At 47.9% G+C, this 69859-nt stretch overlaps 4 protein-coding genes across 4 annotated transcripts; 3 read left to right on the plus strand and 1 right to left on the minus strand.

The window, feature by feature from the left end:
* Positions 1-5010: 5010 nt before the first annotated feature.
* LOC114017971 (MIEF1 upstream open reading frame protein) lies at positions 5011-5238 on the plus strand. Its single transcript, XM_027816044.2, has one exon. It carries the CDS (start codon positions 5011-5013, stop codon positions 5236-5238), a length of 228 nt encoding a protein of 75 aa, XP_027671845.2.
* A 39-nt stretch (positions 5239-5277) lies between these two features.
* On the plus strand, positions 5278-14917 carry MIEF1 (mitochondrial elongation factor 1). The gene is made up of 5 exons (XM_005446750.4): positions 5278-5415; positions 6589-6737; positions 6893-7073; positions 9074-9336; positions 10438-14917. Exons 2-5 carry the CDS (start codon positions 6594-6596, stop codon positions 11242-11244), a joined length of 1395 nt encoding a protein of 464 aa, XP_005446807.1. The 5' UTR covers positions 5278-5415; positions 6589-6593; the 3' UTR covers positions 11245-14917.
* A 9759-nt stretch (positions 14918-24676) lies between these two features.
* ATF4 (activating transcription factor 4) lies at positions 24677-28069 on the plus strand. Its single transcript, XM_005446751.4, has 3 exons — positions 24677-25136; positions 26263-26577; positions 27129-28069. The coding sequence occupies exons 2-3, from the start codon at positions 26361-26363 to the stop codon at positions 27977-27979; spliced, it is 1068 nt and encodes a 355-aa protein (XP_005446808.1). The 5' UTR covers positions 24677-25136; positions 26263-26360; the 3' UTR covers positions 27980-28069.
* An 8549-nt stretch (positions 28070-36618) lies between these two features.
* RPS19BP1 (ribosomal protein S19 binding protein 1) lies at positions 36619-39026 on the minus strand. The gene is made up of 4 exons (XM_055712602.1): positions 38883-39026; positions 38651-38791; positions 38257-38354; positions 36619-37305 (listed from the first exon to the last, which is right to left on the minus strand). Exons 1-4 carry the CDS (start codon positions 38929-38931, stop codon positions 37171-37173), a joined length of 423 nt encoding a protein of 140 aa, XP_055568577.1. The 5' UTR covers positions 38932-39026; the 3' UTR covers positions 36619-37170.
* Between the last annotated feature and the right edge of the window lie 30833 nt (positions 39027-69859).

The following is a 69859-nucleotide window of genomic DNA, read 5'->3' on the forward strand; positions in this document are numbered from 1 at the left end:
CCACAGACACTTCTGCAGAAAGCCCACAAGGCTGTCAGAGTGATGCAAAATCACAAGGATAACGGCACTCACAAAAGCAGGGTCTCTGAATGGCTCTGGAAACCTTCTGCAGCATGCAGCTGGTGCAAGGTGAAAAATGTGGGGAACAGATCTTACTAGCCAGGGAATAATAATAAAAAAAATAAATGCTTCAAACAAATCCAGCCACAGGGAAATTTGGTTGAAGAAACACGAGTTGTGCTAAGAACGAAGGTGCACATGGACCAATTGCAAAAATACTACAGCAGCATTTTCCATTTGTTAGGTAACAAAACTGAGCTTTCCCAGTGACCATTGGTGCAGATCCTTGCAGTGGCAGCAGCTCTACATTGCACAGGAGACTGCTCATGGCTGTCAGTGTTTGCAGCACCCTGGGCTGCAGGGCTGGAGGCTGGGAAGCTGAAAAGCCCCACTTCTGCAGCAGCAGCAGGGCTGGGAACTTCTCTCCCCCTGGCAAAACATGCCCTGTGTGTGGCTCCCCAGAGTGGCTGGTTAGTCTGTTACTAAAATCTGGGTTTGGGCTGTAAAACAGGAATGCCCCTTGAAAGGCAGCTGTGTACCAGCAATCTCTCCTCCCTCAGCACCTGTCTTCCTTCCCACATGCACTCGACATCAAAGGTGCTGGCGGTTCAGGGAAAGAAGCCACTTATGCTACCCGTGGCCATCCACGCCTCCTGGCTCACTGCACCCGGAGAACAGGACCCCCAAAGCCATTATTCCTTGCGATTGCTCAAGGGAGATAAAGAAATAGGGCTGCAATGAAAGAGAGAGCTGTTGAATTACACTGCCAAAAGGCCTCTGCAAGGTCCATTTACTAGAAGATATTAAGGGTATTAAACTCAAGCTCAGATGGCATTGGTGGGTCACTACCCATCTTCCCTCACACATTTTGGGATTTTTTTTGGCTCCTGGAAAAGGCCAGCCTTCTGTTTCAAAGTGCAGTTTTTCTCTTGACCCTGCAGAGTTCCTGCCAGATGCCATTTGCAGATCTGTGGGTCACATTCACCTCCCTGCTGACCAAGGAGGGTTTCCTGGCTAGTGGTGGGCAGCACAGGGATGTCTCCCTGGCTGGGAATGGTCCTGCTCTTGCAAAATGGGTGATGGGAAGCCCCGGAGATGGCACTTGACTCCCAGGAGCAAAGGCTGCAAGCTGGGCTAAGAGGCAGCGGTTTGCTGCTTTTGGTGGCCACCAGAGTCCATGGCAGTGGCTGCTTGAGCGGGAGGACTGGCTGCAAGCATGAGAAGACTGGTAGAGGAGTGGCAGCTCCCGAGACTCCCAGGAAGGCCGTGGTTGGGGGGGAAGTCTGTGCCTTATCCCAGGTAACAGCATGGGTTATTGTGCTGTCACCCACGCTGCCTTTGTTATTTCACAAGCTCCCTTAGTCATTTGGGGAAACAAAGGTTGTTATTATTCCGCAGGTGCACAGCTAAGGCGTGCTCCCTCCTCTCCACCTGCACCTCTCCCTGTCACGGCAAAGTAAATTCCCTTTCTTGCAGGCATGCAGGCTGGAGTCGGGGGGGGCACCCCATTCCCAGTGGGTCCACGGGCAAAGAAGCCACCAGGCAACAGGGCTCGGCAGGCAAATGGGTGCCAAGGCCAGCATCCCATCAGGGCAGCACAAGACTGGGGGGGTGCTGGGTGCGTCCCCACCAGCACAGCTGCATGTGGTGGGTCAGCAGAGGAGCTGATTGAGTTGGGAAAGGCTGGAGAGAGGGGGGATGTTGCTTCACTGTTTCAGGTCGAGTTTACAACCCCCAGCATGTCACCAGAAGTCTGGCACTTGCACAGCAGCTGGGATGGTGTCAGCCATATGTTGCTTTGGCATTGCACTTGCCCTTCTCTTTGCAAGACAGAAGGGGCAGGTTGAACACCTGTGCTCACACAGTGTGGGTGTGGGGAGCCCAAGCAGGCAGTGGGCACAGCCAGTGGCCTCCTCGGAGGGGCCAGGGCAGCTTGCGGGCACATTGCGTGCCTGGAGCAGTTCACACACACACACACACAGACACACAGACACAGACACAGACACACACACACACACACACACACAGCTGCCAGTGAGGGGGCCTGAGCTGGCAGCCAGACCAGGGTGAAAAAAACCCACAGAAACTCTTAAAACTTGCACAACCCAAGGGGTCCAGGCTGGGGAGGGGGCACTTATGGAGGCCTGCAGTCCTTGGCTGCCATGGCAGGAGGGCAGCAAGGAAAGCCCATCATTGCCCAGCCTGATCTGGCAGATCCCATTCATAGTGCGTCAGGGATTTGCCACACATCACTGCACAGGTTTTGATCCGAACTTGAAAGTTTCAGGGGCTGGGCTCATCAGTGCACCTGCCCAGAGGCAACAGAGCCCTGTTGTGAGGACTGAAGTATTTCTGTGGCTCAACAACCCGAGGAGGAGGCAGGAAGCTAGTAAGAAGGTTCAAAGATCAATTTTCATTCTGGCAGAAGGTTAAGGGTAGGGAATATGAACACTGCCTCCAAGGTCCTGGATAGCTCAGTATATGAAGTGGTGATCTGGAAACAAAGATGAGCAATATACCAAACATTTTTCAGAGATGACTCAAAGCTATTGACTCTTGAGAAGATCAGAAAGGACTTCAAGTAAAATGCAAATGTCACGAATGGGCAACACCATGCATTTTCCAAGGTTTAACTGGGCACATGCAAAGTCAGACAAGAGATAACAAACTGCACATAAGAATTACAAAGCTCCAGACAGTGTCTAGCAACTCAGGAAAGGATCTGGATGTCACACAAACCCTGGCTCTGTGAGTAACTGCAGGTTAAAAAAAAGCACACAAAAAAAAATCAGCATGCAGAAGGAAGAAGGGGAGAATAATATGGAAAATATGATAATGCTATTATGTAAATCACTAGCACGGCCTCTCTGGGAATACTGTCTGCAGTTCAAGTAAGCCTTTCTCAGAAAGGGCTGATTAGGGGCATGGCAAACTCACTCACAAAGAGAGATCAAAACGATTGGGGCTGTTTATCTCTGAAAGGAAATGAACAAGAGGAGATTGGCATGGAGCGAGCTGGTCTGCAGCTTCTGGTTTTCTTCTTGTTCAATTCTATCACTGTTATATCTGGTGTCACTGAGAAGTGTATGAAGGGATGTGGCTCTCCTCTGACACACAGTTTGCTCTTTCTCTCCCCCTCTCCCCAGGGGAGGCATGGCACATACAGTTATGTTTTATATTTTGGTAGGATCCGGGGAAGATGAGATGGCTACGGAGGAATAATTATTCCCCAGAGTAGGCATGTAGTAGCAAAGGTGAGAATAGAAAGGGGGGTTTTGCACCTGGACAGAGGGACAGAAGGTCCAGGCTTCAGGAGGCTCCTTCCACTTCCACAGGTAGACCCTGGACAGGCTGCCAGCTACTGCCCTTCCCCAAAACCCTTGAGACTTCCAGACCAGACCCAGGTTCCTTGGAGATAAAGATAAGGAACTGGAATTTGATAAGTTATTCTTTAAAAAAGCATCAGGGTAGTCAGAGGTACCTTCAGATATGCAGCATTAACCCACTGCTCTCTGCCTGCCCTGCAGCACCAAAGAAACCTTCTCTACCCCTGTTACCCTGGGCAGCCAGCACACACAGCTGGTGATGGCCATGCCACCCTGTGGGTGGGTGCTGCCTCGCCGCAGCATGCTGAACTCTCACCTTTCTCACACGGAGCCGAGCCTGAGCTGTTTCATGGCATTTAGGCCCATCAAAGCCAGAACGGCTGAAGGAAGCACCGACTAGTGCTCCAGCTGCTCTGGGCTGCGGGGAGCACACTCGCAGGCACGTGGAGCTGCCGAGGCCCACAGCCCAGCCTGCCTCGCCGCAGCACACGCAGCCCAGGCTGCAAACGAGAGGAACAGGCCTGGTGATGAGGTGGGCTCGGCGCAGGTACCCACCCTGGCCTCGAAGGCAGCGGCAAGCCTAAGGGAGGCCTAAACGGGGAGGGAGGCTCCTGTCTGCCATGGGGACAGCTCAGAACAAGGTGGGAAGGGGCTGCTCCACCCTGGGCTGTCCAGGCACAGCTTGGGTCCCTCCAGGCCGCACTGTGGGGGTCCCACTTACCCCCCGCTCCCCTCAGCTGTTCCCCACAGGCTTTCAGGGTGTCCCCGGCCCCCACCCTCCCCCAGCGTCTTCTCCTCAGCCACCCTTGCTGAGGAAGCCGGCACCCCTGAGGGGCACGGCCTCCTCAAACCAGGCCAGCACCGGACCCAGCCTGCCCGTCCCAGCCCCACCTGGGAGCGAGGGGGGCGGCAGTCCCCCTCCCCGACGGCAGGGGGCAGCCTCTCGGCGCGGGCGGCCGGCGCGCAGAGGCCCCCCCCCGCCTCGCCGTACGGCGGCGGGCGCGGCGCCCCGCCGGCAGGGGGAGACAGCGCTGCGCCACCGGCCCCTCTCGGGCGCGCGCCGGCCGGAAGTCCTTTGCCGAAGGAACGGTTTGGGCCCCGGCGAGCGAGCTCTATGATTGGCGGGGCCTGGGTCACGACCCGGAAGCGCATCGGCCATGTTGCCGGGTGACCCCGGGAGCGGTGCCGGGGGGGAGGCGGTGGCGGCATCCGCTGAAGGGAAGCGGTGGCCTTGAGGGTCCCAGAGTGCTTCCCTTTCCCCAGCGCGGTCCTTCCCGGTGAGTGCGATGCGGCCTGTCCCCGCGGGGCTTCCGCGGGCCCGACCCCAGCCTGGGACCCCGGCGGGGAGCGGGTGCTGCGGGCGGCCCCGGGGCGGCCCTCCATGAGAGGGGTCAGGCCACGGGGCCCCCCGGTTCCCCGCAACAGGGCGGGCGGCCGGGCGCCCTTGGGAGAGCCCGTTATCCTCGGTGCGCTGTTGGAGAGGCCGTCCAGCCGCTTCCCGGCCCGCGAAGGACGGCGGCCTGTGGGGCCGAGCATGAAGGGGGAGGCGGTGGCCGGTGCGTCCCTTGGGGAGGGGAAGGCTGACTCAGATTCCGCATTTCGTCACCTTTCTCTAGGTTCTTCCATGCACCTGTCCCCCATGGCAGCGTGGTCCCGGGAGGCTGTCCTGACCCTCTATCGGGCCCTGCTGCGCCAGGGCCGTGGGCTGCGCTACACTGACCGGGATTTCTACCTCGCTTTCATCCGCCGTGAGTTCCGCAAGAACCAGGGGCTGCAGCGGCTAGAGGACAAGGAAAGACAGTTGGAGAAGGGGCAAGTTTTCCTGCAGAACAAACTTGGGGGCCTGGTTTAGAGATCCCCTGTAGCTCATTTTGGCCCCATTTCTCTTTTCTTTCCAAAACCCACTTGCCATCTAAAAGACATGATTAACGTTCCTTGTCTATCACTATCTTGAAGAAGTCTGGAACGTGCTTCTACAGGCACACCAGGAGGACTCTCCTGTTCTCTTTACAAATGCATTAGGTCACAGGTAGGTCATTTACAATGATGTAACCATGTTCTTCATGCTACTATTACAGTTAGCTTTGTGAAGATGTTGGGGTTTTTCTGCCTAGGGGTGAAGAGTGACTGGATTCCTGATTCATCAAAGCAGGAACATTCTTCCTAAGATTGTAGCTTGACCTTAGAAAAACCTAAGGACAGTTTTAAACCACCCAAGTCAGGAAGGCTCTGAACCTTTGAAACTGATTTAGAAAACAGATTTCAAGTCAGGTTGGAAGAGTTTCCTGATGTTTTCATGTAGGTTCACTGAGGATGCATCCGCAGGTACAGCGGTGGCAAAGTGTGTTTTACATGTGTAGTTGGCCAGGGAGGCTCTTTAAATTTAAATATCAAGATCAGGTTAAATGGGAGTTGGAGGAAACAAAAGTACGTACATAAAAAATATTAATGTTCATGTTATACATTACTTCTATGAGAGTCAAACCCACCAGCCTTGAAGGCAGGAATTAATGTCCAGTGAAAGCACGGGAGCTGTTCCCATTGTGGTGTGTTGTGATTTCTACTGTTGATTCTTGGGTGTCTTTGAAGTATCTGGGACTAGCCACTGCCCAGAAATCCTGGAAGTGGATGCTCTGAGACTGCCTTGGCAACTCTTGGGAAGATTCTAATTTATTGCAAACAAGCAGTTGACCATCCCTGGATTGCCTTGTCTGTGAGAAAACTTTCACCCATTAGACTGAGAATAAGACAATAAATTGGCATTAAAAAAATCATGAGAAGCACAAACTAACAGGAAGAAACCTGAATGGTCATAGAGTTTTACATAATACATAGGGGTTTATTGCAAAATATCACTGAAGTAAATCTTTCTTTTTTAAAAAACATTAAGTGATTGCACAATTAAACTTGCTTCAATGATTAGAAGCCTCACATCAAGTTTGGGATGTTTTTCAGGTCACAAACAGAGCTAGAAGCCAAGGAGTGCTGTCATTGCAGAACTTGGTCAGCACTGTTCTTGTGTGTCTGTGAATAAGCAGCTTTTCAAGGGAAGATACTTAATGAGGCTGTAGGGTTGGGTGGTCCCTTCCTATAGCTCTGTGCTAAGACTCCAAGAGCTGTGAGTGTGAGATGGAGGAGAATGGAGTGAGCCATTAGGACTGTGTGTTTTGACCCATTTGTTTAATACTGCTGCTCCTTCCAGGTGAGATGGCAGGCACTGGGCAGCGCAAAGGGAAAAAAGATGACAACGGCATTGGCACAGCCATTGACTTTGTACTGTCCAACGCCCGGCTTGTGCTGGGTGTGGGTGGAGCAGCTATGCTGGGCATTGCCACGCTGGCCGTCAAACGGGTGAGCATGTGGGACGGTGGGGTGGGACCTAAGCATGGGGACACTGGAAAGAAGGAGTGGGAAACAAAAAGATGCAGGACGCTGGCACTAGGTTGGGTAGAATGCAAATCTTGGGCCCTTAATGACTCAAACTGTGCCTGGTGATGTTGCTTTAGATGTACGACCGGGCAATCAGTGCTCCCAGCAGCCCCACTCGCTTGAGCCAGTCAGGAAAGAGAAGCTGGGAAGAGCCAAACTGGCTGGGCTCCTCCTCACGCTTACTGACCCAGGACATGAAGACTAGCCTCAGCCGCTCCCTACAGACCCTTCCCACTGATCCTTCAGCTGCAGACACAGGTAAGGAGCAGGGTGATACTCCTGCATTACAGAGTCATCCAGGTCTAAACCCTGTATTCATTTAAAAGAACGTAAGAAAGAAAATACCCTGTCTAGCCCAGGATTTTGATGTTTTTCTTTTAAGCAGGTCTGCCAGTAACTTCAAGAATTAGAATTTAGATTGGGTACTAGTGAGTAATAGTAATCTATTTGCATTCTTCATTCCTCTCATGACTTCATGGTCTTAAGCTTTATTCTCCCCCAGTCTTTTCTCTTTCAAGCTGAATACTACTTGTGCAATCTTCTCTGCCAAAAAGCCGTTATGTTCCTTTCAAGCTCTTTGTTGCATTTCTTTGGACTGTTCCAGTTTCTGTCTTTTTAACAGGGGAATATTCGAATTGTCAATGTACTAGCAATATATAACAGTATTTCCTATATTATTTCTACCTTTTCCCTAATAATTTCTGTAACACTGTTTGCCTGTTTAGTGCTGCTCATCACTGAGTGAGTCTTCATCAGGCTATAAAAAGTGACCTGCAGTCACCTTTCTGAATGGGATGATAAGTAGTTTAGAGTGCTTCAGTGTCTGGTGGGTGTTTCTCACCGGTTTTACTTTCTATCCCAGTTCTCTCCAGGAGATGTAAAACAAAAGTCAGGATCAAGCTTTTAAGTTGATTTCCAGGTTGTCTACAAGAAAATCATCTTCAGGATGGCAATGGATTTTCTGCTGAAGAAATGTTAAGTAACTAGACAGCTATGTTAAATGGGGTCTAGATCACTTGACTGAAGTCCCCAAAGATGAGGACTGAGGAATAAAATAATTGACAATGGCATCTTGCATTCTTGACTTAATTACCATAAATTAAGATGGAAAAATATTTTTTTTTCATGAGCAGACAATGAAGTCAGGTTCCCTATGGTTTTGTGGGCTATTTCTTTTCCACACAGACCCTCAAATCGGCCCAAAAGACCCCCGTGGGACAAGACACAGCTGCTGCTGAGGTTGGGCGAGATGGGTCTGTGTGCAGCTTGGACAGCCGTTCTGCACATGCTGTGTGACCAAATGTCTGTTGCCAAACAAATGTGCGACAGCTGATTGCTATAACGGCATCGCTGACTTCAGGGTTTCTCCTGCACCTGTTAAATACCACAGCCCTTCCAAAGATCTCTTAGATCTGTAATTCTTCCTTAATTCTCACTGATAACTTCTGAAACTCTTGCTTGGTCCATATTAAGAGAAATCTAAAAGATAGATGGGAAGCACTGACGTTTCTTTAGGAAACCAGTCAGGAAAAAAAGGGGCTTGGAGATGCTGTGCAGGTTAGGCATTGCTTAATAACACAGATGGCAGCATGAAGCATTGCATTGTTGTATTTTTTGTGTCTAAGAGTGTGCTCTCTGTTCTTCAACAATTGAAGGTTTGAAGGAAAATTTCACTGGAGCTATGATTCCCTGAGTTCTGCTGGCCCTGCAACCTGTCAGCTCACCATCCTGATAAGTGTTGATCAGACATCTAACAACTATTCCATTTCCAGGTGGTGTGATCTCTGACCTCATACCCTAGTCAGGACTGGGTTTTGCTGATAACTTGTAGAAATCCATTATATTGTTAAAAACTCAATGAGATCATGATGGTTGTTCAAGAGTGTTTTACCCACTGGTCTGGCATCACGTTGAAATTCACTTGTGAATTGCTAACAGTGCTGAATTTTTGATGAAATTGAACTGAGGTACTGCTCGCATAGCCATTAAAATTACTTCCTTGTACATGATGTTAGTCTTGTTTGGCTAAATTCCAAATCTAGTAACTTGTTTTCATCTGGTTTGATGCTTGTAGGTAGTATCTTTTGAAGTTTCTCAGCGCATCCCTTTTGACTGGTACCTGTGTAAAGCGTGCAAAATGTCTGCTGAAAGTTTTTTGAGACCTAGGAGGCTGCACTTCCATGCTGCAGATTTTCTTCTGCAGATCGTTTCACAGTGAAACACTGCAGACGATCAACAGTTTTCCTTCTGTCTTGCAGGCTTTTTTCGACCCACAAAGTCCAAGCCATCTGCCAAGAGGAGTCAAGTGGAGCTGAAAAAATCCCGCCTTCGTCTGTCTCTGCAAGAAAAGCTCTTTGCTTATTATCGGAAGAAGGTTGCTATCCCAGCAGACGAGCAGGCCCGGGCCAAGCAAGCAGCTGTGGACATCTGTGCTGAGCTGCGCAGCTTCCTACGTGCCAAGCTGCCAGACATGCCCCTGCGTGACATGTACCTCAGCGGCAGCCTGTATGATGATCTGCAGGTAATTCCTGGGGCTGCATGGTGGGTGATTATTCAGAAGGCTGACTAGGTAGGGGTATTTCAGGCTTCCCTGTTGGCACTGCTGGCTCAGCACAGCATTCCTCTGTAATAAGGCTCGTAGTGTCACCTTTCCCACCATGAAGGCAGGTGTTGATTTATGCAATACTGTTTGAACAGGCGTGAGTGACCCGGCTGCTCTGGAGTTGCCTGCAAAGCATTTGCTTTTTGCTGGTTTATTTCTTTCGAGTATCTCAGCCCTTCTTTCCTTGCCTCTGTCTCTCCCTTTAGCTGTGTCTTTCCTGCTGTTTCTCCAGTAGACCTGTTTTCTCTCTGTCCCTTCTATTTCCTTCCAAATACATGATATTCCCTTAGGACTCCTGTGTATTGATGTAGGTCTTCCCTACTTTTTTTTTTTTTTTTTTTTTAATGCATGACAGACCTGGATTGGACAGCAGTCCCTGCTGCATATCTCCCTGATGGCAAGATGCCCATGGCTATAGTGAGTGATTCAGAGGCACGCTTTTTTGTTTGAGTCAGGGCTCTGGAATGGAGTGTTGTGTCCAGTGAAACTTAGATCTAGGGTCTTAATCACATTGGTGAAAAGGAATCTTTAATGACCTTTTCCACACAATGTGGCAGACCGGGTGAGGGCAGTACCTGGTTGTAGCATGGGATAATTAAACAGTGGCAACTTAAGCTTACCTAGAAACTTAATACTCTGCCTCCTTTTTTAAAGTATCATGTGGTGTTGCTGTGCTCTGGGCCAGCTGCATCTCACATCCAAGGAGTGGACTTTGAGCAATAGGACGCAAAATGGTTAATCTATATGCAGTCCATATCAGGTCCTGAAGTATTTAAAGATCTCTAAATAGTACCTACTGTGTAAGCACTAGCTTGGGCTATACCTTGGAGTTATCCTACTGCTGCTGAGAAATAGCCTTTCAGAATATCTTTTGGCAAAGGGAGGCTGTGAATCCAGCGCAGAGAGACAGCTGAATCCTTATTCCAGGTTCCTTTGAACAGAAGGCTATCTAAAGGTGATGGAAAAAAAGAGCATGGAGAGAGAAAGCTTGTTCTTACGGACTTTTCTTTCCTGTGAAAGGTAGTGACAGCTGACCACATCCAGCTCATTGTGCCTCTGATGCTGGAGCAGAACCTGTGGTCGTGCATCCCTGGGGAGGACACCATCATGAACATTCCTGGCTTCTACTTGGTGCGTCGAGAAAACCCAGAGTACTTTCCCCGTGGGAGCAGCTACTGGGACCGCTGTGTGGTGGGAGGTTACCTTTCCCCCAAAGCTGTAGCAGACACATTTGAGAAAGTTGTAGCTGGCTCCATCAATTGGCCAGCAATTGGGACTCTCTTGGATTATGTGATCCGTCCAGCAGCTCCCCCAGCAGATTTGACACTGGAAGTCCAGTATGATCCAGAACGGCATCTTTTTATTGACTTCCTACCATCCCTGACACTGGGTGACATCATCCTTGTGGCCAAACCCCATCGATTGGCCCAAAATGACAATTTGTGGCGATTGAGCCTGCGGCCAGCAGAAACAGCTCGCCTCCGGGCCTTGGACCAGTGTGATTCTGGCTGCCGTTGCTTGTGCCTGAAGATCTTCAAAGCAGTATGCAAGTCAAACCCAGCCCTGGGTCACCTCACTGCCAGCCAGCTCACCAATGTCATCTTGCACCTATCCCAAGAAGAGTCCAATTGGTCTCAGGACATGCTGGCTGATCGCTTTTTACAGGCACTGAAGGGGTTGATCCACTATTTGGAGGCAGGTGTCCTCCCTAGTGCTCTGAACCCCAAGGTGAACTTGTTTTCAGAGCTCACCCCTGAAGAAGTGGATGAGTTGGGCTATACCCTCTACAGCTCTCTGTCAGAGCCAGAGGTCTTGCTGCAGACGTAATGGGGCCTTACCTAGGGAAGCATTGATAGGGTTTAGCCAAGGTGTCCTTTGATTACTGCAAAGTATGTCTCCTCCACCTCTCTCCACACACGCACGCACACACACACACCCCCCACACCTCTCCTCTGTCTCCAGCCCCCCTGTCCCCTTTGGTTCATTATTATTTCCTGCTGTGGAGTTGGTGCTCCCACTGAATTTCTTGGTGCTACCAGTCCATTTCCACCATCTCTGCCCCAACAGGTATCCATTGGCTAGGGAAAAGAGGCTAAAACTGCAGCTCCAAGATCTTTGCATAAATTCTGTTGATGTTTAAGTGTCTACCAAAAAAATAAACCAAACTATGCACTCCTTTCTCCTGTAGTACACTTACTGCAGCAAGTCCATTTTGGTCTGAAGAAGGTGGAACTGGGCTGGTAAATCCAGTGACTATTTTAGCAGACTTGCATTGGGGTCCTTTCCTTTCCTCCAGTCTTCACTTTGCCCCATGTTTCTTTTTCTCTGCTGTACCATACTTACTTTCCTCTTCTAATTTTTCTTTTGTGTCTCTTGGTCCTTTTGACCCAGTTGTGCAGGGCAGACTGACTGAGATGTTTTGGATAGGGTTTTATCTTTGTATTTCTGAGTGGGTGATGATTACACTGGCAGTATTTAGGACTGTAGAGCCTGGAATATGAGAATGCCCATGCCTGTGGTTCCTGCTGCTACAGAGCCTTCTCATCCTTTGCCAGCTGGGTTCAGGGGTAAGAGCTGAGGCTTGTCCAGTCTGCTGCAACAACCTCCAGTATGGGCAGTTCTCACTGAAGGTGTGGTGGGGAGGAAGAAACCTTTGTGGTTTGGCTATTCGATGAGGCCAAAGGAGCAGGACTTGCCATTCCTGCCTAGCCAGATCTGCTGGGTATTGCTGGTGGGAATGGCCTGGGGAATGGAGAACAGTGTGGCTCCTTAGATATCTCTAGCATAGAGGAAGAGAGGTTGAATGTGCAGGAGGGGTGGGAGACGCACATGTGAGCAGGGATCTTTTTTTTTAATTTATTTTTCATCTTTCCCAAAGAGCTTATGGCTGTTCTGGTTTATAGGAGGTGAAAGCAAGACTGCATGCCTCAAAGGGCTTTGTAATAAGCACATGTAAGCCAGATTCTCACCAGCTATAAGTCTGTAAAGGTGATAGGACTGAACTGGTGTCGTCAGCAAGGTTCTGTCCCATATACTGATACTAGGGTACATACGTAGAGCTGGCATTTAGAGATACGTTGGCTTTGCCATCTGCTCTCAATTTGTGTTTTAGTCCCCTCCCCAGTCACCTCAGAACTGAGGCTGTCCATCCCCTTCCTCATTCCCATGCGCTGACTTTCCAGTGCTCCCAGTTTAGAATTACTTGTAGAAAGCTCGTAGGGGCACATCTTTCCATTCTGTCCATTCGGACCTGTTGGTAATGCGGTTCTGCCCACTCCTGTTTATGGCTGCTGTCAGGCTGTTCTCCCTTGGCTGCCCTACCATCTGCTGCTGACTGCAGTATGGGTTTCAGGGGAGCACCTGCTGCGCTGTTGGTACAATCTAAACTAGCCATGTAGACTCTGCGTACTCTGCGTTAAGCCTTCTGGCATCCTGTCTTCAAAAATGGGGAGGGAGGGTGTCCTCCCAAGTCTGGGGCTGGTTTTCGGTCAAAAGACCAGCTATCGTTGCAGAAACGTAGTTGCCTTTTCCCAGCTTTAGCACCTTTTTTTCTCCTTGCTGTCCAGCCTCCCTAGCCAATGGAGAGGCCTACTGCAGCAGCAGAGTTCGGAGGCAGCAGGAATTCCTTTTCTCTTCCCTTAGTCTCAGGACTTCCCCCCACCTTTGACAGAGAAGTCTCAAGGTGAGTTTCAGGAGTGGAACCACCGAGGGGAGTCTTTAGTCCTTGTTTTCTTTTTAGAGGCAGTGTTGGTGAGATGGGGAGGGAGCATCTTTCTTGGACAATCCGTCCATTTTAGCCGGTGTGTCATATAGTATTGCATATACAGTGATAATGCAAAGTTGCATTTTAAATTATTTAATCCTTAGGGTACTGGTATTTTCTAGACTGCCAGATGCGTACTTTGAAATCTTTGTGTGTATATAAAGTCTGTAGTCTATACAAGGTTAACAGAAATTCCGTTTGTATGATTTTGTGTTTTGTAAGTTTTGCAGCAGTGTTGGTCAGCTGTTGATTGCTCTTCACTCTGGTTCCCAGATTTTCCCCCCTCTTCTTTTCTCTGCCCTCCACTGCCTTTCTGATGTCAGCCTTCCTACCCTAGAAGCAGACACATGAGACATGGAGCCTATAGGCTCCTGGGGGAGATTCCCCTTTCTTTTATTTACTTGAAGGTCAACAAAAATATTAAAATACATGGGTTGTCAGGAGTTCCCCATAAGTTCATTTCTTCAGTGTGATCTCTACCCCTCACTTGGTGCTGACTCCAATATCATGCTCTTCACATGGAATTGAGCAGCAACATGGTTTGGAATGATCAAAACTGTAGATACAAAAAAAGGTGAGACATGAACAGGAGGAAGCACTGTCTGAGCTGGCTTGAGAACAGTTGCCACATACATATCTGTATATAGAATTCTTTACATGAATGCTTTTATTTCTTCCTGGCAACCTAATGAATTAATATTTTATGGCCATTTCTTGCTGCTATTGAGCTCAATTTGTGCATCAAATGGAGACTGAAACTGCCTTTTTGCCTTTTCTGTAGACTTTGCTCCACTTTGAATCACTTCCATCATTTCTTCCCATCAGTTTTGCCCTCTGAGGTAGCCACAAGCCCATTCTTGGGAGGCAAATGCTCACTTCCTACAGGCAGCCACCACAGCAGGCAATAGCTGCTGTGGCAGTGGCAGTCTCAGCAAAGGCCAAAGATGTAATGGGTCACAGGAACACTGCAATTAGGAGCGTTTCAAGAGCAGGGTCCTGCGTAAGGGGCAAGAGAGGCAGGGAAACAGAAGAAATAGGGTAAGTATGCAGGAAGCTTACACTAATGTTGTACCTGGCCTGTGGGTCAAACGGACTGTTGCAGAGTTTTTCAAACTGGCACCTTTCAGTATTAAATGCAGTACGTGTGTTGACCTACAGCCCAGAGGGCTGTCTTACCTATAGGTAGGCTCCTTCCTAGTCAAAGCTGTAGCACAGAGCAGAAGGACCTAAAGCCGAATGTGAAAAGGGCAGCTCCCAGCCACCTTCCTGGCAGAGTGGCTCAGAGACAAAGAGATTGTAAGGGGCCCAGAGCGTGCATCTGGCTGCTTGCTGCCTGGGCTCCAAGAATGCCTCTGTGTGTTCTCCTATAGCTTGGCTCACACGAGGTTCCTATGAGATTGTTGTCTTGTTCCCTGTAACCACAGGGCAAGGACCAACTTGCTCAGCTGTGGGGTTTTGCTGCTGCTGAGCTCCATCACTAATCCTTGAAGTCAGATGGATTTCTTTTCCCTGTTTAAAAGCAATTATGGAAATGAGGCTGCTTTCTGCCTCCTGACAAGCTGCCATCAGGGTTCTCACTCTTTGCATGTGGGTACTTGTGGTGAGAAGTGTCGGTCTTCAGGTGACACCCCATCTCTCCCAGGCCTGGAGGTTGGGGATTTGCAAAGGGGAAAGTCTAAGTGCATGGTCTGTGACAGAGTGCGTGGAATTCTGAAATAAAATGACTTTCCGTGGTAACCTGGTTGTCTCGGTGTGTTTATAAACAAAGCAGCATGTCTCTGCTTCTGTCTCAGTGTATGACCTTTATGCTGACAGTTCTGTGCCACACCAGATTATACCAGATTCTGCTCAGGGACTGACATGCCCCTTGCTGATTTCACTTGCTTTTCCCTTGTGGCTCTGGGTGCTCAGCACACTGCAACTTGTCTTGAGAGAGCAATCAGCTCAGTACTGCAGTGTGCTGGCTCCTGGCAGCGTTCACACCAGTCACAAGATGATGCGTAATTATGGTGCTGTGCCTCCCATCCTTTCTCTGATTGCCCGCGTGCCCCGACAGGCACCTGCTTTTCTTGTGGCTTCCCCAGACTTCACAGGCTTCCGTGCCTCTTTAATATTAAACTTTCCTGTGCAGACTCCTCCACCCTTGCCCAGTCACACATTGGTTTCTCCCCTGCCAAATGCACTCCTCTTTTTATCCGAGCATCAGCCTTGAGGCAGTGAGGAAGCTCTTGTGCCAGGGGCCTGTGTCTGGTGTGTTGAAGCTCTTTGCAGTAAGACCCAGTTTTATGTGCCTGCTTACGAAGGTGGGGCAGAAGTGTTGGATGTCGGGTAAAACATGAAGCGATGCCGCTTTTGATGAATCCCAGGCTCCTTAATTCTGGAAAGACATGCTACAGTGACAACGTTGTCTTGCGAGACTTGTTTTAATGAGGACTCTGCAATTAAAATTTAAGTATTTTGGAGGATATGTTATGATACAAAGGGAGTCTATATCATGTACGCTTTTTTTTTCCCTGATACTCCTTGCCTGTGTTGTTTTGGTTTTGTTTTTTTCCTTTAATCTGCTCTGTGGTAGAAACGGATCAGATGAGATCAAGCGCATTTCACGTCATAAGGAGTCTTACGGGAACAGCTAAAACAAGCTGCTCTGTGGAATCTGTGCCAGGTATTACCCACTCAAGTTAATGCCCCTGGAAAGCCTAGAGCTTGCAATACATGTTTAATGTATGCGGTGGTTTGCACCTTTGCATAAAAGTTGTCCTGGCATGAATAGGGAGGAAAGATCAAAAGATATGGGTTTGTTTAATGTACAGAAGAAATAATTGAGGGGAGTCATGATAATTATTTCAAGTATGGAAAAGGTTGCTACAAAGAAGCAGCACATAAATGGTTCTCCAGGCTGCAAAGGCTCAGCACCTCTTTTGTTCTTAGCCTAAGGTACAAACAGCTTAGGAGGAAGGGGAATTTTTGAAAAAGCAAAATAGTTTGAGCACTTTCTTATATAACCACAGTCCTGTCCTGGAAATGAATGTAGCAGAACTGACATTTTACTTATTTATTTATTTTTAAAATGAAGAGATACAAAAATAAATACATTCCAGCCTGACTATTCTGTAGCTAATCTTAGGCTGGGGGAGAGAGAATGACTGTATCTCAAATGTGAGATTATTATGCTAAAGTGTTGAACTGTATGATGAATGTTTCTTTTTTGCCCAAATACTTAATCACCTCTGTGTTTTTTTAAGGTTTATTTTAATATTCTGAACTCCAGAAAAGCTGCAAACAGCTGCTGCTTTTTAAATTTAAGCTCATGGAAAAAAGAGGAGCCTCTTTCAAATAAGGAGGTTCTCTTCCAGGTAAAATAAAATATATTGGCCCACTACCTGCCCTAGGTACAATTCAGTGGCTCCAGCATGGCTCACAGAATCTGGGACTGGATCTTGAAACGTTGGGCTTTACTCACAGATGCAGCAAGCAAGAAATGGGAGATTCTCTCCCCTACCAGTGAAACCCAGTATTGGCTTCCAGCCCTAGGACTGCTGCAGTCTAGGCACTTGGGGAACTGTTCGAGGTATCTGGATTTTGTCAGGCTGAATTATGATCTGAGTTTATGATCCAAGGGATTCAAGACATACCCTCCCCCTCCCTTTTTTCTTCTTTTTTTTTTTAAGATTAAACACCTTAGAATAGCTGTCATCTAACAAATGACTCCCCTGCACAATCAGGGATAGCAGGGTGTAAAAGTTTTACTAGCATACTCTAAGGACAGCATTATTCACGAGTCACAGATCACGAGTATGTGATCCTGTGGAATAATCTTGCAAAAGGCAAGGCAAAAGAGGGTGGTCAGACCAACAGGTAAGGTAGGGAAGATCTGAAATAATTCTCTATACAGAAAGTGTTCTTGTTGTTTTATGAATAGCAGGAGAGTAGGAGAGGGTTTAGCTCACAGAACTCAAACTTTTTCATCATCTTTAGCTTTCCTAAGTGCTCACACAGAAGTCAGTTCTGAACAAAATCACTTTAAATACACTTGAAGTCAGATTGATTTTTATTTTGCTGCCCTGGTTCAATTTCCCTGGCTCCAGTGGCCAAGCAGCTCTTTGATCTGTCTATTAACACTCAGTGCGAAGCTTCTCAGGGGAAAAAAAAAATATATATATATATCAATTCCAACCACATTCTTCACAAAAAGCCTTCTCTGTACAAGTAATGGGCAAAAGTTGTTTGTTTGAGTTTTCAGGTTTGTTTTGGATTTTCTTTTTAAGGCAACAGTTCCCTTGGTTCAGCGCAAGCCCACCTTCCCCTGCCTCTCATTGTGGTGGAATTGTCAGCATTCCACAGAAGCACATACACTACCATATATACACAGAATATATATATACACATATACCACATAACATATAGTGATCTATTGTCCCATCAACCACCCCACTACAATGATCCCAGTCCTGTAAGACCATCTTGTCCCATTCTGCTTAGCATTGCAAAGGACGGAGACCTAACAGGCAGCAGACAGGAGGGCACAGATGGCAAATAATGGACTGTGTAGGCCCGTTACTTGTTCCACAACAGACATTACTTCAAAACTAGTACTGCCCCCGCAGGCTCCCTACCCCCTTCGAGAGGCAAGAAGCAATCATTCCTGGAAGGAGTATGGCAGAGACATTTTTGCCTTCAAATTCTTGAATTTATTTAGTACAGAGGATAGTTGTAGCCTTGGACATAATGACTACTACCACTTATATAGGTAATATAACCTGAATTATATTCAACTCCTGGTTGTTTATAGCAGTGGTGATACACTGTTAGAGGGCCTGAGGTATGCTGAAGCAAAGGTAGTACAAGACACAGTCATCCCACAGGCCACAGAGCCGCAGCTCCCATGTTGCTTGTTAGAGAGCATGTTGGCAGGGGTCCCAGCTTCCTGGCATTCCAGTGAAGGTTGGCTCTTGCAAGCGTGTGAGCAAGGCACAAAACTTCTCTTTTCCAAATCACTGCCTGTGGCCGTGACAGAGACAGCAGAAAGTATCTAGTCCAGTGTGTTTTCTTGAACAATGAGCTAGTGATTTGGATTAGGAACTTTTCTTCTCTGTCTGTCTTTCTTTCTTTTTGTTTTATAATTTTGTAATTTCTTTCATATGTAAGAAGAGAAAGTTAATAAAGAGTGATCCCTGTGGCCTGACAGACTGCACACTTCCATGGTCAGACAGAGCCTGCCCTGCCTAGGGGAGACCTGTATTTGCAGTGAGCGCTCAGCACCAAATCAGTCTCACTGAGACAGCATGACTAAGGTGAATGGCTCAGATGTTACCATCCTGAGATGTTACCTCAGACCCAGAGATGTCTACCATCATCACAATCTCAGGACAGGACCTGAACAGTGTCTCACACTCCGAGTGCCAAAAGAGCAGGCCAGCAGCACCTCCCCAGCAGAGGTGGGTTGCCATGGCTGGTTCCTCAGACAGACCTGGCTTTAGTCTCAAACCAGCGCTCTCAGCAGTTAAGTGCAGAAACCTCCTCCTGTTAAGAGAACAGCAAACCTCCCTCACCAAGCTCCACAGTGATACCGGTAACAGTGGCAGTGGACAGCCACAGCACCTACTCAATACAATACTTTGGCCGCAAAGTCTTTTTTGGGGACTATTATCCAGCTTGCCCGTGGCCAGTCCCCCTGTAATGCATCTGGGGAGGCTCTGCTGAGGCCACCCACAAGCTTATGCACAAGTGCAGGGAGCAGAGCAGTCTCAAAGTCTTCTGAAAGAACCTGACATTGTTTGCCAAATCTCCTAACACAGATCTCAGGAGGGAAAATGACAGTTATTCAGGAAAAAGCTATAAACTCAATGATATCACAACTGCATTAACATCTGCCAGGAATTTCTCTCTCCTCCTCTGTAAACAAGTATATATTAAAACAGATTGAAGTCTGCTGGTAAATTCCAGCCACAGAACAGCTGCTGCCTATGAAGAATGGAGAAATACTACTGAATAATGTCTGCAGTGCTCCTCCTCAGGGGCCTGGGGAGCTACAGCCTCAACAGTGATTTATCCCCAAATGAGTTTCAGAGCTTCATCTGAACTACCTGGTTTGTCAGTGTTCCTGCTGAAGCTGCCTGCCAGCATCAGAGACAAAGAGATCTCACACGCACACAAGACATCCCCATGATTCTGTTTTATTTCATTAATAGAGTATACCCATTCACAGTCTCTCTTCCTGGCTGTATCAAGACACTCTGAAGTTAGGGGAAGTTAAAAACAAATCCCCAGACAGAGTACACAGAGCGTAGTCTGGTATTATCAGCCTTTCATTGTGCATCCCCCCTCACTGAATAGAAAGACTGAAATAACTAAAGCTCAAATAACTTTTCTACCAGCTTCTGACAAAGCTGCTGCTTTAGATGCCAGATTCAGGAGTGCCGTATAATTGCCATTTTTTGGCTACAGCAAGAAGCCCTTATTCTGACAAGTCTAAGGGGCACTGAGAGACTGAAAAGACAAATCCACTGAAGTGGTGACAGGCTGTTAGCTCACCCACTGGTGTCTGTGGCTGTCTGAGACGCTGCACTCTCATAATCTGTACCCGCTTGTCAGGCCTCAGCTCTTGCTAACTTCACACTGCTAGAAAAGAAGGAATGTTCATTGCTGCTCTCCTCTTCATCCTTTTGCACAGAAAGGCACAAGGTACCTGGCATATGTGACTCCAGCAGATGCTGATAACATACAGATTTGGTGCATTTTGATACGCACTGAATACACAGTCTGCAGCGGAGGTCACATGAACTACAACCCTGTGAAGAACAACAGTTGCTATGAGATATGTTTCTGTTCTTCTATTGCTTGGACAACTGGAAGGCTTTTGTTTGTGTGCTAAACAGCTCCCACATGTGCTAACACACATGAGGCATTATTCTTGACCTCCAGGTCCTTTCATCATAATAAAACAAGGCTGGACATGGAGAAAACAAAAAAAAATCCTGCATGGTCTGAACAAAAAGTCAGCACATACCCCTCCCCGCCTTTCACACATATTTTTTGCTAAACATCATTTTTAGCCAGTTGTAGCTTTGTTCAAGAAATTCATGCTTGGGCAAGTTACAAGTTAAAACTCACCTCCCTCTTACCAGATCTGCACAACATTTTTACCTGTGGCAGCTGGCCACAGCCTGGCTGATTCTGAGTAACTAAGCCTCTGGAGAGACGTATTTTGTGAGCCATCAGCATGTGCTTGGCATGCCCACGTTTGTTCAGTAAGAAAAATGTAGGTGAACAACCAGGATTGTTTCCATATCTGTCTAAAATAATTGAACTGTAAGTTGCAAATGTAAATTGCAGATTTAATGCTTTTTTTTCATTAGTCTCATTTCAAATGTCAGTGATATTTACATAACAGGATAGAAACAGAAGATAGTGAGGGGGTGGGTAAGCAATGAATGATTTATTAGAGATTCCATTTGGTGTACTAGTCCAAAACAAACCAGGCAGAGCATATGGCTAACTTATTTTCTGTTTGTATGTAATAAAAGAGGGACACTAATACCTCCCAGCCTTATCTTTAATCACATATATTTTCTTTTCAATCTAGTTTTAAAATGGAACGCCTATAAAGCAATCCCTAAAGAGCTTACGATGAGAATCTGGCAGAAAAGATCCTTCAGATATCCGTTTGTGCCACATGAGGAGAGAAGCAACTGAGCACTGCAAATTAGCCTGTGCTATAGAGGTTGTAGGTAGTTCTCCCTCAAAATTGCTCAGAACGTCTAGCTGCTTTGCCTCATTTCCCCATTGTCTTTCCCTTGGCACTTTTGTCTCCCGGAAAAATTCCTGCTGGTCTCTGGAAATGATTTGCTCATTGAAGTGTGGAGTAAGGCTTCCTGTCCCTTGTGATGGAAGGTTCAAAGGACAGAAATTATCACAAGAATCCCCTTGGGGTTTGCCCTCACACCCATCCTTCTGCAAAGCAGGCAATGACCCCTCCTCCCCAGCCACCCCAGCAGGGCCCAGCGCCCGCCAAAAGCCCATTCGTCCCTTCTCCAGGGCACTGAGGCTCAGCGGGGGCCCAAAGCTGCCTGCCCAGTGCCACCATGGGGGTTGTGCACCCTCCTGATGCAGCATCTGCCAGCCCTTCTCCCTGGCTGTGGCTTTCCCAGCACTCCAGGAAAGAACAAATAAACAAATACCTCTATCTCTGTTACTTTTGCTGTTTACCTCCCTGGCCCCAGCAATATATACTCCCCACACACACACACTTTGATCCCCTGCTACAGAGGCCCATGAGTATTTCACCCCCACTGACAGTCCCTGAGAGCATCCTATACAGACTGTGTAGGCTGTGCAAGGAGATGTTACTATGGAAACATTTACGTCCTCCCTGTCTTTTGTGTACTTAATAACATAGCATTCAGCATGTTTATCTCCTGTATACTTGCGGGTGGAAGAAGAAAACCTCTTTGCCTTTGCAACTTTAACTTAAAAAAACAAACAAACAAACAAACAAACCCCCACATATATTGACCTTCCATCTTAATGAAGGAGGAATGTTCGTTTTTCACACCCTGGTGCTGCTGTTTGGCCGGAGGTGGCTTTCTGCAGTGCTGTATTTATTCAGGGCAGTTCATCACTTCCCAGCAAGGTCACTTTGGCCTCTATCCTGCAGTGAGCTCTGCATGAGCAGCTCCTTTTGCCGGTGGCTGGCTCCTTGCTTCTGGGTCAGGATGGAGCTTACCTATCACAGGAGCTCTCTTTGCTGAGGTATGGCACCCAGGGCAGGAAGATAACATCCACAGTGCTAAAACTGTTAACGTGTCAGCAGAAGTTCACTGACCATGCATACAAATTAATCTTCATGCAGAAACTACCTTTTTTACACTGTAAATTCAATTTTCTTCTCAATCTCTGAGCTGCAAATCTATTCTGTAATACTGGAAAGGAACACTTTTTAGACACTTTTGAGTTAGTAGTGGGTAGCTAGTAGTTCTCTGCATAGAAAAGACTCGTAATTTTTTTTTTGTTTGTACAAAAATTCCCAAGGAATTGTTACTTGGGCTTAGAGAAGTGTCTTCTACCTCAGTCAAAAACTCTAGCCACCAAGGAAAAACTTCTGATGTAATATGTGTAAATGCAGAGAGATGATTTATAAATGAATCGGGGATATAGCTCATGATATTATGTAACAACAGTAATTCTGCAGTCCTTCAGGAAATGGGGAAAAAATATGCTGTTCACTAAATGACTGGCTTCTGGTTACTTGATTTCACTTTTTGGACTGGGGATTGTTAAAAAATTTCCATCTCGAGCTCATAACGCAGGCAAATTTCCACATTAAGTTTACACCCAAAATGGAAACCATGCAGCTAGGAAACAGGCAGATCTGGGTTAAGTTCCTCACTGCATATTTCATTTTTGCTTGCATGATTCTTTCTTGCACATACCCAGAGTCCTTTCAGTGAAATCTATAATTATCTTTTCAAGATTAAGGATTGGGTGTGCATAGCATTTCTGTTTATTTAGCTATGATTATGGTTGTACAATCACTCTTTTCACTTAAAGGAGGGGCAAGCAGGCATGGCAGGGAATGTGAGAGCTCTCCCTTAGCCAGTGAGGACATGAAGATGCTGTCCACCCAGCCACCCAGCCAATCACCCACTTGGCTACTTTAAAAACTGCCGCATTCTCTAAACTTCGCTTTGAAGCAAGATCTGCCTGCTCCATAGTGTATTTATCAGAACAGTCATCTTAGATCACTCAGTTGCTGTTGTGGTGTTTTCTGGCGTTGGAGCACATTTTTCTTTGCCTCCTCCATTTTACTGACTCATTCCAAAATCTGTGCTTGCTTCTAGACACATCCCCCCCCCCCAAAAAAAAAGCAAACAACCCCCCCCCAAAACCAACAACCAACCAAAAAAAACCCCCACAACAAACCAACATGGAGGAAAAATCGCTTTTTTCATTCAGCAGCTAGTGTTCAGTTTACAGATGTGGAATGACATACTCTGTAGGGATGATGGTAACATCAGACTGCTAAAAGTAGAAACTGGGTCACACCTGTCCTCGCAAATCATCAGTCAAGTTGTTTAGTAAGTGCCAGGCAGGTACACCTGAGCAAACTCGTTGAAGGCTGTGGCTTTACACAATACTATTGAGGCCCTAACTTAAAGATAGTTGTATTAGAGAAAATAGCGGAGCATTTTGCAGACATAGTGGAGAGCAATTTGACCTGCAGGATGATGATTGAACAAGCAAAGATTCACCGCAGTTCTCAGAGCTGATGGCAACATAGAAAAACAACTGTTTGAAGCTGGATAACAAACACAATGAGAAAAGCACACAGGCACCAATCTTCCCAGCTCACCAGAGCTGGCCAAAGCTTGTCTGACGTGAGTGAAATGATGAAGGGACTGAAACCAGTAGAAAATTGTTTACCCCCCTGAGTTTCCTGCTGGGTTAGCTGGCTTACTAAGGGCCAGACCAGCTGGTGGAACTGTATAGCCAGGAATAGGGTGGGGGAGGAGGGAGGGCTGCCTTCTTTCCTAGCAGAAAGTCGATTTAGATCAGTAAAACATAATGTGAAACTGCACTTTAGTGATCCATCAATGCTGACATCAGTCAAGAGTAAAGTCTGCACAGAGAACAGAAAAGCAACTGTATAAGTGTGAAACTGCATAGTAGGAGAGGAAGTTCTTGTTCCTCAGCTGGGAAATAACCAGCTTCATTTTCAGCTCTTGCATAGGCTGAAGTCACTAATTAGACTCATGCTCTCGGCTGCTCAGCAACATGGCTCTCCAGCAAAGCTCCACATGAACAACTCCAGGCTGATACTGTGCCGGGGCTGCTGCAAAGCCAGCAGGCACAGGTCAGACACAGATGCCACCATACACACAAACAGCCTACGCCTCGAAGCAGCCATAATCTAAGTGCTGCATGCGTGAGGCAGGCAGGGAGGGAAGGCGACGCGGCCCCGGGCCGACACTATCTGCGGGAGCAGGAAGCCATGTCGGCGCCCCGCCTCAGCGCTTCAGAGGAACCGTGCCAGCACCTCGGCCTGAGCAGCAGCTGCCAGCTCCGGCTTGGCCTCGGCAAGACTTCGTGTGGCGAAGAAAAAAGGCCGTTGGAAATTAAAAGGGGGAACACGTCCTGTTTCGAGAGGGACAAGTCAGCGACAGCACAGGACTGTGGTAAGGGGCGCAGCCCCCACTCCCGCCCCAGACGCCATTTCCCGGCCCCTGCGCTCTTCGCCGCTCCCCCCCGCCTTCCCCTCAGCATCTGGCCTCCTTCGGACCCTGGCCAATGGCAGCGCACAGTGCACGTGAGCAACTCGCCTCTAGCCAATGAGCACCCCCCTTCCCACGTGGCGATCTGCGTGACGCCTGCTAAGCGAGCGCCCCGTCTTTGTTGGCGGTTGAACAGCTCCCCCCCCTCCGGCGCCAAAGCTCCTCGCGGGAGGGGCGGGGGGAGCGTCCTCAACTGCTCAGATCACGTGACGCGGTTCGCCTCGCGGGGAGGCCGCCGACGCGGATGTACACCATGTAGTCCCTCCGCCTCTGCTCCGTCGTTGAGCGGTAGCTTTTGCCGGCGGTTCCTGCGTTTAATTCGCAGCAGACTGACACGAGAGAAGCCCAGAAAGCTAGGTTACAGGCCGGCGGGCGCTGGGAGAGGCAGGTGACGCTTGGCGGAAGGATACCTCACAGTCGGATCTTGTTTTGCTTCAGGCGGTTCCTATATAAGCGCGGCACGCAGGCGGTGCCACCGCATTGTGTGTCTGTTGCCGAAAATAGAGGTTGTCCTAGTGCGTGTACGCGCAACGCCTTCCCGCGCGGCGCGGACCGGAGCAGCCTCCCCTCCCCGGGCCGCCATGGCTCTTTAAGGGCGGCAGGGCCAGCGGCGGCATCGGCCAGTGCAGCAGGCGCAGCAGCAGCGGCGGCGGCCTCGGCACATCCCCGGCATCTGCAACCATGGCGTGAGTACTGTGTGCCAGGCATGGGGGTTATCACTCCTGTGTGGCGTTAGTCGCACTCTTACCCCTTTTAAGTGGGCTTCGAGGCTGTGTTTATCACCCGTATGGTAATGGGTGGTATCTGCTGGGAAAGAAAAGATCGGGGGGGAGGCATCCTTGTGGGGCTCAACTTCCCCTGGGCGGCGGGTGCCAGAAACAGCAGGAAATGCCATTCCAGAACACATTACGAGAAACTACTGTGTTCTTCTCCATAAACACAACTCCAATTCCTAAATGTCCGAGAATCTTCCATTCGCTGGAATTTTCGTGGGTGTAAGAGCAGTACCTCTCTATGGAGGGTGTACCCACACCCCGCGTGGGAGCGTGTTTCTGTAGCTTCGGGAAATGGGGTATTGGAGACACCGGGGTTCTGAGAGCGTAAATACCATCTGGTGTATCGTCCCGAGTTAAGATAAACGGGGGCTGCTCGTAACCTGGCAGCAGTACTGTACTCCGTGTAATACCGTAGCGTTAAGTCTCCCCGATGATCTGGAGAGGTTTCATAAGCCTCTGGAAAATGTCTGACACTGGGTTCGGTTTCTCACCCAGACGCCCTGTTGCCGTCAGCTCGTTTCGGAGAGGTCCGCTGTCCTTTTCCCACCGCGTCTCCACCGCTGCCTCCCGGGTTCTCGGCACGGCTGGGCCATGCGAAGCCTGGGCGGCAGCCTGAGGCGCCCTGAGCTGGAGCCCCGGTGGAAACGTGGCAAGACACAAAATGGCGGCCGCTGCCGGGGTGGGGAGGAGGATGCGGCAGGATCGCGAAATGGCTGCGGCTGCCGGCGTGGGCGTGAGTCACGCGGGTGGGTGGGGCCGGCGGCCGTGCCCGCGCTGCGGCCTGAGGGAGCCGGCGTGAGGGAGCCGGGAGCCGGGTGGCGCGGCCGGAGGCTCGCACCTGCGGCTGGCCCTGGCGAGCCAGTAGGAAGAAGTCAGAAAAGCGCAGAGATGATGTTGTGGAGGCAGAGAGCAATCCCGAAAATGGAGAAGTTGGACAAGCCTAGAAAGTACCACCATACTTCCTGAGGTGGTATTGCTGTTGAAAAGGTACTATGTTGGTCAAACAAGTGCTGATGAATTCAAGTTTTGTTCGCAGGTTTTTCAAGGCACCGCACAGCAGCATTGCTGTAGTCGACAAAAAGACCCTCTACTTGTCTACATCCTTCACCATCAAAGCATTAAAAACTGTCGAAGATGAGCCTCTTGAACAACGAGATGCTGTTGGGGGATTCATTATCCCCCTTCAGCCAGCCGTGTTCGGTGGCTGAGGAAAGTCTGGGACTCCTAGATGACTACCTGGAGGTGGCCGAGCCCCTCGGTTCGCATGGGTTCTCCAGCGACAAGGCTAAGGCAGTCTCCTCCAATTGGCTTGCTGTGGACAGTTTAGGCAACACCATAGATAGCAGCCAGGGTAAGGTATTACTTACTTGCATGAAATGCAGCAATTAAATGGCACATAATCATAATGTGTTTACTAACGTTCTGATGAAAAAATGAAGTTGCTAAGCTTTCACAAAGGCGTAGGCAACCTCACATGCATATCTCTGCTTGGAGAGCATGTGTACTGCGCTGCTTACACAATACAGAATTGCTGGTTGCTGGACTGGCATATGGTAAAGTGATACTTCTGTTGCCCTTTTAATAACATACCAGCTGTTACGGTACTGCTCCCTGGCAGAGGTCACAAGAAATGAGCATGGCTGTATGTTTCAAATGGCCCTGAATTCTTCTGGTCTCAAGTAAGAGGGATGGAATGTTGGAACAGCTGACAGCTTACATTGTACCCTGTAGTCTTCTGCAGCTAAATGGCAGGGGATTTTCCCCCCCCTCATGATTGAATTTTTTCATATTGATATGAGAGGGAAAGATGTTAAAAGGTGTGAGCTGCTCGGTTATCTCCAGAAGCTTGAATTGCATTGGTGGCTGTTCAGCTGAACTGGTAATCTTCTCTTTATTGTGCAGAGGATGCCTTCTCTGGCATGGAGTGGATGGTGGAGAAGATGGATCTGAAGGAATTTGATTTTGATGCCCTGTTAGGTATGGAACATCTGGAAGCCACCGTCTCACCAGACGAGCTGATGGCCACGTTGGAAGACACGTGTGATCTCCTATTTAACCCTACCATCCAGGAATTTCACAGCAAAGAACCTTCACTGATAACTGACCTAATTGCCCATCTCCCTGAATCTCCAATTGGAGCAGATCCAATGGCCCCATTGGCTTCCCTTTGGTCTTTTCCCCTCTCCCCAGGGTCTCTGACTTCCACTCCAGACCACTCGTTTAGTTTAGAATTAGGTAGTGAAGTGGATGTTCTGGAAGGAGAAAGAAAACAGGAGGCCCCCACCTTTGTGGTAGTGATCACCAAGTCTGAGAAAGAGGAGGAGAACCATTCTGATGATAGTGGAATATGCATGAGCCCAGACTCCTACCTGGGGACACCCCAACATAGTCCTACCAATTCAGTTGGATCCCCCAATGACAACCAGTTCCCTGCAGATGCCAGCTGTGGCTCTGTGCGGTCCAAACCGTATGATCATCCTGCAGAGAAGGTAGTGCCAGCAAAGATAAAAGGAGAAAAGAAAATAGATAAGAAATTGAAAAAGATGGAGCAGAATAAGACAGCTGCCACACGTTACCGGCAGAAGAAGAGAGCAGAACAGGAGGCGCTGTCTGGGGAGTGCAGAGAGTTGGAGCAGAAGAATCAGGCCCTGAAGGAGAAAGCAGATTCCCTTAGTAAGGAAATTCAGTACTTGAAAGATCTGATTGAAGAGGTCCGCAAGGCCAAGGGCAAAAGAGCTAGAGTCCCCGAGTAGGGTAGTCGGCTGTTTTTATGTGCATGTATATAAGCTTGCTGCTAAAATGTGTATTGCTGTCTAATAAATTATTTTATAGTAAACTTGCAATTCTGGTGTGGGCTAACTGGGTACTTGCAAAAGCATCACTGGCACTGTGTGGAAACCCAACGAGCTATTGGGTGCGCTGCTCGTGTCTTCAGAGGGGAATACAGCTTGGAACTGTTGCGTGCTGCTTGTTCCACCAGGCAGTGGGATGCATTGCCCAGTGCACAGGGTGCTTGGGATCTTTATTTAGTAACAGTGACTCAGGTGGCTTCTTGCTCACTTAAAATTTACAGGGTGGTATTGTACTGAGATGCCCTGAGTCAACAGCAAAGAAGGGTCTATAGAAGATTAGATGATAAAAGATAACAAGGTCAGTAAAAGACCACCAAGACCATGGTGGGAGGTGTTTTTGTTGTTTGGTGGTTTTGTGGTTTTTTTTTTTTTTCAGTCTCGATATTCTGAAGTAGGTGAATGGGGCTGGGTACTAAAACATCAGTTGTGAAAGTGGTATCTTCACACCAGTAGGTGAATTGGGGCACGTGGGTGAGGTTACTCCTGTTGCTCTTCATGATGGAAGGTGTCTGTGTACCAAAGTGTTGAAAGACTTGGTTTCTTGAGTCGGCCACTGGAGAGTCAAATTTGGAGGTGTAAACGTAAATGGAAGGTGCTGGTGTGCTGGAGCAGTGTGTGCCAGTGATGTGGGCAGGGGTTGTTGACAGCGAGCGGGGCTGTGGTGCGTTAACGCTGGAGCATGGCAACAGAAAAGATGGAATGGGGAGAAAAAACCCCTAAGCCTGCTGTGACGGTGTCTGTCACATGTTGCAGAGAACTTGAACACCGACGTGAGACAGGTAGGAGCCTGTGTAGCAGGGTGGCTTCTACCTGTAGATACTAATTAGTGCTCTTCTGTTAATGGGTAGGTCTATAGCCACTCACTGCAAGGAAATGGTTGTTGTGGTTGGTTGTAGTTCAGTGAGGGTCTGAACATTTGAGGGAGTTCCACATCCAGCATGGCCATATTCTGCTAAAAGAAGCTTCAGGATTTGCAATGTGCCATTTTTAATCATTGTGGGAGGGTGGGGGGGTGTTGGCTGCTGGTACCCACATTTGGCAGCACCTAATCCCTGCTTGGCCTGCTGGAACCTGCTTTGGCATGTGGATGTGCACATCCTTCCCCAAGGAGTTAAAATTCCTTCTCACTTGCACTGACACAACCCAGAAAGCTGCCCTGCTCAGACACCTGCGTGCCCCAGCCTGGCTGGTGGATGCAGGCAGAGCTTCAGGCCTGGCGTTGGCCAGCGCTGGGCTCCAGGTAGTGCTGGGATGGGGAGGGAAAAAAGTCCCTAATGATACTGGGAAATTGTCCAGTTGCAGCCTCGCAGGGGTCCTGGTTTCTGACACTCAGGCTCCTTACATCCTCAAGTCAGGGCTGCAGTCCTGCAGCCCTATTTGTTGCCCGAGCCGTTAGCCGAAGGGTGATGGGGTAACGGCCTTGCGCTCTGGGACCTGCTGTGGGAAGGCTCCTCCAGCGGGCAGATGAACTTCTGGCAGCCGGCAGCTGCTCGCTGGCAGGGAGGGCAGAGCGGGCCGGGCCCTTGGTGGTGACTTGACCTGTCTGTGCTTACAGCTCGTGCCTGGGTGACGTGGGTGTGCTGTTTACAGTACAGCACAACGATGCCCTGTCAGGAGTTGGGGCTCATGCCACATTGGAAGTGGTACGTGGGTAACTAAGACCTTCATCTTGGCTTTCGTGAGACTGCAAGTTTCCTGTGGAGTGGTCTCAGCCTAGACCCCTCACCTTCATGGGGAGTATCTGCCCCATCGCTCACTGCCTGGGCAAGTGCTTTGACTACTACGCGCTGTATAAATGGGACGCTCTGCAAACTGCAGGCACATCGAGGTCCTGCTTAAGTGCCGCTTTGTTCTCCAGAACTTGCCGGTGACTGCATGCAAGGACAAGGGAGTGTTTTGTTTTGGTAGGTAGAGCAGCCTAACAGGTTTCTTTCAGATCAGCTGGACCTGCCAGGCTGGGGATGGGGATAATTAGAGGCAGTAAAGCCCAATGAGCAGGACAGTCTCCCTTGATGGATCAAATCTGCACCTGAGGTGACAACGTGTGGTCTCAGCTGAGCCGCAGAGAACATGGCAACTCACGTGAGTGTATAAGCAAGTGGCTTGTCTGTGCAGGGCAAACCCCTCCTTTCCCCAGAACCATGCCCCTTTCCAGCCACAGGGCAAGCACCTCCGCTTCCCTTTGAGCCATCGCAACTTCTGCTTAAGCCTGGCAGCAGCCCAGGCTGTGGGGCAGGGGGTGTACTTTGCAGCCCTTACTCAGCTTACCCAAAGCCTGGAAAAACTGTCAGCACATTTACCCCCCACCCCAACCCCACCCCATGGCAGGGCTGTCTGTGAGCCAGTTCTGACTAAAATCAATTTATCAATTTTTCTTTGAGCCCATGCTCTGCAGACAGACGAGGCAGTGTCTGTGCTGGCCAGTAAATACATGATTTTGGTTTCTACAGCCCTCCAGAGAGTATGTACCTCCAGTTTACCAAATTATACTCACTCCAGGCAAGGAAGATCAGAGCTGGAACAGGAGACAGGAATGCGTGACGCATCTGTGCTGCTTTGCTCTCTGCCCTGTATCCACGTTTTATAGGACTCCTTCCTTGCAGGAGAACCAGAAATCTGCTCTTAGAGCTGTTGGTGTCATTATGATTTGCTGAGGCTCTGAGCTTGCAGCTTTGCAGAGGCATCCGATATAGCAACCTTATGCAACGCTTGCTGAAATGACGCCATGTTTCCATACATAGTAACTTAGTTAAGATTTTACACAGGCTGGAGATTAGGATTGGCTCTTCCTTGGCATTTTCCATTTAGACCTTTCCTCCAGGCTTGTGTTAGGCACAGCCAGCATCACACCACTTGGCTCTGCATCCCAGCAGCTTGTTCAGCCCGCCACAGGAGGCAAGGAACACTGAGGACACTGTCACATAACAAACTCCAGCCTGTAGCAGAAAAAGTCTAATAGCCTCCTGGCTGGTGACTGATTTTACATTTTGCAAACTGCAGGAGCTGTCTTCTTTTTCTCACAGCCTCTCTGAACAAATGTGCTTTAATCGAATCCTTGTGGCTTGTGTACAGTGCAATAATACCATGTCCAGAAATAGACTAGTGCATAAAACGCAGGATTTACCTACACTCAGAGGAGCCCAGTTCTTCTACATACTTGGAAACAGCAGAGTTCCCTCAATCTATATTATATAAAACCTATTTGAATCTGAAGTTGGCATGGCTGATGGGATTTCTGGTTCAATTATATTTCCTCTGAATTAAGGGCAGTAAAGTGGACTTCACACACAGAGTGTGCATGACCCTCAGGCTCCTGATCCCTTAGCCCATTTTGCACTTCATAGTAAGCAGGACTCCAGTACTTCCATACATAACCAAACAACTCCCAGTGGTTCACGTCTCACAAAGCTGCTCTGACAACATATGGCTTCTTTTCACAAGCTTGTTTCTGCTGTTATACAATGATACTTATAACTACCTTCCTCTTCATTCTGCCTTTAGAGAGAACCAGGTGCTTGCATTTCGCTTTGCAAATGAAAAGAGGAAACCACCACCACTGACAACTTCTCCACATGCCTGCATGAAGAACCAGATGCACCTTTGCAGCATGCTTACAAAAATAAACCCCCAGTTGCAGCTTTAGAAGATGAAGAAAGAATGATGATAAAATCTTCCAAATAGATTTTGCCCTGGCAGAAAGCCCAGAAATAGCTGCAAGGACAGGCTGTCCTTTGGGAGGTGAATGCTCCCCCAGCACTCCTGAGCTGGACTGGTAGGAAGAAAAAGAAAGAAAAAAGGGTTATTCTGATCAAAACCATTTCATAGAGTGGTAGGCAGTCCAGTCACAGCCCCCTCTCCCCCGGCCCCCAAGCCATGTTGTTTCCAGAGAGCAGTCATATGCCTCCTGAAAAAAATACATTTCTTGTTTCACCCACATTTCCCACAGCCTTGTTAAGTATTGCCTCACCTTTTCTTTAGGTAGGGTTCAGCTTCTGTTCTTGAGATATCCATATACTTTCTCTGTTTTAAGATGTCCCTTGCTTTCTCAGCCCTTGCTGTTGGGTAGCCACCCTTCTTCTCCACTTACTACATCTGTTCCTGATTCAGAAAACCTTTTTTTGTTGTGGGAAATCTATAAATTTTCCAGAATAACAGTAGTTTTCTTTATCTTTCCATAGGCTTAGGCCTTCAGAATCAACAGGATCTATATTGTCCTTTCTATAGGCATAATTTCCACCTTTTGCATGCTGATTTTTTCCTAATACAGTTCAAATAGCTTCTGGAGACAACCATAACACAAATTCCTCTATGTCCTCCTGCTGTATTCACAGCCCTGCCATGCAGTCCAGCATCTACCCTCCTGCTGCATTTCATTTCCAGTACAAAGACAGTCTTGGGGTCTTACCATGAGCATCCCTTGCTGAGCCAAACAAGCTCACTCTTTGCTGAATTTCCCATTGAAATGCTTCAGGCCTACAGGTTGGGCCTTGTGAATTAACAGAGGAGTTTGGTCCCCTGACCTAGGCAGTACTATTTTGGCTGCTCAGGTATCCCAGGTATGCTGTCTTTGCATTATTTTCAGTGCATTCATGCAGTGTCACAAGCCACTGAATGAAGCTAGCCCTACCCACAAACTCCAATTTCCCTATTACGTGGGTGCATGTTCTCCAAGTAATGGCTAGCCATCTCTCATTTCTCCTTCAGCTGCTTTTTTCCTCTTTTATACATACACACCCTTTTAAGAAATGGCAGGGAGCAAGTTTCAAGTGCAGCAGACATGTCAGCTTAATTTATATAGGGCAGAGAATTGGCTAAATCTGTAACTCCTCTGCATTTTCATTGCAGTGCGCAGGCAGGCAGAGAAAAAGACCTAGTCTTTGCCTCCCATTAAAAGAGATAAATGATCTTGCTGGCACACACACGGTGCAGCTCAGGACAGACCAGCTTGGCTAGATTACTGGTTAGCCCTGCCAACAGCTAATTCGTTCAGAAAAAGGTGCATGTAACCCTGTAGACAGCTGCAGAGCAACCGTCATGCTTTTTATTTCCCCTGCCCACACCATTAGTGGTTGGCACTGTTAATCCTATTTAATGTAACTATGGATAGACATGCAAACCTTTAATCCATCTCAAACCTACTAACCCTTCAGCCTGCCTTGGCTGGAGTTCCACGTTTTGAGCTGCAAACAGGCATGAGGCAGCCTGCCTTCTTTTACACTCCTCATTTTTAGTTGAGTTGATGGGTATTCTTGTCTCAAAATGAGACACTTCCTTTTGCTGTAACTTTTCTTTTGTGAGTTACTGAGGGTGCTGCTGCTGTACACCTTCTACAATAACCAGCTCCTTACCCAGGATATTCAGGAGCCCATCAGTGTTGTAGGTAAAGACTGAAATGTAAATCAGTTATGAAAAAGAAACCAGAGGCTGAGATTGCCAAAACTTTTTAAGAGCCTTCCCCCCACTTTTCCTCCACAGCTTTTTCAGCATTTTAAGTCGTCTTTGCCTAAGCAAGTTTTACAGTCAGTCTCTGTTCACTGGCAGCCAGATTTCTTACTGCCATGTCATTTCAAAGGCAAGAAGTTCGTTAGTGTCCTGAGCAAACACGTTTTTTCTTGGTTTACACTTGCAGTCCTGCCCTCTCCTGATACACATATAATGCTGGTGTTAGCTGTTGTTGCTTTCTACACTAAAGACTTGTTCATACAGCAGAGGCTGTATTGGCTTACATCAGCTTGTACCCATCCAAACAAATTTTCCTATTTGCTTTCCATTCACGTCATGAGGCAGCAATAGGCCATTAACAGGCCTGATGAATCTTGTTCACAATAAGCTAGCTCAACACTGAGCATCTGGGAACTATTCTGCCTTCTTTAAACGATTTCCCTGGAAAGGTTCTACCACATTAATAACACTCCAGAGCTTTTATTTGCATTTATATTAAAGTTGCTGCTGTTGCTGCCTCCCATTCCAACTCCCTGCTGTGTGTGGGTGGGGATGCACCCTAAGATGGCACCCTCCTCCTTCTTCCCTAGCTCAGCTACCTCTATTTTCTGCTGCAGGATGCTCAGCTGGTGTCGCAGAGCTGGGAAGCGAGCCAGAAGCCCGATGAGCTCAGCCAGCACATGGTGCTCACCCTGCAGCAGCAGGATGTCTCCCTGCGCTGCTGCAAGCTGGAGAGAAATGCTGTCTAGCAGGTCCAGGGGTTGAGGGCTGCAGGGTGTTAACTTCCAGCATGGGAACCAGAGGTTGGAGGCCAGCTAGGAAAAGCAGCTGTGGCAGCTGCTCCTTCCCTAACCCCCTCTTCTCTTACATGGGGCAGAAAAATCTGGCTGCAAGGAACAGAGAGATGGCACAGGTTGCTCTACGATAGCCACTACATGGGGTCCCAGTACAGTTGAGGAGCTGGCATGCTCTAGGCATGACTAGACCATAACATAGAAAGCTGGGAGTATGAGATGTTTAGCTGTGGCTTATCACCAGGCACATGCGACAGGCTGGTACCCATTCTCTCCTCTAGCCTGTAGACATTCTCCTCAGGTCTTGCCCTTATCTACCCAGTGTGCAGGTGGCACTGCTGTCCTTTCATAGGAGCTGCTGCTCTGCTAGGGAGAGGGAAAATCAAGGCTAGAACATGTCAGATCTTTGCCCTTCTAGAATATTGTTTATATAGAGCCACCCATTCATTCTGCTTGCTTTTCCTTTCTCCTGCAAAATAAAGTATAATTTATTTAAGGATACTGTTTACTGTACAACCAAATTTGATTTCAGATGGCAAAATCCAGTCAGGTAGGTTTAACCTCTTCAACAATGTAATACCTCATGGCATACAGCCCACAAGAAGTATGTTGATTACTTTAGTTGGCCCTGGTAGTCTTTCCAGCCAGTAACGAGAGCTGCCATCTAGCTTTAAAACTCCACAGATCCAGGTGTTATTATCCTTGGGGAAAACTGCTCTGGGCCCCACTTTATAAAGTTCCTCATTAACTCTGAAAAAACAGCTTTCCTGTTTACTTACATTTGTAAGCAAACAAGCAGGGTTTTGTACAGAGTGAACCACATTACCCTACTAGTGCTTCTTTCTGGAGCAACAAAGGATGGCTTTTGCTTTCCTCAGCCTGCAAAAGAAGGGCCCAGGAACTGAACAACCACAGAAGCAAGGGTGCGCAGGAGAAACAGGTAAAGGAGGCACATGGGGTGACATGAAGGACCTCTGTAAGATCAAAGGAACTACCAAATACTGAAGATGAGGATTTGAAACGGAGTATCACCCCAGAAATCTACCTCTTTCAAAACTCAAGTTGTGGCACAACCACCTTTTTCACACTGTTAATTGTCTCCATGACAACTCCACATGGAGTTGCATGTGTTAGACCAGCTCACATACACGACAGCAGGCACAGACTGTAGAGTTTTTAAGGAGACATGTGGTATATACACCTTTTGATCAACCACTTTTTCAAACACTATTGCTTTCATTCTTTAAAGAAGCATTCTCTTTTTTTACACTTTTTAAAATTTTGGGAGCAAGAACAAATGGATAAAGAAGGGAATTGGTCTTTGAACTGTTCTATATTTACCACTTTTGGCTGCAGATAGTTGAACTTGATCCTATTACAAGAAAGCCCCTCCCACATGCTATTACACAATTCCCAGTACACACACTTCAGTATGTTCACTATTTCCCTTGTCTGGACCTCATACATCTGGGTGACCTTCCCTCCCATGCAGACAAGAGGGAAAGAACACAAAAGAGGCAGCAAGAGGACAGCACCAGGAATTCCAATCAGAAAACAGGGAAGGGATACCAAATTCTCACCAGTGCTGACATCTAAGCAGCTGCTGCCCATGTCAGCCAAGCCCCTTGTAAGCAACTCCTGAGTCTAACCAAAGCTTAGCATTAGTCCTTCTCCTTACCTCTTTTTCCCCAAAGGGGACACATTTCCCATTTTCTTAGGTAAGGGGCGGGCAAGGGCAGTGGCAGGCGCTCCCCAGAAGCGCATTTACAGTGGTTTAGCAAGGAAGCGTCTGGAACAATACTTCCACCTGCCGGGCCTTCTATTTGTTGCAACCGGGTATTTAGCAGCAGCCCGATAGAAAAAACATCCCTCCAACCCAGCACCACAATCTCTGGCTCAGAAGGTTTTAACTTTCTGCTGGGACTAACACCTGGGTCACAACCCCTCCTGGGTACAGGAGCAGGCAGCGCCCAGCAGTGCTGCCCTCCTAGCGTGGCTGAACCTGAGTGGGAGGCTCAGGTACAAGCATCCAAAGGACAACTTTCTCCCTGTAAAAGGTCTTCCTTGGAGAGGGGAGACTAAGTAAGCAAAACAGAGGAGTCACCTCCATTCCAACCTGCACTCCTTGAAGGCCTGAGCATGTCAGAAAGAAGATTAAATACATGTGTCAACATGAATCAGATAGGCCATTCACACAACTGAGTCATCCTAAAGAGGGATGCTTGGATCAGAACAGTGACACAGTTTGTCTCCATCAGTCGTAGCCTGTCATAATTAATCACTATTACAAAGGCAAAGAGAGGCTGTGTCTGCAACAAGTATTTAATCAAATGACATATGAAAAGTTTTTACAATGACTGAGAAACCTGACAGAGGCTGTAATAAGAACAGAAAGTGCAGGACTGCTCAGGTTTAATAGTCTTTCAAAGCATCCTTCCCTTCTCATGGTTTATTATTGCTGGTCCAAAACATTTCTCCATTCAGATACAGTGCTTTAAATGCACTCTGCCAAATAACACAGGTGGCAGAAGGCCTACATCCCAAGGCGGGGGAACAAGATTTATATTCGGCTTGGTCTACCCTTCTACATGAAGGATGTAAGACATGTTGGCTGGAGGGAGATAAACTGTAAAGAGAGTGCATCTCAGAGCCAAGAGAACCTCCATGGCTCTAGCTGGCCAGTAACAAGTTCTGCACAGATGCAGAGCTGCTCTGCAAGTATGACATTAAAGCCCACCCTGACAGATGCACATCTCTGATGTACTACCTCAAATACACCAACAAAATAGCCAGTTCTGTATGCTGAGCACTCAAGCTGCAGAAGGACTGTAGCTGCAAGAATCCCTGTCATGTTGTTTATGGTCTCCCAAAGTATTCTCTCTCAAATTTACGGAAATCTTCCTCAGTAAAGACAGTGCCCTCAGGCTTCTTCTTTGCCATCTTCTTTGGAGGCTGATCTTTGGCCTTCCTGCCTCTGTTCTGAGCAAGAACCTTCAGATAATAAAAAAGGAAAAAAATAAGTCATTGTTATCCAGACCAAACCACAAAACTGTGATTTTCAAGCTCACCTGCAACATCTCTGCTACTCTACTAGTACCCTGCTATAACCTCGAATACCTTCAAAGAAAAGTCGAGAGGCAATCACCGATGTTAATCAAAGCAGGTCACTGGGACAACAGCAAATACCAACTTGGTATTTGGAGTCAAATAGGAAAACTACTCTCTGGTAAGGTCACAGAGATATTCTGAAACTATGACCTTATTTTATCCTGTCTGTCCATGACACAACCTGAAAACCCAACAAGTTGGTTGAATTCCATCAGCATTTTCTAATATATTATCACCTCCTTTCACAACCTCCAGCCTGAGAAACACTGCCTAAACCACTGTTTTATGTAAATTAACAGCCTGTATCTCATAAAGATAGCCCAAAATTCTAGCAGAGTCAGCTCTTCTCCTCTACAAATCCTGGCATGAGACTACCTTTTGGGGAAGACCACTGGTTAAATTCTCAAGTTATGAGAAACATCATTCAAGGTGCTATTAAATTCTTACTACATGAGCCAGCAGCACATCTGGTTCCTTGCTGAACAGCCTGCAGCTACAGAGAAGGCCAGGTCAATAGACAGTAAGGTGAAGGTCTGAACCAGGGCTTCTTTGCCAGCTGAAGCTACGAAAGATCTTTGATAATTAAGAAAAGCCAACAGCTGTCAGTACATTTTAATTAGTATCAGAAAACATCACAGGCGACAACATATCAACAAGAGTTTAAAGCTTAGTAAGTTATTTGCCAGTGCACACAGAAATTCCTCAAGATCATTTGCAACCAGAAGCTTAACCTGACTCCTTTGCACAGGGTCTAACTGGAAGATCTGGGGATCACTCCCATTCACCTGTGTCCCTCAGCAGAAGCAGACTCCCAAACAGAAATGACAGTCTTACTTGTTCTGTGATGGCTTTGTTTGCAACAAATTGTCCCTTCAACATGTACTGCAGGTTTGCTCTCAAGTGATTCACAGCCTTCTTCTTATGATACTCCTCTAGAACAAAGAAGAGAGGGATAAAACACATCAGCTGCTCATCCAGGCAGTATGCAGAGAGAGACAGAGAAGGATCAGCAAAGTCCCGGGAGAAAAAGACAGCTCAGGAACTGGGGCATGTTCACAGATCAGGCTGTGTTTAAGCCGGGGACACCAGAAGGCATCCAGAAGGATAGGAAGGGATGGATACAAACGACCGGGAGGGTGGTTGTGGGACACCACAAGGGGACCCGGTGCGAGGGCTGTGGAGGGCGGCAAAGCTGCCTCTCTTCCCCCGGAGGTGGGCTGGGACTCACCTATCACTGACTTCACGACTCTGCCCTTGACCGTGGCCTTGTTCCTGCGGGGCTCCGGCGCCCTCTTCCTCCGCCTCGCAGCGCCCGCCGCCCTGGGGCCGTCCCGCCCCTCCGTGAGTCCCGGCGGCGCCTTTCCCCGGCCTGCAGCGGGAGGAGGGACGGAGTGACCCGAGCCGCACGCCAGGAATCACCCTCTCCACGCCCCCACAGCCCCCGGTCCCCGCGGGCTCACCCGGCGCCTCCAGCAGCTCCAGGCCTCGCCGCAGCAGGGAGGCCGACATGCCGGCGTACCCCCCGCCGGCGGCCAACTTCCTGTGTCTCGGCGCCACACTTCCGCCCGCGCGTGACGCCACTTCCGTTTTCCTCACCGCCACAGTTCCGGCACCGCGCGCGGCCTGTCGCGCATGCGCAGAGGGAGCTGCGGCGCGTGTTGGGCGGGAAGGTCCGTGGCGCCATGTTGTGGCGTCGTGTTATGTGGCGAGTACCTCAGAGCCGTGCTGAGCAGTGGGCACGTCGGGTTCATGCTGGTGGTTCTCATTTACCCGCACTTCTCTCCTCCGCCTCTGCTGTGTGTGGCCCGGCAGCTGGCCCACAGGCTGCCTGCGCTACACCTTCACAAAGCCACTGCAGTGGGGACTCCGAGGAGCCTCTAGCCATCACAGGTGTAATAATAGCAGGCCAGGAGGAAGGGGGACAGCAGCAACGCGGTCATGTTTTGTCTCAGTCAGGCTCCAAACCCCAGATTTAACTCTGCTAGGCTCCGCTGGCACGGAGGTTCGCTTTGCCAGAGATTGCGTAAGTTATTCAATATTACTTTATTTATTTAAAGCTTTCTTCCCTCATTTTCACCCCTTTAGAGACTTGATGCTAATGTCTGCTAAACTTAGCTATCATCTGAATAAAGCTTATTCAATTATAGCCAGTGCTGGCAGTAACAAGCTGACACTGGAGAACAGGGAGAGAGGTTTATTGTCTCTCAGACATGTCCTGCAGGGACAAAGGGATACAAGCAGCTCTTACTGGTTTTGATAGTAATGATCTCTAATGAGACCTGGTAACAGTTAAACCTCGGTTCATTAAAAGACATTCATTCTCTGGAAATTGTTCTTCAGCCTCTGCAGATGTCACCTCAATGCCTGTCTTTTTATTGTTTGTTCTCTTCTGAATCACTCCCTGGATGGATCCCAGCATCTTGTGTCAGTATCTGCTGGCGTGGTTTATGATGGTGCTAATATGTTTTTCTGGACGGGACCTAGTGGGTACTCATTCCTGGCTTCATGGCTGGGGAACGTTAACCATTTAGTGCTTGTTCAGCACATTGCTTCTCAATCTTATTTTTCCTTTTACAGTAACTGAATTTTTTGGTTGATTTGGAGGGACAGTCAGTGGGTGTGTACAGCAGTGCACTTTTCCATTTTCTTGTTTTCTGGTAGTATTTAGTGGAAGATGGAGCTTGCTCAGCTCTTAGTTCCCTGCCAGGTTTGCCCCTCCAGTTGTGTGAAACCTAATAAAGTTACAAGGAGGTTATCGTAGTTTTTGCAAAGAAGCAGCTGAACAAGCAGTGAATTAATAGCCTATTGCTGAAATTGAAGAGAGCACTAGAAAGCATTCTAGGCAGCAGAAGATTTGTTATTGCTTGTATACTCAGATAATCTTTATCTTGGTCAGAATGAGAAAAATGATAGCTGCCAGTGATCTTGCCACAGGAAAAGTGTTTCCAAAAATACTACATCAGTCAAATGCTCTCTTTTGGCCCCTAAAATACAATTTACAGGTTTTTTGTAAGCTCTTTATGGTTACATAGTGCATAGTATATTCAAGAGAGCATGTTCCACTTGTTAAACACTACATTGCATCATTTATTAGGACCACCTATATTGTTGTTACACATGCTTAGTGTTAGAACAGTGTAACCTCATAAATGCATTACAAAGGCACCTGAAGCAAAAACATCTTCTTTACCAACACCACAAAACATGTTTAACAAATCAGTGTTTATTATCCTGTTGATGGAAAATATATGCCATTTTCTACTTCAATCGTAAACTATCACTAATGCTATCCTATTTCTGTTGTGCCAATTAATAAAGCTCTCAGTTGTGTAGGTCTCTCAGAAAATCTGACTCCCTTCTTATTAAATACCTTCAGTGGCAAGAAATCATAATAAAGGCAATGCTTCCTTTGACCAGCAAGGTTGAGTGCAGACTTGCTATGGTTTTAGTCAGCAATTACCTGCAGAATAAAATTTAATGAGTGCACAGGGGTCACTTTACTGAAGAGGGAAGGCAAGGCACATTCTTTAACTACATTCAGTCTCCTGCCTCAGAATCTGGTCAGGCTCTTGGAGCTAGTTAGTGCACCAAGAAATTAAATGGATGCACACTTTGTGGTGTGATGTGTTCCCCAGGTTTGGATCTGTTGCCAAAGATCATGGTCCAACATGGGCCATGGATTTTTCAATACTTTGTAAAATAATGCACCTGTTGTTAATACATTATATTTTTCAGCTCCTTTTAACAGAATCTGGCAGCTTTTCTTGGGGCATGATAATTAATGTTTCTCTGAACTGTGTTCTGGCTTCAGCTGTGATCTTGCCAGACATAGTGATAACAGTATCTGTCATATCTGTTCAGGTGACTTTGGTACAACTAATACCTCTCACGCTCCTGCAGAGTCTTCCGTTGTTCTTTGACTTTAATAGAGAATTGTGCTTACAACTTTTCCCTGCAGTGCTAAACAACACCAGTTTATTGACTGATTTATTGACTGATATTGACATTTATGTTAGGAATGTATGATTGTCTCTTAATATGAACTGGATTTTACCTGTGTATTATATGTAACTTTAAATCTGTATATATGTAAATTTTAGGCGTTTGGATCACATAATTTCTTCTACATGTCATAAACTGTAAAATATCTTCTGCTGACCTTAAATTAATTCGACTACCTGTATTTGATTAATCTGCTTTATGCTGAGCACAGCATATAAAGTGCTGTATTTCTCTTTGCAGACTTCCATGGCTTTATCAGTCTCATAGGGATGATATGCTTCTTATTTCATGGTGATATATACATTTAACTATCACTTTCTTTTGCCTGAGTCACTGTTGAAAGCAGTTGAGCAGACCCTACAAATAGCTTTTCCCAGACTAGTATGTGCTGTTAAAAATTTAATGTTGGGAGACTTTGTGTCTATGTCAGTAAAAAAATAATCAGTATTTCATTATACTCTGCTCAAATTAAAATTTCATCCTAGAAAACTTTGTCACTTTGTAATCCCTCAAAAATCAGTGCAGTTAGCTCTTTGAAGTGCTTTGGAGACAGAATGATGTCAAATGGTGTTCATTTAAATGTATAAAATCCAAATAAATTGCTGTCTTAGAGCCTGAATAATCTAACTTTGGATATCAAAACCCACAGGTGCTGTATTTCAGATTGAGAATGTCTTTGTTTCTGAGTCAAGCTATCTTTGAACGCTTTCTGATGCTAATGTTCATGTTTTATAGCTTTCTTTAAATCTCATGCCTCAATGGGTACCCATGAGCTAGCTGGCTTTTCAGTTATGTATAACCCAACATATACAGATCAGTTTAAGTTTTAAGTAACCTCCATATGTGAATGTTTTCAGTTCATTTTCTGCTTGCTTTCTTATGGTATTGAAAATGGGATTTTCCCCTGTTTGAATATGTTGATAAAAGTTTCTGGTTCTTCTTGGCATTACTATTCTTCTCCCTATTATTCTAGGCTTTGGAAGATGTCTGAGATTATGGTACATTTGGTCTATTCCATCTTATTACTCTGTACAGCATGCTAACAAAAATGTTACTGTTATTCATGGTTAATCATATTGCTGTCTGTGGCAGTTCATAACAGCTGTTTGTTTGCTCTTACTTTTTGTTCCAGCTTCTGGATTTAGGGAGTTACGTAGGAGTCTCAGTCTGGAATACTGTGAAGAATGTTAGAAGCAGAGAGGAGCATTAGAAGTAAAATACAACAATCACAAGCATTTATTTAGTTCAGGGCTTTTTAAAACCAGTCTTACGATTTTGGGAAATGGGATCCTGGTCTTTGAACACTTGGTATTGTCCACACTGACATATATATCTGTATTTTCTCTTCCAAAATGAATCAGACCATTTTCAAGATTATTTATAACAGATTTTCACCTCTGTATGTTTCTTAACTTGTGGATTATGGAATGCACCTTGCTTTAGACAGCTGTCCAGTTTCACCACATCCCGTATTCTGTATTTTCTCTTGAACAGCAGTATTGAAAAAACCAGCTGCTGTCATTAAGACTTATCTGTGTTTGCCAACTTGAAGCAGATTGTGTTGTGATCACTGTTCCTACAAAGAACCATGGGTCACTGCCTGCCCTGTCCTTTAAGTACATAGGAACCTTTGTCCTTTAACTGTGTGACATGCCTTTGAAAAGCAATTTGACTTTCTGGACTACTGAGTCATGGATAAGTGCCTAGTTACTTTAGACTGACAGAAAGCCTTTTATTCTGATTTTTTAATTGTTTTAATTTTCTTTTTCTTTTTTTTTTTTTTATTTTTTTTATTTATTTTTAATCCAGTGCAGATACCTTTCTCTTCCATGTATTTTTCAGCCTGTTCCAGGTCACCAAGAAGGTGGCTCTGTCTTGCACAGCTTCTGCAGATAATGTTGGCGCAGGTTAAGATTAAATTGGCTTCCCACTATACTAGATGCTATAGTACGAAATGAACTCTGCCCCTGAACAAGACAAGAGTTATTATCCTCCTATACAGACGAGATAAGGAGGCACAAAGACTAAGCAACTTGCAAAGTAGTTGAGACAGGATGAATGCTCAAACTAGATCTTCCGAATGCCAACATGGAGGCTCAGCCCAAAACATATCCTTGTTCTCCACCTGCTGTTTTTTGGCTCCAAATGGGAGAAAAGCAAGCATCGGTAGCTTTGTTGAAGCGGTAAGAACCCACTTTGTAGAGAGAGGCAACATTTTTGAGAACATAAATGTTATATTTAGAAAAGACCCAAACAAGTTCTTCAGGGCTTAAAATATTAGAAGGAAAGCAATTTGCTAGTAATATTTTGCACATAATACAGAGTTGGTGTCACAAGGTTTTTGTGGTCAGAAATAATGGGGTTTTGCATCCAGACTCACAAAAATGCCTGAACTTGCAGTGCCTTCATACTTCTGTCTTTGCCAAAAGGGAAAAATCTCTTCAGAAGGGCATCTGCTGTTCTTGCACGCCTCCTAGAGTGGATCAGGCAAACAGGTCTGTAGCTGAAGGGCAACAATTTCCCTCTCTGTTTCCCACCACTATTTTTAAATATCAGGAGAGGGAGAAAGTAGTAGAAGAATCCCAGGGCTCAGAGTGACTGATTTTTCCCTGTTCCTTCTGTGGGCCATGAACACGATTCCTACGTCTTCCTCCTGCCCTCCCCACCTACTTCATTCCTGCAGCATCAGGTCTGGGAGAAAGTGGCAGAACTTCCTGCTACTGTTTCCCCCAGTCTAGAGGGCCAAAAGATGTCCTGTTGTAGCTGCTTTTCCTTTTCCCTAAAAACCTGGGAAAAGAGGATAAAGATCCTTTGGTGGAGCAGGGATAGACCTGAGTGAATAAAATGTGGTGGCGCTGTGGACCAGGAACCACTAAATGCTGGAGAACAGGAGTAATAGATGGCAGACACAGGATGGAGGCAAAGGCAGGACTGACACAGGGATTGGAGTGGGTACAAGTTTGCTTTATAGATTGTCAGGCTGAAAGAAATGCATTGCAGGAAGGTGACCAAAGGGTGGACAACACGTACTGCCATATATACACACTGGGGGTTACTGAAAAACTGGAGAGCTTTGGGCCCATATCTTGCTTTTTGGGGATCTGACTTGTTAACTTTTGTGGTTTTGTGTCACTGGTGATGCTGGATCAGCCCACCTTCCAGGAGTTACAAGCTGTTTGGTGGAAGCCTTTGAAGAATCTTCCAGGACATATTCCCTTGTTACTTTGGAAGCTTACAGTTAGTGATAGGCTTGATGAGGCTTACACTTCAGTTACCAGCGTCTGAGCCTCCAAGCTTACCAGGAGCTTTTGTTTTTCTTTCAAATCAGCTTCAAGCAGCTGGACTGTTACCTGTTGACTTTAGTGTTTTACTTTTCTTCCTCCTGGATTTCAGCCTATCTTTTCTTTTTCATTTTGTGCTTTAGAATTGGTCTTTCCCTTTTCAACTGCAGACTGGCCTCCCTGGCTTGACACTTGACCTTCTTTCATTTCACCTTTGGCTTTCAACTTACTCTTTATTCCTCCCTTACATTGTTTGATGTGCTCTTTGTAGCTTTCTTTTGTGCTGTGGTCAGAACTGTAGATATTCCATGCCAGACTGAGAAATTCATCCCTAAAAATAGTCCCCTGCCAGATACACATAAAATGGACAGAAATGGAAACAGGGCTGTTGAGACAAGGTTCTGAGTATAACATTCTTTAATTAGCGGGATTTGTAAAAAGGCAGTGGTGATTCTCAGTTCTGGAAATATTGTGGCCTTTGATGAAACAAAGTCTTGTTTCTTCCAGGAAGGATGTATTTTATCCTGATTACAATGGAAATCATGATTTGTCATGTAAAGAGCTTGGAAATACACAAAGAGGCTGTATTAGAGCTGAGAGCTTAAGTATCCTCATGCTGTGCAGATGTGAAATTGGGGAATGTCAGTCCTTGTTGAATGTGGCTGCTTTCAAATGAGTGACAAAGATGTGGAAGGCTCCATGTTTTGTTCCCAGCCTCTCTGCTCCAAGGCCTTAAAATGTTTACAAGCCCCGGAGCTGCCTCAGGATGCAGCGAAGTTTAGCTAGTTATGCTTGTCACCAACCATTAAGGATTTGGAGACAGACAGGAGATGGGCTGGTGTTGTCATGGGCTTTTGTTGCCTTAGGCAGGCCTTGTTAGTGGATGTTTCTGCTGTGTGGTGCAGAGCAGAGCTGGTGGAGCTGGGGGCGGCATCGCCTGCTGCTGCAGCTCCTGCCTGATCCATTGTGCTGACACTGTTCTGGTCTTCCCATGGCTAAAGATGTGTCATATCCCCTGGTTCAGTGGCTAAATGTGTGTCCTTGTCCCCCAGTCCCTTTAGGCTTGGGAGGGAGCCGTTTGGAGACAGTAGGAAAAACAGGAGGAAGTGGAGGAGGGACAGGGTCGTGAAGGTGTCGTGGGGCAGGGGACAGCGGGCCCACCAGCATGCATTGGAAAGGAGCAGGTCAGAATAGCTGATCCTCTCTCCCCTTGTTTCTGAGGCAGGGATTGAGAGCAAGGCAGCATCATGGATTTATCATAGAATTATAGAATTTTAGAATCATTTAGGTTGGAAAAGACCTTTGAGATCATCAAGTCCAACCATTAACCCAGGACTGTCAAGTCCATCACTTAAATCATGTCGCTAAGCACCGCATCTACATGTTTTTTAAATATCTCCAGGGATGGTGACTCAGCCACTTCCCTGGACAGCCTGTTCCAATGCTTGACCACGCTTTCTGTGAAGTTTTTCCTAATATCCAATCTAAACCTCCCCTGGTGTAACTTGAGGCTGTTGTCCTGTCGCTGATTATCTGGGAGAAGAGACCTATCCCCATGTGCCTACAGCCTCCTTTCAGGTAGCTGTAGGGAGCAATAAGATCCCCCCTGAGTCTCCTTTAGACTAAAAAAAACCAGTTCCCTCAGCTGCTCCTCATAAGACTTGTTCTCTAGACCTTTCACCAGCTTTGTTGCCCTTCTGTGGTCATGCTCCGGCACCTTTATGTCCCTCTTGAAGTGAGGGCCCAAAACTGAACGCAGGATTTGAGGTGTGGCCTCACCAGTGCCAAGTATAGGGGGACAATCACTTCCCTTGTCCTGCTGGCCACACTGTTTTGGATACAAGCCAGGATGCTATTGGCCTTCTTGACCACCTGGGCACACTGCTGCCTCATGTTCAGTGGGCTGTCAACCAGCACACCCAGGTCCTTGTCCGCCAGGGATCTTTCCAGCCACTTTTCCCCAAGCCTGTAGTGTTGCATAGGGTTGTTGTGACCCAGGGGCAGACCCAGCGCAGAGCCTTGTTGAACTTCATACAGTTGGTCTTGGCCCATTGATTCAGTCTGTCCAGATCCCTCTGCAGAGCCTTCCTGCCCTCAAGCAAATCAACACTTCCCACCAGCTTGGTGTTGTCTGCAAAGTTACTGAGGGTGCACTCAGTCCCCTCATTCAGATTGCTGATAAAGATATTAAACAGGACTGGCTCCAGTACTGAGCCCTGGGGAACACCACTTGTGACTGGCTGCCAGCTGGAGGTAACTCTATTTACTACCATTCCTTAGGCTTGGCCACCCAGCCAACTTTTAACCCAGCGTAGATTACACCCATCCAAGCCATGAGTAGCCAGTTTCTCCAGGAGAATGTTAGGGGAGATGGTGTCAGAGGCTTTACTAAGGTCCAGGTAGGTGACATCCACAGCCTTACCCTCATCCACTAGGTGGGTCATCTTGTCATTTAGCTGCAAGCAGCAGTGGGGCTGAATGCTTATTGCCACAATGCACACTTTTCAGTTTCCTAATTCGTCGGGGTTTTTTTTCAGAATTTCTCAGAGCCACACAGAATAGCATATGAGGCTTCCCAGATCAAGGAGATGTCCTGTCCTGAGGCTGGCATGCTTCATGTGTCAGTGTGGTGCCAGACCTCTCTCCCTGCACTCTACTTTCGTCACTTTTCCCCCCTCCCTTTGTTTTCTTTCCTTCCTTTGCTCTCTTTAATAGCTGTATTTTGTCTTTCCTTGTCTTATTCTCTCTTTCCTTGACTGCTGTATCTGTTTTAGCCCTTGCTTCTCCAACCAGGCTCTGCAATTTCTGAGGCTGTTGGAGGGTGACAGTTCAACCTGACCTTTTGCCATTTGTTCTTGACTCCCAGCCGTTGAGTCCCTCTAAATTACACATCTGGCTCTCTCCTCTCTCCTCCTCCTTTCTCTCTCTTTCCATCTAGCTGTCCTCAGCACAGTGTAAAAGACAGTTTTAGAAAAACCTGAAGATCCACTGGCATGTGATTGCCCCCCCCCTCCCGGCTCTTTTGGGGTGCAGGGGAAGCCCAGGAGGCACTAGGTACCACAGCACACATACACTCACCACATAAGTCCCCCCAGGCCAGGCTGCCTTCTCCTCTAGGGCTACATCTCCTGTTCTGCCTCTGTCTTCTGAAGTCTGGGGAACAAATGCCACCAGGAGAGGAGGCCAGGCTGCTATTTCTAGCACGGGTGTGTGGTGCCACAAGGACTCTCCTCACTAGATGTCACTGTGAGGCTGGGTTTCGCCTGCCACAAGCACAGCAGCCAGGAGAGATGGGTGCTGAGCTTCAGGAAGGCCCTGCCAGAAGCAGCGGGAGGGTGTGGAAGAGATTTGCAGGACAAACGTTGAGTTGCTGTAGGTTTTACCCAGCCCTGGCAAGTTTTGGGCATAGAACCAGCAAGTTGCAGGAGGACTTTGAGGTGCAACTCCATACCACCACCTCTGAACACCCCAGCCTGTATCTGGTAGTCACCAGGGCCTTAATGTGAATTGGCCACCAGGACTTATGTCTGAGTAGTGCTTATCTCCTGCCAGTCATGATACCGGTTTGGCAGCAATTTCCTTGCTAATGCTCAGCCCCAGATCATTGGTCACTGTCCCCATCTTCCATCACCCAGCTGTAGCCCTCGCTGCAGCACGTCTCTGTATGATAAGCAGCTATGTTGCTGCCTGGCAGGGCTACACCAGAGAGGACCCTTGAGGAGGCACTGTGGTAGCCCCCAAAGCTGAGGTGAGAGCTGTGGAGCTGTGGTGAGTGGTGTAGGGACTGGCCTTTTCTCTCAACAAGGAAGCCAAGTGACAAGCTAGCCATGTGTCCACTGTTGCTGAAGACGTGCGGCATGACTGCAGGTGGGAACCCACAGACCTGAGTGCCCTTGGGAAGTCTGGCTTGCACAAGACCTCCCTGTGCAGTGAGTGAGGAGACCTTCTGTCCCACAGTCATGAACATTCTCAACATGGTGGCAGAAGCTTTTACAATTTCTTTTTACTTGCTTCATTTTTTTTGGCTTTCCTTCTTTCACTTTTTCTTTCCTTTCTTCATGCCCTCTCTTTTTTGATACATGTCTTTAGACTTGTGTTGCCTATTTATCTCTCTCCTTGTCCTGCCTTTTTCCTTCTAGCCTTTGCTTCTCCAACCAGGGTCAGAAATTTATAGGGGGATGATAATTTAACCTGACCTTTTATCTCTTGAGCTTGACTCCCAGTACTTGAGTCCCTCTAAATTGTAAGGCCAGCTCTTTTCTTCTTATCTTCCTCCCTTCCTCCACTGTTTTTTCCTAAAACTTTGATTGTGAACTGGACCTTGTGATCACATCTCTATCCTTTGAGGGGTCCCACTGTGCAGAACCTGCAAGCTGTATCCTAAGGGAGAGTAACTGGTGAACAAATGCCCCATGAACCACACCTGTGGCTTTCGTGGTTTAACCCAGGCCAACAACTAAGTACCACGCAGCTGCTCGCTCACTCCATTCCCCCATACCCAGTGGGATGAGGAGGAGAATCAGAAAAAAGTAAAACCCATGGTTTGAAATAAGAACAGTTTAATAATTGAAATAAAGTAAAATTAATAATAATAACAACAACAATAACAATATTAGTAATGAAGAGGAGAGAGTGAGAGAGGAATAAAACATAAGGAGAAAAACAAGTGATGCACAGTACAATTGCTCACCACTGGCTGACTGATGCCCAGCCAGTCCCCAAGCAGTGATTGGTGGCTCCTAGCCAGCTCCCCCGAGTCTATATACCAAGCATGATGTTCTGTGGTATGGAATATCCCTTTGGCTAGTTCGGGTCAGCTGTCGTGGCTCTGCTTCCTCCTGTCTTCTTGTGCTCCTGCTCACTGGCAGAACATGGGAAACTTGGAAGGTCCTTGACTTAAAGTAAGCACTGCATAGCAACAACTAAAACATCAGGGTGTTGTCAACATTATTCTCATACTAAATCTAAAACACAGCACTGTACCAGCTACTAAGAAGAAAATTAACTCTATCCCAGTTGAAACCAGGACAGTGGCATAGATGATCTTTAGGAGAACTACATGTTTTTGTTTTTAAGTTAATCAGCTGAAAGCCAGAAACAAGGGAACAAACTCTGGGAAAGTGTTTCTGTTTGGTTGTGCAAACAGCCTCCTGTCTCACTGGGTACACCAGGATTTACATTGGTGTGAGAGCACACCCCATATATGCGTTAGCATCCAGATGAGCTTCTACCTTGGTGTACTTACACGGAAACAGAGCCATGGGACATAGAGTGTGTGGGCTCCTCAGCATGCATCCGCGTTGATTTTGTACAGCCAGTTTCACTGCGTGGGGTTTGGGTGGCTCTAGGTAAAGGTGTGTGTTTGTGTGCGGTCTGGGTATGTGCATTTACACATGCATGTGCATCAGTGCTAAAGAGGATGTGAAAGATTGGATGCAAACTCCCAGGATGTGCAGCCTTTGGGGCTGGCCAAAGCGGTGGCAAGCCCACTGGGCTTGCCTTGCCTTGCCATGCTCTTCCAGCTGTGTGCCACACTGGAGGCTAAATCCACCTCCACTTGATCATGTGCCAAGGCACATTAACATTCACTCCATCACAGTGCAGCCCAATTAATATTTGATTATGGCAAATGAAGGAGGGCAGAGAGATTAAATGGGGTTGCCAGCTGGGGTGGTGGGAATGGTGAGGGGGCGCTATGTTCTTTTTTTTGTGCAGTCCAGAGGAGTAGGACTGAAAGACTTCCCTGGAGGAGGAATCAGGATTTCCCCTTTGCAAGCAGTAGCTCTGAATGGTCTGCCCTGGTGCCTGTTGGACGTGAAGCTGTGCTGAGACTGGGCAGCTCTAGGCATGGGATATGGAGCTTTTTACTACCGTGTGTCTGCTGGTCAGAGCTCTGGGCTGACCACTGGGTGTGATCGTGGAGGAGGAGCAGGAGGTTGCCTGAACCTTCTGGGGCCTAATTGTGGGAGATCTAATGAAGTGGGCATAGTTGGTTAGCCAGTGCTGATAGGAGGCAGCAGCACTTGAAGGAGACCCCGTGGAAATTCTCTGCAGGAATAAAAGTGCAGGTCCAGGCCACAGAGGTCCTGGCGAGCAACTTCTTGTTGTTCACTTGATGCATTGGCAGACAGCGAATCAGTGTTGGTGGTGCCCTGTCAGTGTTGCTCAGTAGGACTTGTGGCTTTGCTTCCTCATTCCAGGCAGGTGGGCTGAGGTAGATGGGCTGAGGTGGATCCTGTGCTGTTGCTGCCTTCTCAGAGCTACCTGCAGTTCTCTGAGGGCTTGGAGACCCAGCAGAGTTCAGCTGGGTGGAGGAAACTGATCTGTGCTGCAGCTACTTTAAGCTTCTCCCAGATGTGATTGCCCCTTCCCAAGCAGGCATCATGTCACTTCTCAATTGAAAAGCCAAATGAAATTTCCAGGCCGTTTGCAGCTTTTATGATTCACTTGTTTCCTTTTCTCCCCTTCTCTCCTTTTTTTTTTTTTTTTTATTCTTTCTCTCTTCTATCTCTATTTGCTCCTGCCAGCTGCCTGCTTTGAATTTAGTTTGTATCAAGGTCAGGAGAAATTAATTTTCTGCTTTCCTCTTTGGTGCAGAATGGGTTCTCCCCCCTCCATTCCTCTTCCCTGCCTGCTGCTGAAGTAGAGAGATGTCTTGGAAACATTTCCTTTTTAAAATCTCCCTCTGCCCTCTCTTAAGTACTTGGCCTCTCTGCTGACAGTGTGGGACAGGTGCTAACACAGTACTCCTTTCCTGATCCAAGAGCTGGAGAATAAACTCTTGGGCATATTGCAGATAACTGAGTGAGAGCACATCTCACTACAAATCTAGCTACAAAACAAAAGGCAAATAAATATTAGGACAGTCAGAGAGGGACAGGGTTTTCTTTGTCTCTGGGAAATCATCCCTGCTGCTGAGCCCCTGGGGGCTGCCAGCATACAGAGCATCTCAGGGTTCGGTGTTGGGACAGCAGATATGGCCTGACCCTGCGTGGACCTGGGAGGGGAGGTGTGGCATGGCAGGATAGGGGTCAGGAGGTGATACGGTCAGTTTGCAGCAGACATCTGGTAAATCTATTGTTTTAATCTGGAAATTGTGTTTTTGTGCTGTGGATATAAAACTTCCCAGTATAGGCATAAAGGAACCAAAAGCAACTTCTCAGCTCCCACAGCCCAGTGATATATAGGCTCTGTGTGTGTGTGTGTGTGTGTGTGTATGTGCACTACTTGCTGGTAGAGCATATTTGTGAGATGTGGCATTTATGTTACCTTTTAGTGAGGGAGAATCGTTTATCTCAGCATTCTAATTATGTTCCATTAAAATGCAAATTTGGGTTTATGCATTGAAATTGTCAGTACCATTACCATGGCAACTGGAGCTTGAGGGTGGGGAATTTGAATAGGTGGGACCTCCTATCTCTCTCTCAATCCCTCTCAAATACCTCCAGGTAATTGAAATCATAGTACCCTTTCACGGGAATTGTGGCACTTTCCCACTAGTGAATTTGGGGCATCACTGAAGTTCTCCATGGAGCTGTTCCAGCAGGGCAAGCCACCGTGTTTTTAAGTCACTGGGTAACTCCCAGCAAAGTGGAAGAGCTAGTGCACAGGTCTTTCAGAAGGAGGTGAATCCTTCCCATTTTACCCATCATGTCATGTTTGTTTTGAGGTGTCTGGCTGGGAAGGAGGAAGAGAAGTCTAATGACTTAACAGACTTTGACCTAGAAGCCCTTAGATGCTGCCACAATTACTGGAAGACCTAAGGGCCATCTATACTTTTGAAACCAGTTAAACACCTCCAGTTAAACACTCAGTCAAGCTGTTTGTGTTGGTAATGTCCTGCAGCAGTGAGTTCCCCTGGTCAGTCATCCTTGGCACAGAGTGAGCAGCATTTTCCCCATACCACCTTCTTGGGGTCCTCTCCTTTCTCTGTTTGTTTTGCATGGTAAGATGGCATGACTCTGTCTTCCTCCTCCCTTTACCAAACACAGCTGGGACTCCTGGAGCTTGTCTCCCTCCTGTTTAAGAATCAAGTGAAGGAGTTTTAGGATGCTGGGTAGAAGAAAATGCTGAGAGAGACTGTGATATGGCTGAGTACCTTTTATGGGGGAAAAATGTGCCTCTCTGTTTTGGCTGTTGACTGAAAATTTTGATGGTAAATAAAGCATAGTGAGTTAATTCCCAAACTACACTGACAGCTGGGCAGGAAGACAGGACTGAGTCTGTTTTCTGGCTCCCCACCCCTGTTAAGAGGTTCACAAAATCATCTTAATCCTCATGCTGGTGTTGCCTTGGGTTTATTTTTTCCAGGAATATGATTTGCTGATAGTAAAATCTAGATGCAGTCTTACGAACTTGGTGATCCAAACTGCGGTTTCTGTTGAATATAATTGACTTGGATACCCTGGAGGCTGTTTACCATCCATTTAACAGAGAAATAAAGAAAAGAGAAAACATTCAGAGCAGGCTTTAATGCAGCCTAGGGAGGTTCCAAGCAAGAAGATACAGAGTCAAGGATTGCCTCCCCCAGTACAAGAGTGGCAAAGTGGAGTGAATTTAGTGGTGGTCCATGAAGATGATCAGGGAGATGGAGCACATAACATGTGAGGAGATGCTGAGGACACTGCTTTTGTTTAGCCCAGAGGAAAACAATTTGAGGGGGATCTGATTGGTAAGATAATGGGGGGAGCGTGTAGAGAAAATGGAGCTGGACTTTTCCCAGAGGTGTGCACCAAGGACAACAGACAGCAGAGACAAGTTGCAGCAAGGGAAATTCCAACTCCATATAAAGAAAAAACATCATAATGAGGGTGATTCAGATGTGAGTTGGTGGCCTAGAGGTATTATAGAGTCTGCATCCTTTGAGATACTTAAATCTCGAGCAGATGAGGTGCTGAGCAGCCTGCTCTGGCTTTGAAGTTATCCCTGCTTTGAACAGGATTTTGGACCAGAGGCCTCCAGAGATACCTTTCAACACCAGTTATTCTATGGGCTCCCACTGGGGGCAGGTTCTGTGATGTACAGTAAAATGGGGAGACCAAACTGTTTTGTCCACTAGGATGAATCACAGCACAAGTGATCTGTGGTCTTCCTTTGCTGGAAAATGCAGGACCTTACTGTGGACCATCAGCTTCTGCTTTTTGGGAGTTGCATCTCTGCAGTGAGCACAAAAGTGATGGGAACAGGAGCTGGGCAGAGATCTAGATCCCATGAAGACAAGGAATGTGTCGCTTGCTGCTTCCACATTAGGCAAGCCACTAACTTGAGGAGATTGGGTTCCCCAAGAGTGACATCTGACTGAGAATGAGGGATAGGACTAAAACAGGCTTTATCAAGGAGCAGATTAAAAATATATGGTAGATTATGTCCTTTCCTTCCAAATGGAGAGGATGATGGGGGAAAAAAAAAGGTGATACTTGCCTTTCTGCATCTGATGTAACAAGGAAAGGCATGGAAGGGGCTGGTACCTGAACTGGTTTTCATGGGAAAGAAGCCATTTCACCATGTTCAATATTATCATCATTAAGCTGATCAGCTTCACCAGCACGGAAGATGCCGAGAATGAGAGAGCAAATATTGTAAAGGAAGTAGAGGAACACACGTTCAAAATAGCTGTGTTCTGGAGAAAACTTGCCAATGAGTACTTACAGAGGGAGAGACAGAAGGTGAGACAGAGACCAGAAGAGAAAGTGGAGAAGAGAAAATGACAGTGTGGAGGAGAGTGGGAGAAAAAAAAATGTCTATAATTTCCATAAATCTCTCTGTCCTGCTCCCTTGCTGTTCCCTCGCACAAGCAAGTGCCCTCCCTTCGCCCAGCCTCGCTGTGAGACTTGAATTCCCCCTGCACCATCCTGGTGGCAGTTTCCTCTGGGGATGAGCTGAGGGGCTTCAGCCCAGAATCTCTGCCCCGCATCCCTGCCTGCTGTTCTGGGCTCCCACCATCCCCACCACCTTCCTAGCAAGCCCTCTGCTTAGGGACAGAGAGCTTGTGCCACATCTCTTTCTGTGTGGCACACCAGAGTGCTTTCCCCTCTTACTGGGCTGAGGGTTTACCGACTGTGAAGATTCAACCCTGTGTCTGCTCATATGAAGGGGCTTTCCAAGCTAAGGAGTAAAGACCTGCTCTGCCTCCACCAGCAAAAGGTTGCTTCTGTCTCATTGATTTGGGGGAAGAGCAGACAGACTAGCTGACCCCATGTAGTCCCTTGTAACCACATATTTCTGTAGTGATTTGTGTGACTCTGCAAAAACAGCCAGTGAGCCTTGTCCTTGCCCTACAGGTTGGCATTGCAAAATCTGGTATAGGAGCTCGCCTTTCCCCAGCAAGGTCCTCTATAGTGGCAACCACAGCAGAAATGCTGAGACCTCTAGCAGAGGTGACAGAGCCAGGTGATGCTTTCCTCCAGCATGGCATGCACTTCATTCCTTCAACTGCAAACCCAGGCTGTCTGTGCACCTGCACCCATTCAGACTGGTGGAGATGGCAACACATGCAGCCTCCCACAGCCGTTCCCTCATCTTCCCTTCCCCCAGCCTGCCAGAAACAGATCCCCACGAACTGCTTTCCTCTCACACCCTTGGCTGTTCTAACATATCCTTGGGGAAGGTGTAAGACCGGCTGTGGTGATGAGATTGTGATCTTTTTCTTCCCTTTTTTTATTTTTTTATTTAATTTGACAGTGGAGTTTCCCTTGCCATTTTCAGTATATCTAAAAAAAAAATCCCTTCATCGAATATTCAGCATCTTCCTGGAGCATGGCAGTAGCCAGCGGGGGCCGTGAGTACATGCTTGCGGAGGGGATGACTCACGAGCCCTGTCTTGTTCTTGGCCCCCCAGGACTCTGCTTCTCTCCCTTTGTCTCTGCTGGCAGCTTGTGCTGATGGGCCTGTGGCTGCCAGCGCTGCCAGGGCTCTGGTTGTAGCAGCCCTAGAGGCAGAGGGGAAGGGGGCAGGATACAGGTGCCCTGCTCCATGCAGGTTGCAGGGACAGGATGAGAAGGGAGGTTTTCACTGGAGTATGAGTATAATCGAAGGGAGGTGCCTAGAGGCTTTACACATAGTGCTGGGGCTGGGCTGGGCCAGAAATCTGGTTGGGAAGTCTGGTGATTTGAGAGCCCCTGATTGGAAACTTCCTGTATGGATCCCCCTCAGCTGCCCCAGGCATCCCTCGCCTCTCCCCCCCACTCGATCTCCTCACATAGGTCTTTGTTCAAGCTCTTTCCTGCTGGAACCTGAGCCAATGCTGGTTCATTTTCACACACTCTCCCTTGTTGCTGGGTCATTGACTAAATTAAATTTCAATTACTTTTTTCTTATTAAAATCTAGTGAAAGCAGCTCTTCATTGGCAGCTGCTGGGCCTGCTGCAGCAGAGAAGGGTGTGCAGGTGATTTTGTGAGGAGGAGGAGGCAGGGGAAAGTGGTGAGTCACAGGTGGTACCTTTGCATGAACACAGGAGGGCACAGGAGCAGGTTCCGGGCTGGATGTCTCACTGGGAGATGTGGGGTGACCTGCTCTGGTCCTTCTCAAGAAGGGAGACTAAAAGTACCAACTAGTGACCCCTTAATTTTTGAAGTCGCCCACCAGTTGTCAGTCCTGGGGAGGCGGGCCATGCTGAAGGGTGAAAGTGGTCTTCTTCAAGAGATCCACTGTGGTTCCCTTGTGGTCAAACATGATTTTGATACCCTTGTTCTGATGGGCTGTTGAGGGTGTAGCTTGCTTGTTAGGAGACTTGGCACAGCCTGACCTTACATTTGTGGCCCCACAGTGAGCTGGCAAGCTGAGAAAAGACAGTGAATGTCTTTACTTGTGTGTCTGCTGGGACTTGGGGGAGAAGTGTGTCTGTCTGAAGGCGCACACACCATTTGGCTGCTTCCCTGCCCCTCAGATGCACAGAACAGGAGCTGTGCAGGCAGTAAATCTGTCCTGTGTCCTCTGGGAACACCAGGAGTCTGGGCAAGAGCATTGCCTCGGGTGTCTGGTTTCCACCGTTGTTCAATTTTTATTTCCCTCTATGCTCCTCACTGCACATCTCTGGGAAATGCCACCTGTGACCTCAGCCATCATACCTGTGTCAGCTGTGTAGGCCAGGAGCACCTGGGGCCCCTTTTTGCCAGTGACATCTCCTGGGTGCATGCTGACAGGTAGTCAGGACTCATTGTCTCTTGAAGAAACCAGGAAAATAAGCTTGTGTTTGAATCCCAGGTGCAGAGAGGGTCTACCTGTCACAGCCAATTCAGCTGCTGCTCTGCCTGGCAGTGTTATTTTCTATTCTGTGGACTCCTATTCACCTTGCTTTCTTTTCCTTTTGCTCGCTTTCCCCTTTGCTGTTCTCTTTCTCTCTCCCCCTCCTCTCTAAGCTGCCTCCCAGCAGAGATTGGCTATTAAAGCCAACTGTGCCAAGGCTGCAAGATGTGCACAGGCATTAGGAACAAATGACATTGTTTGAGCACTTGCCTCTGTTGCAGCAGTAGGGCTGCACGAATCTCCATGAGCAGCATCCTGCCAGAGAGCGCGTGTGTGCCAGGAGAGTGTGAGAACAAGGCATATACAAGAAATGTGATTACCCTTAACTCTTTCATGAGCTGTCCCTTGCATACTGCAAGCCAAGATGTGAGTCTGTACTGCTTGAGCTGTCAACATACGGCCACGTGAGTTTCTTATATAGTTCACAGGGTCAACAGCCATGCTGTGTCAGTATAAGCTATATACAGACTGGTGGGTATGGAGGAGATGCTTGGCTTCCACACACAGTTGTACGAGTGCCAGGGTAAGGCCATCTGCAGCATAAACACTGTGTGAGCAGCTCTGGGTTCCCCTCCTCAATGGCCAAAACATATAAATGCAAGATGTACTTGTGGTATCTTCTGGCATTATGGGAGCAGTGGTTGGAAGAGTTGGGAGCAGTTGTGTAGAGGAAGTGCTACAGGTATGGGTCTTGTCTGTCACAGTGATGAGGGTATGGAGGAGGGGAGGTTTAGAAACACTGGAGTTTGGACGGCTTAGAGCAGCCCCTTTGGAGGGGGAGAAGGATGAGAGTGAGGTTTTACTTTCACAATGGCACTTTCTCATGTATCTGGACTGTGAAGGGTGTGTGGTGGCATCCTTCTGTGCAGTAGTGACGGTGGGGGCAGTGTGTGAGAGGGGTGAAAGTCTGGGTGCTGGGCAAACATGGGCATAATCCTGGAGGAGGAGGATTGAGGAGAGAAGCAGGTTATTAGAGGAGCAGACTCAAATGGATTTTATGAGTTCATTTTTATCTGAAGGAAATTAAATGTCATTCCCAGATAGGCACCAGTGACTTGGTCATGGCTGTGTCTAGAAACTGGCTTGAAGGGGCCATGGCTGGGTTGGTTTCTCATCACAGTGGTGCAGGGTGCGTGATACTGGGAGAGCTGAGAGGAGTGACATGGCTAATGCTCAGCAACTCATGCTGGTAGCAGTCAGGGCACCCATGGGCCTTTGCAGAGGGCAGGATTGGCTGCGGGGTGATCATTCTTCATGCATTGAAGGATCAGTGCCTGCTTGGAGACTGTCTCACTTTATGATTGTTTCCTTTACAGACTGGTTCCCCCTCACTGTGACTTGTTTGACTTCCAGATACTTGCCCAGGAGTGGGTTAAACTTCCTCATTAATAACCAGACAGATAAAAATCACTGGAAAAGGTAAATGAAATGCTGCTCTGACACATCTGATGCAGTGGGGGAAGCAAATCCTCCAGACTGGAAAGCCATTGTCTCCCAGGGGTTTTCAGATATCACATCCTCGATGGAAGTGAATAGGACATGCCCAGCTCCACGAGAGCATCTGGTAATGTAGCATGGAGGGAAGGTATAGGGACAGATTGGGGCCAACGCAGCATTCTGATTTTATTTTGTTAGAGAGCTTCATGACGGGCGCTGTTTTAATCTCTGGGCTGAAGAATGAAGTGCAAGGGACAGAGACAAGACTCACCAGCTGCACGGCTTCTAGGGAAGAGACTGTGTGAGTGATAAACAGTGCAAGAGAGGAGTGAATCAGCCCTCTAGGAAGGGGTGGTGGACCCAGGCTTTGGAGAAATCACCAGTGCCCAGTGTCTGGACACTCAGACTCTTCCTTAGCGTGGGCAGCACCTCCAGAGACATATTTCCCTGTGACATAGCCGACAGTATTAAAAACAATTTGAAAATGGTTAGGGAAGTATTTCAGATACCTTTTGCTGTTGTCAAGGCAGCTTTGTAGCAGGCAGCAGAGGCTGGCTGGCTGGCTGCTGCTGGGCAGAACATCCCAGCAGGAGACCATGCAGAAAGGAGCAGTGGGCCAGGGTTTAGAGCAGGGGCTCCTGCTATGAGCTCCTGAATCTTCATCCTAATGCTGACCTTTGCCAGTGGCAACTGGGCAGTCTGCAGCAGATCCCTCTCTTTTTTTGTGCGCCTCTACTCTGAACCTGTTTGGAAATGAAAAGAAAAAGATGTTGAGGGAGGGACAGTGTGGGAAAACTGCCTTGGAAAAATAACTCTGCTTTAATATGGGAAAAACTGTATCTTATTTTGTTGGAACAGATGCAGTTTAGAAGGAGGAACATTAAGGAACACTTTGGGGAAATCTTTAATCTGATAGAGGCATCCAAGAGAAATAGTGTAGGAGAAAAAGACCTGAGGGAGATGAAGATATGGAGATGCATTAGCAGATAAATAGCATGTAGCAGGCTCTGGGCACTTCCCCATAACTATGTGCTGAGAGGACCAGCTGAATGTTCCTTTCAGCAACTCCAGCTCTCCAGCAGAAGAGAGAGGGATGCGCGTCTCTCCCTGTCCGCAGCTCAGCAGAGGCCTTCCCTTGACCTGGCATCTAATTCTAATATCCAGAGCTTGTTCCTTTAAGCATTTACACCTCCAATCAGGCTGCCAGTCCCACTGCCATGTGGAGCCATAAACAGGGATAAACAGTAATTAGTATGGTAAATAGCTTGGCCTTGTGTTTTCTGGTTACAGTATCATGGTAATTATTTCCGGCTCCCTGCCTGTGTACTCCTGCTGCCTGATTTTGTGCTCTGTATGCCCTTGCCAGCCTGATTATCACTGTACGCATTAAAATTGGCAGTTGCTCTCTCCTGTCTCCCATCCACTCCTTGGGGGGGGAACTGGCCTAGGCCCGTTACACCAAGGTAATCGGGGGTGATTGAGGGGTGACGGGTAGCATCAGACAGTTCTCTGCCTTCTGGGGTCTGTACCTTAATGGGCAGGACGTGGATCCGTGATGAGATAACATAGGATAGCATTTTCAGGGAACCTGATGCTGGTCACCAGGCCTCTGTAAGATACGGCAAGAGAGATGGCCAGATGAATCAGCTGGGCAGCTCCTACCCATGTGTCCCACTACTGAGGCTTTTTTCTCTCTCACTTTTGGCTGCCTTGCTGCAGTAAACAGCTTTGTCTCTGGCAGAGGGTCTAATTTCAGTCTGGATTTTGGCCCATTTGTGGTGGTCCAAGGTCCTGCTCACTGGAAAGAGACAGATCAAACATGCCCCATCTTGGTCTCTTGGCCAGCATCCCAAGCTCAGCTTTTCTTAAATATGTTGTGGTTGCTTTGGCATGGGCTGCAGCCAGTTGAGCACTGATGGGTTCAGGCACCTGAGACCTTCCCACCAGCTGTGGAACCTGCTCCAGCTTGGTGAGCCAGGGCTCTCCTTCCTTTCTAAATTCCCCCCAGTTAAAAGAATCTCTGTTTTACAACATGTTGTGCTTTTGTCTTGTCTCAGCTCTTCCTCAGAGCTCCTGACTCACTTTTTCCTTCTGAATGTCCCTCCTCAGCCACCCTCTTGCAGATTACAGCAGGTAAGTGTGTGTCTCTGGCTTCATTTGCATCCAGCCCTTTCTGATGTGTATGCATGCAGGTTGGAGGCACTTGAGGCAGCTTCTGGAGCTGAGGTAATTGCTCATTCACTGTCTCTCTCCCAGTGGCCAGGATATCAGTCTGAGCAATTTGTTAGAACCCCCTCTCAGGTCCTGTTTTATTCATGCTTTCACCTACAAAGTGTTACCAAAATGGTTGCATTCTCCCAGTTATATCTGAACTCTCCCCTCTTCCCCCCATGGAGCTACACTGCCTTATAACCCCTGTGTGCCTGGTGGGTTGGATTTTGCAGCACTGTAGGGTTCATTGGCTGCTCCTGATGTGCCTTAGCTGACCCAGTTTTTTATTTTTCTGGAGATATATGAGTGTTATTATTCACAAAGTGTTGCAAACACATGCTGGGCTCTGTGAGACTCTCAGGAAGACAAAATAAATGGGCATTGCTGGGGAAGGAATGGCCAGGGGAGAGACAGCTGCTGTTTCTCCCCGAAAAGCACCACAATAGCAACACTTGATTGTAGTAGTGGCCACAGGCATTTGGGATTAGACAGCCACAGAAGACAAGCCTGGCAGGGTCTTCAGGATGTCACTGGCTTTATATCCATCTCAGGACAATCAGTGCATGTATCATTCCCAAGAGGTTTTGGCTGGCCTGGTTTTGAAAGCCTGAAGTGCAGGACATTGCTCTGCATCCTCAAGCAGCCTGTGCATTGTATGCCTTACTGTCCTTATCACCAAATGTTGTGTACTGCAATGTAAACATGTTGTTGCTTCTTCAGTCCAGTGGACATTAAGAACTGAGAACTCTTCTCCTTTTGTAGCAAACTTGTATGTATCTGAAGACTGTTATTGTGCCCCTGTTTATAGTCTGAACAGCTTCATTTTGCTCAGTACCTTCCTGGTAGGTCATGTTTTCTGTATTTCTGATCATGGTGGCATGATTCTCATAAATGTTTGGAGGAGTGATGTTCTTTCCTCCCCCATCACTCTCAGACGGATGGAAGAAAACCTCTCCATCACCCGTGGAACCAGAAGTCCTTACAGAGATGCATGCTATCCTTCACTTCTCAAATACGATTTTGACTACATGTCATTTTTCTAGACAGCTGAAGTCATTCATCAGATTTTCCTCACAAGACTTGGATTGGAGTGCATTGCTGTTTGCTAAGGCAATTAATTTTAGCTGAATCTTGGCTTAGATGTGAGCCAAAAAGGTGTCTAAAGGAAAACTGATTTTGTGTGTGTATGTGTGTCTCATTTAGAAACTCTGTAGTGTTGATCTAAGGGGTGGAGAACCTTTCAATTCATTCTACGCAGCACCTGCGCTGCTTGGAAAACCACCTCAGCAGTGGAAACCAGCTCTACCGCTTGGGGAGTTTTGCAGTTGGCGAGCAGATGAGCTTTCCCTGGGCAGCTGCCTTTGAAACAAGCCTTCAGGACCCCTCAATAAACACACCTGGGGGGCTGTGATTTTGTTTCCTCCATCCCAGGGAGAAAAGCAGCACATGAGAATGATTTTCCAAGATTCTGCCAGTCTCACCCTTCACCAGTTTTTATCCCCTACAGCTTGAAGAGTGGGAAGTCTGTCTGTCATACAGGCTAGCAGAAGCTCATTCTCCTCTGATTTCTCATTTGCTTCTGACACCTGTGACCTCATCTTCACCTTTAACCTTTGGATCCTCCTTCTGCCCACTTACAGAATCATTGAATGGTTCCGGTTGGAAGGGCCCTTAAAGATGATCCAGTTCCAACCCCTGTGCCAGGACTCTGCCCTGGCTGGAGTCTTGTCCTCAGCCTTGGTCTCCTCTCCTCCTGGCTGCTGTAGCTCCTGTTTACCATCTCTGCTTTAAAAATGTTTCCTTCCCTGCGTGGTTTCCCTTCTGCTGCTTTGCTTCCTTGTGTTCTCACTGCAGTGGTTGTGAGAGCCCTTGTCGGCACCTGTGTTTTGGGAGCTGCCTGCCGGCACCTCTTCACCTCTCCCACTCCCACACAGCACAGCTGAAATGGCAGTTGTCCTCTCTCCCCTCCCTGCCATGCCTTTCCTCCCTTGTTTCCCTCTCTGCCAAAAGTTCAACTCGTATGCAAGTGACACGTGCAGAAACACTAAAGTGTGTGTTTAAGACATGTGATAAGCACTTGGCCTCTACAGGCTGCTCTTCGGCCTTGGGCTCCAACACACTTCAGCAAAGAGATGGAGATACTTTCTCTGCATGGAGTGGGTAGGTGACTCACACGGGGCTGCCCAGCCTGCCTGCATCTGAGCTGGGAGGGAAATACAGGCAGCCTAATCCCTGCCTGATGCTCCTTCTCGAGTAGACAGTCCTGCCTGGCTCTGGATTTGTTTGCCTGAGAGACATCCTGCCATTGGTGATGTACGTTCTTGTGAAGATGCGAGTGCGTGGGCACAGGCTGCCCTTGTTTTGGGTGTTAGCGCTTGTGCACATGTGTAGGCAGATGTTCAAGCACTGGAGGCATTTGTAGGCACAGACAGGCCTCCTGGCCTGGGTGGCTTTACAGTAGCTGGGCTTTCTGCCTGGCTACTTTTCAGACTCTCATGGTGGCCGGGGTGGGGGGGATACGGAGGGTCACCAGGGGCTGGTCCAAGCAGGGAGGCTGGGAGGGAGCAGGAGATGGAGGCTGCGCCTGTTGTGCTGCAGCAGCTTGCCAGCTAATGATGGCTCTATCCCAGCTTAGTGCTGGCTCCTGACAGCTCTGCATCGGGCTCAGAGAGCCCCAGTTTGCTTGGCAGCCAGCTGCTTAGTAGCCACATGTCTTAGACAAGCTGTATTCTCTCAGGAGTTTTGTGCAGCAGCCTTTGTGCCAGGGAGGATGGCATCACACTGGCCTGGTTTGCAGATGTGAGGGAGCACTTCTGAAATAGTTGTGGCCAGCCTGGGGAAGTCGCCTGAGCCCTGCTCCCCAGTTATGTCAAGGCAGCTCTTCTTTGAAGTGGTAGCTCTGGAGTACTGATGGTGATGAGAAGCCATGTGTGTTTTCTGCCCTCACAGAGGCAGAATATTTAGTGGGTCTCTTCTTGGTGTATTGTTGTGGGGAGCTGTTTCACATGGGTCTTTTCCTCCTCTTCATCTCCTAGTTGTAAATTCTGGAGTCCTTTCCTCCCCGTCCAACCCAGTAGCACCTGCCTGCTCTGCGCATTGCTGGGTCTAGCCCCACGTGTCCTGGTGGGCTGCATGCAGAGAAGGCAAAGGAGAAGGCTTTTCTCCTCAAAGCCTGTACGAGGCGGGTAGGATGGGGTGATGCAGGGCCTACTTGTGCTGCAGGCTGGAGATAACTCCTTCTGTCCTTGCCCTGGCCTCCTGAGCAGCCCTTGGGGATGCATAAGGCACACTGCAGCACTGTGCAGATGCTGTCTGGGCACCAGCCATGGCATAACTGTATCAGCAGGACAAACAAACTGGTTTGGCTGGGCGAGGTGGCTCCCTGCATCCCTCCAGCTGTACCATGCTGTGCTGAGTGCTCAGACAGACCACTGTCCTTGTTCCATAATCAGAAAATAGAGAACTCTTCTCCTGCAGGCTTGATGTGCTCCAAGCACGCCCTTTCCACCCTCCAGCAGGTGGGCTGGCAGGGGAGTGGGTGCACCCACACTGATGGCCAGGTCAATGGCGTGAAGCCATGGGAAGAGGCAGGTGCCTTGTATCAAATTCTCAGCCTGACGCAAAGTGATGGAGCAGAAAGAGTGAGCGACAGGGAGGGTGGGAGGCAGGATGGGAGCGATGGAGGAGCTGGAGGAGGGGAGTGGGAGACTGGTCTGTAGCCTGGGAGCAGAACAGCAAATTGGCTTATTATTAACCATAACCCCTGTCCCTTCCTAACCTTGCATCTGGTAAACTGTTCTCGGATTCTTTTTTTGGTGTGTTTCTTTTTTCTTTAATTCTCCCTCAGGTGCTGCTGTAGCTCAAATTTAGTCTCCAATATTTCTGTCTTTCTGTCTCTTCTATTTTCTTTCTTATTTGGAAAATAGATCCAAGAGGACTGTGGGACTTGAGAAGAGTTAGAAGCACAGGGGATGCCACATTGGATCAGTTGATCTAATCCATGATCTTCCTTTCTGTCTGTACTCAGCCTCTGTGGAAAATTAAACAGCCCACCCCAGTGGAAAATATAGCTGTGCGATGGGAGGTTTGGTGAGAAACACTTTCTTCACCCTCCCCATGGCAGTGAACACATTGACGTGTCAGATTTGGTTTCTATTTGATGAGATTTCATATCTGGGGGATCTCACAGCTGGGCGTTGGTACAGGATGACCCACTGTGTGGATGTTGAGCTGGGGCTGGGCGGACTGATTCTCACCCATTCTGCAGGGTGCTCTTGGGTGGATCATCTTTCTCTGGGCCTCAGTTTCCTCGGCTCTAAGATGAGAACTAATTAGATCTTTTCCCCCCTGTCAAGTGCTTATATAACATCTCTACAGCTAAAAACTGCTGGAGGAGATGCCTTGTACTTGTACTTGAACAACAGAAGAGAAAATACATCAGCTGCCTCTAGACCTAGAAAATTCCTCACTGGTACCACCAAGTACATGGAATGGTATATTCCCCCTGTTGAAGGGGAAATCAGTGGGTGCTTGGTATAGAGCTGAAAAGGGAGCATGCTGGGGAGATAATCACTCCAATGGAGAAGGTTCGCCTCAGCTTATAGCCTGGGGATTGATCTTGTTTCATCTTGCTCTGGAACCCAGAATAAGGACCACTGGGTGAAATAAATTTTCAGTTATGTCAGAGGGCAGGTGAATGTCAAACCTTTTATGTTGTGCCAGTTTATGCTTTTAATTCAGGAAAAGGCATCATCTCAGAGGCCTCTCCGCTGCAGCAGTGAGTCCTACAATAAAAAACATGTTCTCCTTTTCATTCCTATATTGTTTTGTGCCTTTAGTCAGAAGATTTTTCTGCCAGAGGGCACAGTATGATGGGATAGGGTTGGATCCATCAGCATTTTAGGCATCCTCTATCATTTGGGCTGGGTTATCTACTGCCATCCCTGGCCTTGTGCTGCTCTCAGCAAAAGCAGTGTCTGAGTCAAAGTTGTGTCTTTTCTGAGCTGTAGGAAATGTGAATGGGTCTCACATTTTTGAGATCTTACTGCATATGGGCTCCCATCTCAGTCCTTTTCCACTTCCGCCCTCGCTCCCTGGAAGGCAGCTGCTCTTGGACCCAGGACTTCTTGGCCCAGGCCATGTTGTGCAAACCCATCACGAGGTGGCACCACAAGATTGCCTTTGTTGTGATTTTGTTTCTGTAAACCTCTCTCTGTTTTCCTTACTAGCCCCAGCTGCCCTCTTGCTTTTCAGCCCATTGCTGCTCTCTGCCACTCAGCTGACAGCAGATACTTGTCTGGTTTTCCTCAGAGGCTCCCCTAGGTCTAAACCCAGGCAAGACCATGGGTCAGGGCCAGTTGGGATAAAGCAGCTGTGCAGAACGTGGCACAGAGCCTCAAAAGTTAAGGCCAAAGTGATGGATGGGTGATGAGAAGGACTACCTGTTATTTGAGATGCAGATTTGCTCTCTCTTGTTTTTCTAAGTGGCAGCGAACATGCCTGAGAGGAGACCCCAGTCCAGCCTGGGGTGCTCTTTAGCCCTTGCTGCTGACGTTTCTGCTCCCTGGAGTAGCCGCTGATCGGAGGGTGCGTCTTGCCTGCTCTGCCTCTGCTCCGGCTCCCTTCTGGCTGTGTGAGGGCAGGCAGGGGCTGCCCGACAGGCAGGGAGCACAACTGTGCTGAGAGGGTAATGGATCTCCTGGGGGCTGTTGACCTCAGCCTAGACAGGGCCTGTCTTTCTGCTACAGGCATTTTGCAAACACCTACACACTTGACGTTAGCTCACTTGTGCTCTCTCTTGCATAGAGGATGATCAGGCTGCTGTACACAGGGTTTCTGTGCTGTCTTTTGGATGATCAGTGCAGTGAAGCAGGTCAGGATGGTTTCACTTTGATGTTTGCCCATTAGCTGGGAAACCAGCTCTCTGATACTTTGAGTGGAGATGAGGTTTTCAGCAAGATGACAAATAGGTACTTGTATGAGACAGTCCCTTAGAGGCATGCATACCTGATTGTGGGTCCAAACCCAAGGAATTCCTTGAGGAAGTTCAGATCCAAGTTTCACCGTTGGATCCCTCAGACCTACATCTAGAGAAGATTCATCCAGGGCTTCTGAAGACAGTGCTCCTCTTCCCAGCAGCTACTTAGCAAACTGTAATGGTGATCTTCCTTTCTAGACTGAGCTGTTGGGTTAAATTGAATTGGAGACCTCTCCCTCAAGTGCACACCCTCTCATTACGCTTTTCCTCTCCACTGTGTTTTTCATAATAAATCACCTTTTCATAAATGGCCTTTGTCTCCCATCTAGAAACCTGCCTGCCACCATAGCTCAAAGCTGCCCTCTGAGGGCAGAGATTCTTTTTTCTCTTGCACTCTTTTCTGTTTCTCTCCTCTGCTGGAGAGATTAATTTATATTTTGCCTCTCACCTCTTTCTGAGCTCTTCTCTTTTACCATCCCCTTCTCCACTTGTCTTGACCTGTTCCAGAAGAGGAGGGATGAGGTGAGGGAGTATCATGGCTTGCAGATGTTACAGATCCATGGCGGCATTTGATGCAACCATAAACAGTCCTTGTGTACTCAACCATCTATTTCAGCTCTGCTGCACTACTCTGGCCCTGTAAAAGAGAAGCCTAGGCAGGTTTGTACATGTGGATGTTGCTTTCCTGCAGCATCGTGTGCTGCTGCACTCCCTGTCTCGGCTCTTCTCTAATGTTAAATCTCTCGAGGGGCTTCTTTGCCAATGTATAAGATTTATTAGGTTGTAGAGAGGGATGGCAGCACCGAGCAGAGAGGAGGAGGGGATGTGTGGGACTGCCTTCTTTGGGACCTCGGATCCAGTGTGCAGATGATCAATAGCTTGCAGCCCACAACTGGAACGTGACAGTTGTAGAAGGGGGCAGTGACTGTGGCACCATCACGCCATAAATGTGCAAGATACAGGTGCAGGTGTGGGGGAGGGTGCGGTGGGGTGCCAGCCATGTGAGTCCCCTGCTCTGGCAGATCACAGATGAAACATATTGTGAAGGCCTCACCTAGATGCCTTTTGCCAATGACAGAGTCCTTGTTCTGGTGACAGAAGTGGAGAATAGCTGGCAGTGGCTGTCAGACCTTCCTCAGGGAGACGACCCTGATGGCCAAGTGTCACAGCTGGGGCTTGAGGTGTGTTGGTAGAGTGGCATCATGCCCTGGGGTGTAGGGTTGGAGAAGGCAAGGATGCATGCTGGGACCCGTGGGTGGGCGCTGGAGCAGAGCTCTGCACTGGAGCAACAGGACAGTAGACCCCTGGGAGGAAGTCAGTATCCATCCTGAGAGCCCTGTGATGACCAGCATCAGGAGGTGGCACAGGATCTGAGTGTGGGCACGGCAGCTGGGAGCGCCAGGTCAGGTCTGAAATGCATTGGCAGATCTGTGTGAGGGGCTGTGCTTAAAAGCCACAACACTGAATCATTTCCCAGAAATCCCCTGTCAGTGTAACCACAAACACAGGAGAGAGTGGAAGGTGGGGAGACACGTGTTTCTTCAATTTCCTACAACAAAGCAAGTGTAAAGGGGATTAAGAAGGAAATGCTGGGGGAGAGAAGGGAGAGATTTAGAAGGGTAGGGAACATTAAGATTGAGAGGGATAAAATGCAGATTGAAGTTGTTGGGCTAGAACAGAAGAACTTCTCAGTCTATATATTTAGCTCACTGAGGTATATAAACAGAAACCTACAGCCAGCTCAGCCACTTCTCCCCCAGTGGAGTGAGTCATCAGCCCTTGGATCTAAAGTTAGGTTCACGTCAGAGCTTACACTGTCTCTCCTTCTCTCTCTTTTTCTTTTTCTATTTTGAAGGGTGTGGGAAAAGCTGAGCACTGTCTCCTAGAAGCAGCAAACATAAACCCGTAACGGCAACAGATGCTGGACCTGATGCTCTACCTGGGAGCACAGTGAAAAAGCCTACTTTGTGTCTGGCTGCTTCTCTGCCTTGTTGCGTGCCTGGGGATGAGCTCAGCCAATGTGTGGCTGTGACTAATCTGGGCACACAGTGGACCCAGCTCCGAGGGGTCTGTGCACCGTGCAGATGAGCTGGAGGGTGGGCTGGGCTGTACTGCCATTCCTGGGGGCAACAGCAATAGGATTTGTGGTGTTGGTCAGTGTTTGGCTCCTGTGTGCTGCGCAGGAGAGCAGGATTTGCTATCAGAGCTGGCAAGAGGGACTGTGGCTGGGTCAGCCTGGCAGGAGGAAGGATGATACCTGTGAGACTTGGTTAGAGGATGCCTTTAAATCCAGTGTAGGCTGCTGCCTAGTGGGCTCAGCCCAGAGCCACCTGCAAACCTGCAGAGGAGATGGGTGCATCTCCCAGATCTATTCCTCTCTGCTTTGCTACAGCTCCCCCTTTCCTGCTTGTTCTTTCTTGTGTGGCCCTCTCTGAAGCAGTTGCAGTGAATCACATACTTTCACCACTAACCCCCCAGCCACTACTGCTGGCTCAGGTGGTGACAGGTATGATGTGGACTTTCCTGTTCCTCTCAAAAACCAAGAGTGGACAGGGAGGGACCCTTGGAAATGCTCTAGATGTGTCTATAGGACCAGCTTGTGCCATGCTCACCTCTGGTGTGACCCACCCCCAGTGCTCCCAAGAGAAGCCTGTATGTATCATTCAGGGCTGGTGACAAAAATTCTTTGAAGGCACCTTGGGGATTGAAGACAGACCCCTGTGACTACTGTGAGCTGCAAGATGTCCATTTTCAGACCCTTCCCTTGGGGATGGTGGAGAGGAGGGTCTGCTCAGGAGGTCTGCCCAAGGCTTGGTAGGAACACTGGGATTGCCACTTGTGGAGGATGCCAGTGGTGTATGTACCAGCAAGCCCATGGAAATCCTCCCCAGTGTGTGTGATCTGGGGAGAAGTGTGGGGACAAGGGGACTCTGCTCTGGAGCACGAGCTGCCCTGGGATTGCTCATTTCACCAGCTCCAAATCTGTGAAGGGAATGAGTGGCATGGCTCCGTTTCTCCACTCAGCCCCTTTCCCTCTCCCATTTTTCCAAGCCTGTTGACTGTTTTTATTTGGAGGGTTTGAGCGAGAGTTCAGATGTCTCTTTTCCCCATGCTGTGGGTATGGTGGGAGACAAACAGAGATGATCCTGGGATGTGGACATCAGTGATGACCCACGGATTATCCTGTGGGTGTATTTATGTGCCTCTGTCGTCCTGTGCCCCTCTGTGTGTACCCTTCATCTTCCTTTCCCATTTTGTTTCTTTCCCCTCTCCTTGCTGCCCTGT

This window comes from Falco cherrug, chromosome 5 (assembly GCF_023634085.1).
Source record: "Falco cherrug isolate bFalChe1 chromosome 5, bFalChe1.pri, whole genome shotgun sequence".
Lineage (NCBI taxonomy): Eukaryota > Metazoa > Chordata > Aves > Falconiformes > Falconidae > Falco > Falco cherrug.

Bases quoted from the DNA above. Each gene is read 5' to 3' on its own strand.
- LOC114017971 (XM_027816044.2), top strand. From the start codon at position 5,011: ATGCACCTGTCCCCCATGGCAGCGTGGTCCCGGGAGGCTGTCCTGACC.
- MIEF1 (XM_005446750.4), top strand. From the start codon at position 6,594: ATGGCAGGCACTGGGCAGCGCAAAGGGAAAAAAGATGACAACGGCATT. The intron at 7,074-9,073 runs GTAAGGAGCAGG...TCTGTCTTGCAG, and splicing joins TCCTTCAGCTGCAGACACAG to GCTTTTTTCGACCCACAAAG. The intron at 9,337-10,437 runs GTAATTCCTGGG...TTCCTGTGAAAG, and splicing joins GCCTGTATGATGATCTGCAG to GTAGTGACAGCTGACCACAT.
- ATF4 (XM_005446751.4), top strand. From the start codon at position 26,361: ATGAGCCTCTTGAACAACGAGATGCTGTTGGGGGATTCATTATCCCCC. The intron at 26,578-27,128 runs GTAAGGTATTAC...TTTATTGTGCAG, and splicing joins CACCATAGATAGCAGCCAGG to AGGATGCCTTCTCTGGCATG.
- RPS19BP1 (XM_055712602.1), bottom strand. From the start codon at position 38,931: ATGTCGGCCTCCCTGCTGCGGCGAGGCCTGGAGCTGCTGGAGGCGCCG. The intron at 38,355-38,650 runs GTGAGTCCCAGC...TCTTTGTTCTAG, and splicing joins AGTCGTGAAGTCAGTGATAG to AGGAGTATCATAAGAAGAAG. The intron at 37,306-38,256 runs GTAAGACTGTCA...TATTATCTGAAG, and splicing joins ACAAAGCCATCACAGAACAA to GTTCTTGCTCAGAACAGAGG.